General features: G+C 45.1%; 3 protein-coding genes across 5 annotated transcripts; 2 read left to right on the top strand and 1 right to left on the bottom strand.

Moving 5' to 3' along the window:
* Positions 1-6,831: 6,831 nt before the first annotated feature.
* CRYGN (crystallin gamma N) lies at positions 6,832-14,932 on the top strand. Its single transcript, XM_054274121.1, has 4 exons — positions 6,832-6,855; positions 7,294-7,542; positions 9,884-10,029; positions 14,797-14,932. Exons 1-4 carry the CDS (start codon positions 6,835-6,837, stop codon positions 14,930-14,932), a joined length of 552 nt encoding a protein of 183 aa, XP_054130096.1. The 5' UTR covers positions 6,832-6,834.
* Positions 14,933-31,579: 16,647 nt separating this feature from the next.
* On the top strand, positions 31,580-54,004 carry WDR86 (WD repeat domain 86). 2 transcript variants are annotated; one of them, XM_054273757.1, is made up of 7 exons: positions 31,580-31,801; positions 34,507-34,648; positions 36,117-36,356; positions 36,441-36,549; positions 45,177-45,312; positions 50,250-50,353; positions 52,877-54,004. In XM_054273757.1, exons 1-7 carry the CDS (start codon positions 31,639-31,641, stop codon positions 53,093-53,095), a joined length of 1,113 nt encoding a protein of 370 aa, XP_054129732.1. In that variant the 5' UTR covers positions 31,580-31,638; the 3' UTR covers positions 53,096-54,004. The 2 variants fall into 2 exon arrangements, with proteins under 2 accessions (XP_054129732.1, XP_054129731.1); XM_054273756.1 differs by having other exon boundaries at positions 36,117-36,549.
* Positions 54,005-56,028: 2,024 nt separating this feature from the next.
* NUB1 (negative regulator of ubiquitin like proteins 1) lies at positions 56,029-69,725 on the bottom strand. 2 transcript variants are annotated; one of them, XM_054273618.1, is made up of 15 exons: positions 69,583-69,725; positions 67,328-67,445; positions 67,080-67,241; positions 65,761-65,819; positions 65,157-65,227; positions 64,239-64,421; positions 62,582-62,670; positions 61,498-61,604; positions 60,443-60,629; positions 59,970-60,077; positions 59,652-59,804; positions 58,620-58,766; positions 58,240-58,335; positions 57,303-57,495; positions 56,029-56,697 (listed from the first exon to the last, which is right to left on the bottom strand). In XM_054273618.1, exons 2-15 carry the CDS (start codon positions 67,442-67,444, stop codon positions 56,534-56,536), a joined length of 1,836 nt encoding a protein of 611 aa, XP_054129593.1. In that variant the 5' UTR covers position 67,445; positions 69,583-69,725; the 3' UTR covers positions 56,029-56,533. The 2 variants fall into 2 exon arrangements, with proteins under 2 accessions (XP_054129593.1, XP_054129595.1); XM_054273620.1 differs by lacking the exon at positions 69,583-69,725 and adding an exon at positions 68,287-68,424.
* Between the last annotated feature and the right edge of the window lie 218 nt (positions 69,726-69,943).

The raw sequence follows: 69,943 nt of genomic DNA, 5'->3' as shown, positions 1-69,943 counted from the left end.
GGAGGCTTAGCAAGCTCTAATCTTGGAAATAAACTCCTTACAACTATATATTAAAAAAATTTGAGTTGACCTACTTTGTATTGAAAAGCAGAACAAAACTCAAAACAGTAAAAACAAACAAGGCTGATTCGGGGAAGAGCTAATGAAATGAAATATTTCGCCTGCGCTTTTGTGTTCATTTGAAAACTTAAATTTCTGACAGGAGTAGATAGGAAGGGAAAGTTGGAGTGTGTTTGCAACAGAATTAGCTTTTACCTCCCAATCTGTGCTAAAAGATACAAACGAAGCATTTTGTTCCTTTATTTTCTTTGGGCAGTTGTTCCCTCATGTGATACGAAAAGTGGTCTAAACCTCTCAACAGTGTATGTTGGTAAGCTTGGGGTTTTCTTTGGTCATCATGAGAGCAACTAGTTAAAAAAAAAAAGCCCTTTTTCTCCACTTAGGATATTTCCAGTTTTTCTGAAAGCCCATTTTCCATGAATTCACACACCTTGTGCCAAGCACAGGTTGATGATTGTTCTGCATGATGGATTGCTGGAGTGCAGCAGAGAGCTTGTTCAGGGAAATGAGTCCATGCTTTGATTTTGGACACAGACTGAGCTGGGGCCGTTCCCTGCCCAAGAAACCTGCAGCATTGCAGTGAGGGCTGCTTGGCTGGCAGTGGAATGGCTGAGGATGCAGAGCATGGCCTGAGGAGCTCAGCACAGAGTGTGTCAGTGTGATCTGAGCCTTCAGTGCCCCATCCCCAGGACTGGTGATCTGAGGATGCAGAGCATGGCCTGAGGAGCTCGGCACAGGGTCTGTCAGTCAGTGTGATCTGATCCTTCAGTGCCCCATCCCCAGGACTGATGAGCTCTTGCATGACCCGAGGCTGTGACATTGCATGACGTGTTCTGCATCACAGGGTGGGAATTCTGGAGTAACGCAAACCTCAGTGACCACATCTGCTCCATTTTTTAGTCAAACGCTGCAGGTGTACTGGTATCAGCCTAACCCCCATAATAGCTGCTGCATTGCCTCTTGAGGTGTGCCAGCTGCTAAGAGTTTTAAAGGAGATGTATGAGGGCATGTGCAATTTAACTGGGAGAACTGAGGTCCTGCCTTCCAGTGATGTGGCTTTCCAGAAGGGCTCAAAGATAAGTGCAGATTCTCTGGATGATTTGTGGTGGGAGTTTCTGAGACTTGAAAGGGACATTTCACAAGGCCATGTATTGATAGGACAAGGGGCAATGGCTTCAAACTGTGAGAGTAGGTTTAGAATAATTAATAGGAAGAAATTCTTCAGGGCAGTGATAGACTGGAACAGGCTGCTCAGAGTTTATGGATGCTCCACAAAGCCAGGTTGGATGGTGAACCTGCAGAAGGTGAGCCTGCCCATGGCAGGGGGGTTGGAACTGAGTGGGCTTTTGGGTCCCTCCCAGCCCAAGCAATTCATGCACTCAATGCTGTGAAATGTGTAGTGCTCTTGCATTTTCCATAATAGCTGAAGAATTGAACTCATCCACATATGTTATTCCCTTCTTCCTCTTTCTGCTTCATCCAGTAAAAAATGGAAATTATTCCACTCGTCCAAGCCTTTCTCTGCTAATAAGATCTAAGGACCAGCCATGTGCAATAGTCTTGCAGTTCTGCTGAAATGTGTAGTCAAGTGTGATCAGTGAATTCCTCCTTGTCCTTGGCTGTACAGATTTCACTTGGTTTCTCAGGGTGGCACCTTCAGCAGCTGGAGTCTAACAGAGGCTGGGGCAGCCTTGTGCTTCCTGAGGTGGCACAGGTTGGGTTCTTCACCCTGAGAGCCCTGAAGGTGGGGATGGGCAATTGGGAAAGTCCTGTTATGTACAGAAACAAAATCCTGCTTTGTAGCAAACTGCTGCTTCCCTGGAGTTGATGAATTTACACAGCCTTGTTAAAGTTCTCTGATCCAGGCTAGGAAAAGCTTATTAATTTTATTAAGGGATGATCATTTGCAAAGGTGAAAGTGCAAAGATCCTTTTCCTGTTGAGGAAATGAGCAAAATTTTTTCATGTGAGGTTGAGCACAGTCCACCAGTTCCCACCTTGGACATACTCAAAAGCCCCTTGGACACGGTCCCAAGCCACCAGCTCTGGGTGACCCTGCTTGAACAGGGCTTGGGCCAGGTGTCCTCAGGGGTCCCTGCTGACCCCAGCCATTCTGTGGTTATGAGAGGATTGGCTACTCTAAGTCGTGTTAAGTTATCACTGACTTGTGTGGATTTATAATGCCCTGGTTTGGAAGTGACTCCTGCCTTGCTTGTGCCCCTGTCCAGCTCCTGGCTTTGCTGTGTGAATAATCCTGAGAGCCAGGGCCGTAGCTGCTCATGTCCCAGCCTGGAAATGCTGAGGGTGAGCAGGGCAGTGGGGCAGATGAGCTCAGCAGGGCAGGAGGGACTGCAGGTGCTAAATGGAGCTTTCTTTTTCCTGTTGTTTCCATGCCTAATGAAGTTTGTCCCTGTCTGCTTAACTCCATGACAGGGAAGTTATCTATGGATCTGTAGTGCTTCTTCCCAGCTTCTGTAGAGGGTTGGTGGGTCCATGCTGGAGAAGAAAAAAGCTGGAAAAATGTTTCCATTGTTCCTGTTCAATAGCAGAAGCTCTGCTGTTGAATCTGGATGCGTTGCAGATGTCCCAGGTGCTGTGTGAGTGATGATGTGATGTGCCCAGGCTTGCTGGGCTTACCCTGCTAATTAACACTGCTGAGCCTCTCCAGAAGGAGAAATCAACAGCTTCTAATTAGCCCTTATGTAATCAGGAGTGCTCATCTTCAGAGCATTTTGCTAATACTGGGTAATCTTCACAACTTCATCTAAAAAGTCAGCATTGCTCCCCTTCAAAAAGTGGGGAGGGGGAGTAAAAACCTTTGCACAGATGCCTTCAGCTATTGGGAGTGTGCAGAAATGTGGCTAAACTGGTGTGGGTGATGGGTGTGCTTAGCATCCAACTTTTCCTTGGATATCCTGTTTCCTTACTGGAACTTTTCCCTTTTTTGAAATACAGTGAAAACTGAAAGGATTTCACCCCCCAGGCTTTCTGATGCTTTCCAAAGTGAAGTCCAGGTCCCATCTCAGTCAGATGCTGAGGTGTGTGATGATCCCTGGACAGAATATTACTGAAAACAAGGCTGTAATTGGCTAAACCTGACCAGCAGGTCTTCTCTCCAATGTGAGGAGCTGTTTTTCCTAGTAGGAATCTGGCCAGATCCATCATTTTGTGGCAGGATTTGCTGAGTGTGAGGAGGTTTTTTGGAGTCCTTACCCCACATGGGTGACACGAGGTGTTGCTGACATGGGATGGGTCAGGGTGTGAGATGGCCACCCTTGGTAGATTGAGATATTCCAGAGATTTTAATGTAGTGCATCCATGCTGAGGGCAACACATTGAACCCCAAACCATTGCCTGGCAGCTGATTCCCATTTCCAGCAGCAGTGATGTGTTCTGCCAGGGCGGGTGTGGGTTGGATGTTTTGCAGAGATGCTCTGCAGTCAGTGTGCCCAGGCCCCTGGCAGCTCTGGGGGGCAGCACGTGCTGCCCTCAGGTACAGGGCTGGGTTCATCCCAGCAGAAATTGGGACTTTGGGCTGAGGAGGGCCAGGTCTTTGACAGGCAGTGTGTATTTCACACAGAAACTCCACTTTGAGTCAAGAGATGGTTTCTCATTCAGGTCTGTTGCTGCTCTGAGGAGTACCACAGGATGTGCTCATCATTCCCAGCAGCAAAGCAAAAATTTTTCAGTGAGAAGGAGCAAGACTCATGGTTGTTTCACATTTAATGAGCTCAAAGTATCTCATACTGAGGTATGTGAAAAATCTATGAGCTTTTCAAAGCAAGATGGTGTTTTGAAAGCCCTGAGCTAGGGATTTTCCGTGCCAGGTCTTAACACTGTTTTGCAAATATTCCAGGCTCCTCCAGAAGCTGAAGTGTGGCCCTTTCAGAGGATGTGGAGCAACTCCTTGGCTGCTGCTCCATTGCTGGTGATTTGTGTGGGGCTGTGCCAGCTGTAGGAAGAACCTGTGAGCAGAATGCTCATCCTCTGACAGGGAATGTTCCATTCACGTAAGTGAGGTCACTCCCAAAGATTCACCTCCAGGAGTCACACCCTGCTCAGCTCCCCTGGCTCTGGCCTGGGCAATTTGGAGAGCAAATTGTCTCTCACCACTTCACTCCTCAGCCTTGTGGCAGCAAAGGCCAGCAGAGATAGCACAGCCTGGAGCTGCTCTGGTGGACATCAAACCCAATTCCTTCCTCTAAACCAAACCCACAGAAGAATCTCAGATTTTTAGGTTCTGGCTGTTGAAGCCGAATACTCAAACTTACAAGTTCATTTCCAATGCTTCATCCTTTAAGCAGCCACAGTGGAGGAAATCTGTCCACAACACTTTTGCTGTGGGGCTCATGTTCAGATAGACCTGGGCACGAGCAGGAGGTGAGGCAGCCCCAGCATCCCTTGCCTGAAATGCTGTTATGGCCACAGGCTTCTCAGGCTGCTCTTTTCTCTCTTCCATTGGCAGCCTTTCCATCTTTGGCAAGGAGTTAAGGGGCTTTGTCCAGGAATTATCATTTGCCATTCTTCCATATTCTTTTTTCCCCATCATTTTGCTTTTTTCTAGAGATGGGTCCTTTCTTATTTCATATCTTTAGCATGGTTTGTCAAAGAAATGAGGCTAAAATTGCCACAACCTCTTTCCATCTCTTCTGAAGTAGCTTTTGAACCTGTTGGACAATTTCTAAAAATCTGACAGCTGGGCACAAGTCTCAGATTCATCAAGCTGTTGCACATTGAATTAAATGTCACACGTTGAGAGAAACAGGAAAATTCCCTCATGAGACGGAGCCAGAGGAAACCAGGCTTTTGTGGTTCCACAAAAGTCTCCTGAAGCAGAGTTTGCTTTCCTGGGTGCTTTGGGGGCAGTTTGCCATGGGTTTTCCCCTCCAGGCACCCACAGCTCGTGGCCAATGCAGAGAGCCTGAGCTGTGACCCCAATGGGTGCAGAGTTGGGTCCCAGAGCCAGCAATGGTGCCACCCCATTGTCCTCGTGCTCCCAGCCATGGCTCAGAAGAGGAACAATTCTCCTTCCCTCCCAGGGCACTGACTGCCACAGGGAGTGGCTGGGTTTGGGTATTTGGGAACACCACTGATGCCCCCTGTCTTGGCTGCAGCTCTTCCAAGTGGGACTTTTCTGCTGTTACTTTTTCTAGTGATTAATCTAACACCTTAAAATTAGCACTGGTGTTTCAAAGAGGTTTTGGGCAGGTTTGGGTTTTTTTTTTATTTTTCTTTTTTTAATATTTTTATTTCTTCCTCTTTTATTTTTTCATTGTTTCCTGCCTCACAGCACAACACACACGTGTGAGCCGTGTTCCTGTGATGCCAGAGCAGATTTGCCCGCATCAGCTGGAGGATGTGTTTGCTCTCCCAGCACAAAGTGCCGCCTCTCTCCTTCATCCCAGTCAGTGACATCCTCCAGCTCAGCCTACGTGTGTCTGCACACGTGCTCATTAACTTTTACATCTTCATTGAGAGGGTGGCACACGTTTGAGCCCTAATAATGACACACCCCTTCTGCTGAAGCACTTTAATCTCGAGATGAAGCAGTGAGCCAAGGCAGCAGAGTGGGGCTGCTGGCACACCTGAGGATGGGAGCAGCCTGCCAAGAAAGGAGGTTTCAGGGTTTGGATTTGAAACATGTGTCTGATGGCCCAGGGAGGGAGGCAGCAGCAAGGGGAGGTGATGGAGGGCCAGTGAGTGAGGAGGAGGATTCAATGAGCAGGAGCTGTGTGTGAAGTCTCTTCCAGAGCTATTAAAAAGCATAAAAGCACAAATCTCCTTTTAATGTGGCCCCTTGGTACATCTCTGCGTGCTGCTCCATGGGCCACCCCCACACATCTGCCTTTACCTCTTCCTAGCCTGGCTCATTAGTATGAACTGATGGGATTTATGGGCTGGGAGCTTCCTTTGCTGTTTGTCCTGGGAATATCACAGTTAAAATCTCTGGATATCCTTATAACACAGACGAGGACTTTATGGTTCCATATAGCTGCAATTTAAGTTACTTTAATAGGGTAAATTTATGGTCCAAAAGTTCCTCTAACCCTGACTTACAGCTGTGAGTCAGGGCTTCAGTGCTGGAGGATCAAAACATTCCTGAGAATGATGCTCGTGAGTAACACAGTGGGTTTGGAAGCCCAACCTCTGTGCTTTGGAGGGGATCAGATCCTTGGATTTTGGAGGTGCCATTTAGATGGGTTCAAAGGTTGAATGAGAAACCATTGGTTTGACAGATGGAGTGCAATGTTTGTTGGTGGGGAGTCTTCAAGGGCACCCTCTCTTGGCTGCCACACTGCAGGAGGTGGGAAGAAGCTGGGAAAAAGCAAACCATTTCTCTGACATAGAGAAATTATGTGCCATGCTTAGAGATGCTGCTGAGGAAAAAGGACGGGAAAAAAATGAAAAAATGGGGGAAAACAGAGGGGGGAAGTAAACAAGAAATAGAAATAAAGATGAAAAAAATGTTGAAAAAAAAAAGAAGTCCTCCAAAAAGGAGCAGTAAATGTGCACTGCTAATCGACCAAAGCCCTGCCAAGCAAATCTTTTGTCAGATCATCTGCCCAAAATCAAAAGCCCGGACTCAGCAGCCCCGTTACCGGCGGTTCTGCCTACGAAGCAGGACGGGCAAAGCCCCGGTTCCCGCGGCTTTGTTACAGAGCCCCGGCCGGGCCGGCCCCCCCCCGGCCGCCCCTATATAGCGCCCTGTGCGATGGTCTGTCCATCGCAGCTCTGCTGGCTCCCGCTCTTGCTCTGGGATAGCAGCCAGCAGAAAATGTCCCAATACTCAGGAAAAGTAAGTAACGACCCGACCCTTCCCCTTCTGCCTGGGGCTGGAGCATCCTCCGGGTGGAGGATGAGGATGAGGATAACAGAGCCAGCAGTGGTGTGAGTGGTGATCCCGGGAGCAAATCTGGTAGCAGGGATGGGGAGGGTGTGGCAGAAGGAGCTGCGTTTCGGGAGCTGAATTTCCTGTTTAAACATTCCTGCTGGAAATATGTGTGAGTGAGCACGAGGCGGCGAGAAGTGTCATAAATGCGGGACGCGCTGCCTTCCCAGAAAAACAAATACGCTGCTTAGGAAAAAATGCCAGTGATGCTTTTGCTGGAAAGCAGCTAAAATAACCCAAACCACCCTGAAATGATGCCTCTGCAAGAGATTCCCATCTGCTTGGAATGGGAATCCGGCCGTGTCCCTGCTCCTCAATGCAGGCCCTTTCTCCTCCTCCCCTCAGATCACTTTCTACGAAGGCAGATGCTTCACAGGCAGGAAGCTGGACGTCTGTGGCAGCTGCAACAGCTTCCAGGACCAAGGTTTCCTCAACAGGGTCAACTCCATCTGTGTCCAGAGCGGGGCTTGGGTCTGCTTTGACCACCCCGACTTCCGAGGGCAGCAGTACATCCTGGAGCACGGAGAATATCCCGACTTCTACCGCTGGAACGGGCGCAGCGACCACCTGGGCTCCTGCCGCCCCATCGGCATGGTGAGTGGGATCTGCTGCTGCTGCTGGCTCTCCCAGCTGGAGCACCTCTGGGTTTAGTTTATCCTGGTCACTGGAGCCACGTGAATAAGTGCCATAGAAATGTGTGTTCTTTAGGAATAGGGTGTCCCATTGAGTTTCCTGAGTGGGTTTGTCCCTGTTCAGAGCCGTCTGTGCAATGAGGCAAAGTAGAAATTTTCCAAAGTAGAAATTTTCCAAAGTATAAATCCATTTTGATTTAAATAGAATGTACATCTTTAAGTGTGTAGCTTGCTGTGCAGTCTGGCTAGCCTAGGCTCAGAGAAATGTGGCACTTGCTGCCATGATCTAGTTGAATAGTTAGAACACGGGTTGGACTTGATGATCTTATAGGTCTCTTCCAGCCTTGAATTTCTGTGATTCTGTGATTCTGTGAAACTGCTTCAGAGAAAGACAGAGATAAGGGGAGGGGAGACAGAGCGTGACAGAGAGACAGAGACTGCTGTGAGAGCAGGTCAACCTGACCTGAGAATTCTTTCTGATAAAGAACAAATAGCAGCAGATGTCACGTGTAATTCATAAAAATGAATATGTATGAACCTATCGTGAAATTGTATGTATATGTATTTGAGAGGGGGATAAAAAGAGACCTGAAATTCCCAGAAGTACACCTGTCATTTTAGGAGAATGATTCCCACATGCATCCAGTGCTGTAATAAACATACCGGCTTTACAACTTTCACAAAAGTTGTAGAGTTTTGTTTATCTCCCCAAAACAGCAGGCCACAAAGCTGAGACAGTTTCCTGTGTCCTCAGGCAGGAGGAAGATGCATCTTCTTCCTCTCACAGTGAAACACAGTGCCTTTAAGAGGATGAGATATTCCTGTGGTTTTCCAGATGAGATGGCAAGGTCCTGCTGGTACCATGTGCTTTTCCTTTTAATGTAAGCTGCTGTAAGATATTCATGGGGGAATTCAGAAGGAGATTCATTGCCCAAGGCAAGTTTGAGCTGCAGCTGCTCCATCTCCCCACGCACCCAAAGGGGGAGAGGGCAGCCCAAGGGCTTCCTAACCAGGCCACAGGGCTGCTCCTAGCAAATTTTAGTTGAATTTGCTGTTGCAAACCACCCTCCAACCCTGGTAATCCTGCATTAAACCCATTATTTTCCCTTCCCCTTATCAAGCTTTTAAAAGCACTGTCCAGAGGAAGGTTTTAAATGGGAAGATTAAAAGGTAGCAAAGAGAAATGAGTATGGGTTAGGTCTTTCCATTTATTTTCATATCACTGAGGGCCTCTGGGGCAATGATGAGCCCAGCTGGAGCTGGTGGGATTTCTCACTGGCCCTGAAACTGCTTTTGGCACAGCAGCAGGTCTGTTTCAGGCCTGTAACATCATTCCCAAAGCACCTCCATGATCCATTTGTGGAGGATGCTCTGGCCCAGGCCCTGGACCCTGGCCAGCACAAGGATGTGCTCCTCTTTCCTGGCCCAAGATGTTCCTGTGAGGTGCCAGTGAGGGCCTGGAGGGGTTTGTGCAGTGCAGATTCCCTGAGGAATGTTTGCTCAGGCCCAGGGTCCGCCTGGTTGCTGCCTGCTGAGGGTTTGGCATGGCAGCCCAGCTTCTTGTGTGCTCACGCTGTTTATTTGAAAAATGCCTTTAGGTATTCTTTGAATTTGGCTTAAAAATATCCTTTGAGTTGCTCTGTCCCACATAGCTCTGCCACAGGCTGCAGAGATGTCCCCAGAGTCATTTGTGACACATGACCATTGAGGGCTCACACAGCAATGATGATGCTGGGAAAGTTTCCTTTTCTCTCCCCTGTTTTAATTTTCCTAAAAGAAAGGCACAGCTTCTCTCACAAGGAACAGCAGCTATACATGAAACTGGAGGCAATGCAAATTAGTTTAGGGAAATAATCCAACATATTTGTACACTCAGGATATGTTTCTTTTTTCCTGTTTGGGTGTGCAGAGCGTTGGGGCTGCAGCTGATGCTGCATTTGGGATGGAGGGGTTGTGGGTTTGTTGGGGGGATCTGCAGATGGATGAGGGGCTGTGTGTCCCTGAGCGCTGGCACCCCAGGATGTGTTAGCATGGGCACAGCAGCACAGGAAGGCACAGCAGCACAGGAAGGTGCAGCTGGGCTCAGGTTTGAGGGATTTTTGGCTGCTTTCATGGTTGATGTGCTGGGAGGCAGCACGAGTTTGTGCGAGCTCTGTTCATGCTTGCACCAGTGGTCTTGCATTGCTTTTCCCATTTCCTTTCCAAAGCACCCTTCTGTCTCCCTCTCTGTCTGATACAAGCCAGAGGAATGATTTGTTGTGCTGTTTTGGTGTTGCTGTTGACTCCAATCCCTTTGTCCCCAGCATGGTGAGCACTACAGGATCGAAATATTCGAGGGGAGCCATTTTAGGGGTCCCAGCCTGGAGCTGACAGAGGATTGCTCCTTCCTGCAGGGACAGGGCTGGGACAAGACCTGCATCAATGCCCTCAAAGTGTACGGCGACGGCGCGTAAGTAACTGCACACCAGGCACTGGCACTCCTGCCCTGGGCACTGCAGGGGCTGCAGACACCCCTCCCTCATGGAAAACCCTCCCAGTGCTGGGGACACTTGGAGAAAGCCTAAAAATGTTTGTTAAGCCTTTGGTTAAAGGTGAATGTTGGTGCCTGCCCTCTGCTTCAAAGCGGTGTGACTTCTGCAGGGTGGCAGCTAAGCGCGAGTTACAGGAACTCTGAGACACCTTTTTAAGGTGTATGAAACAAGCCTAAAACCATCTCACTTCCTTCCCTTCCCTTCCCTTCCCTTCCCTTCCCTTCCCTTCCCTTCCCTTCCCTTCCCTTCCCTTCCCTTCCCTTCCCTTCCCTTCCCTTCCCTTCCCTTCCCTTCCCTTCCCTTCCCTTCCCTTCCCTTCCCTTCCCTTCCTCCCTTTCTCTTTCAATCCATGCTGAAGCTCTCAGGGAGCCTGGGCAGGATGTCAGTTTTGCCTTTTCTGTGACATTTGGTGGCAGTTTGTATTTTCTCAATGGTGTTGGTCCTTTTTGTGGTTTTTTTTTTTCTCTTCTTGTCAGACCGGCTGTTCTCTGTCTGTCTCCCCTTTCCTCTGTCTGACAATTGTGTTTTCACTGCAAGCCTGCTGAGGGCTGGGGAATGCCACAACACCTTCCCAGAGCCAGGCAGAGGGAGGCTGGAGGGAGGCCCTGGGGCAGAGGAGGGAGCACAGATTCCTTGTTCTTCACCTGTCCTGGATGTTGTGCAGCTCACAGACACCTGGTGTGAGATGCTGGACCCTTTGTGTCCATTTTTTCCCCTAAGAATAGGGAAAGGTGGTTGCCATCAAGATATCCTGACAGCAGCAAGTGTCCTGCAGGAGCCTTTCTGATCCAGCCAAGGCCTCTCCTCTTCCAAAAATCCAATTAGGCAATGGCAGCTCATTAAGGAGCAGAGCTACCCACTCCTGGTGGGAAGAAATGGCTGGAGCCCACCAGGGACCCTGTTAGTGCTGAGCGTTTGAGTACCAACACCACAAAGCCACGAGGGAGCCTCTGAGTACTCTGGCAAGAGCTTTAGGGCCAATTTACTGCTTGGGTCCTGCAGCAGAGCCTGGAGCTTGGGAAATTGGGAAGCTGCCCAGAAACTTTCAAGCACTTGAGTTTTTCAGATTGATTTTCCCCCTCAAAATACAGAAAAGGCACAAGGCTTGCTCGCCCTCACATGAGAGTCTGGATTGTCTGTGTTAACATTGCAGGACTTCTCAAGGTCTATGAATAGTGAGAAAAATAGAAAAAAATAAAGCATGGAGAGGAGCATGGTGAGGAAACTTGCTGAGGTTTGTAGCATTCCATTCAGATCCTGGGAAGAGCAGTGTTGGACATGCTTGGAAAGGTCTGTAAAGGCAATTAAAGGCAGGACAATGCAAAGGGACCTGATGTCCTGGGCTGCAGGAGGATGGAGGGAAAGATGAGACACCACTGCAGAGAGGTGAGAGCAGGGAGAGAAAGGGACCCTATAGCACCACTTTTCTCCTTTGGATGGATCTTCTGAACCCAGGTGCCTCCAGAGGTGCTGCAGGTGCAGATGGTGCTGGGCATAACCTGGCAAAGCTGTCCCAGGACTCATCCTTGGATGTCTGGGGAGCAGAGGAGATGGGGTCAGTGGAGACAAAGGCAGTTTGAGCCACAGCATCCCTCTGTGATTTTCACCCTCAATTCCCACAACACGACATCTGTTGGATACAGAAATATTTGTTTCCATTTCAAAACCCATGGATGGTGTCATGTGCTGATAAAAAGTTGCTGCCTGCGCTTTGTGGAGGTGGCTGTGCCCGCGGGAAGCGATGACGGATCATCTGGAAACGTGGCAATGGAGACAAACATCAGCCTTTGGCACGGTGCATGGTGAGCCTGAGGGGGCCAGCACCTTCCCTGCTGCCTTTCTGGGGCAGGCAATTGCTGTCCTCACAGCCAGAAGGGTGATGGCAAAGCTGTTTAAGGCACACTGGCAATGAATTGCTATTTTGGAGCAGTTTTGAGGTGTCACCGCCTCCTCGGGAACTGCTGCAGGTTTGTGGTGAGCTCCAGTATCACATATAGGATCATCTGATTTTAGATGAAGATGTGGGGTTCTTGTCCTCCTTTGTGCTCAGCCACTCCACTGAGGACAGCCTGGAAACTGCAATTTTAAAAAACTGAATTTGGTTTGCAGCCCAGGAGAGAATACCCCAAAAAGAGCTTTTCACACTACAGTGGAATAACTTGAAGGAATCAGACCAACCATTTATTCTGCTGAACCATTCACGAGTGTTCTGCAGTCAGGTTATGAAATACAAAGCAGAACACATACCCAAATGCTGCTGCCCAATGAACATCACATATTTCTCAGCAAAGGTGATACCTGCCCATGACACTGCTCAAGTTCTGCATGGAGAATAAGTGACTTAGAGCTCCTCTGAAAGCCTCCTGCTTGGTTCAGGCTGATGCTACAGCATTCCCCTCCTCATTTTTCAGTTTGAGCAGCCAGTGTTGGCTTACAGAGTTTGAGTTGGTTCCATGAGCATTTTATTCCCGTGTCCGCTGGGATGATGTGCTAATGAAACACAGCACTGAGCTGTTTGAGGGCTGTGTGCTATGTGCCTGGATCAGCTCTCCCATGCTGGGCTTGAGGACAAGATCATCTCTTTCTTTTTTCTTTTTCTGGGCTCCTGACTGACTTGATTTCCCCTCTCACTGATGGTCCCAGAGAATGTAAATTTCAGGCAATAAAGGAGCAGCTAAGTGAGCCATACAGTCCTTCACTCATCACCTTGCACTGCCAGCACACTTCACTCCCATCTTTCTGCTATTCCTTTTATTCCTTTGCTTTTTGGGGTTTTTTCAGCCTTCCCCTAAGCAGAGGGACAAGTCAGTGGGGGTTCTTATCACCACACCAGGTCACTCACTGCTTCTATCTGCACCAAAGCCTGCCCCATTCCCTCCATGGAAGGGCGCAGACACATCAACCATGTGTTTGGACAGAAATCTTGGGAAAGACAAGACTGTGAGGGGCTGCTCTTCCCCCTGCTCTATTCCCCAGGGTCCACCTGTTGTTGAAAGATGTCCTAGAGCAGAAGAGCTGAAAAGAAAAAGGAGGAAAATTTTATAAATTGTCATTAACTAAGCTGAGAACACTTTCTGTCACTGCACACTGGGATATGTGGTGGGGGTACACTACACTCACAGGTGAGCAGTGGGCAGCCTTCCCCACGTGCTGCAAAGGGAGCACCAAAGGAAAAGGCTGAGGATGGTTCTGTAATTCCAGTTTGGATATAAACTGGCTGCAACAAGTGCCAGAGAAGGAGGTTTGTTTGCAGGAACCACGTGTCAGCACAGGGCTCTGATACTGCAGGATGTCTTTCACAAAACCAAGGCACAATATTCCATGCTGGTGTCCACAGTCCCACCCCATATCCTCTCAGAAACACAAAACAAATATGTCAAAGAACCTGTAAGGTGCCTTGGATAAATACCCCAAACTTTTCTTGTTTTGTTTTTTAAATAGTGCCCGTGGGTGGCTGCTTTTATAAACAATTTTTCCAAAGCCTCCAGCTTTTTTGCTTTGGGTTAGACAGATCCGAGTTCACCAGCTGTTGTCTGACCCTTAAGGCCCAGCAGTCTTTGACCTCTCCAGTTCTTGAAGAAGTTTCTCCCTGGAAATCCCACACTCAGCAGGTCCCAACCCCAATGTCCCAGCTGAATTCCTGCAAAGACAGACCACAGAAACCAAATTACTTGGAGGATTGCATTTCTGCCTTGCTGTCATTGTTGAGCACATAAACAGGAAAAGCAGCTGAGATACTCATAAAATCTTTAAAAATATGGGGAAAAGAGGAAAGAGGCAGAGATGAACAGCTCAGTAATGTCAGGGTGGTAACCTGACCATAAAACTGTCAGAACAATGGCAAAATTTGGTTAAAAAGCATGACAGACTCACATAGAGGACAGGGGTAACACTTGTGGCCACAGTAAGATCATGTGAAGTGAAGGGAGAGAAAAGCAGCAAAATTGTCCCTCTTGACCATCAGAATTGCTTCTGACTTGACCTTCAAATGGAGAAAGACATGACACAAGCAGGGTGATGGAGAATGATGTAGCCAAGCCAGGTGAAGAAGTCAGGTGTGCCAAAGTCACCAAGGTTATTGAATGTTGTATCCATTTGACTGCATTCCAAGGGAGAATTGTCATTAACTCTGGATGTAGAGATAAAGATAACCAAGCCAAGCCCTGCTCTCTGTTGGAAGCATCAAAGACGCCATTAGGAATTATTAACAAAGAGAGAAATTACTAAATATGGTTCCCATTATAGTTAATGAATGAGTTCAAAGAGGCAAAATATCCATCAAGCATTTCATGTTTCTCCTTACATTCCATAAAAAAGGGGTTTATGCAGGGGCTGAGGGGACTCATGTCCTTCTTTAGCTCTATAAATGCTATTAAATTGTTGCTGTTGCACATGGTGACGCTCATGTGAATGTGAAGCAGGGAGTCCTTGGGCCCAGGCTTTATTGCTGGTGTAACCCAAAACATCTTCCAAAGGCAAGGTCCAGTTTGGCTTTGTGTGCTTGGCAGGCCACGCTGGGGGAGGCGCCCACAGTGAATTCCACCAGGAGCATTTCCATGTGCGGGATGGGGCTGGGAATCCGGCCCCGTGGTTTGCAGTGCAACAGTGCCTAAATGCGGCCCCCTGGAGCGGCCCCTGTGCAGGAGCAGGGTGCTGGGCCCAGGTGACCCCCCCTTTGTGCCCAGGTGGGTGCTGTACGAGGAGCCCAACTACCGGGGCCGCATGTACGTGGTGGAGCGCGGCGAGTTCGGCAGCTTCAGCGAGTGGCAGGCGCGCAGCGCCAGCGTCCAGTCCATCCGCAGAGTCGTCAACTACTTCTAGCTGGGCTTCCCCCCTGCCAGCCATGGCCTGCTGAGACTGAGCATCGCCCTCCTCCCCACCCACTGACCCCCGGAATAAATTGTTAAACAACAGCTGTTGGCTCCAAGCAGGTTTTTTTAATATATAACTAACATAAGGTCGTGAAAGAAGAGGCTTGTAATCTTTCTAAGCTTGATTTACATCAAGCTGTGAGTTTGCTTTCTTATTCTGCAGTGGTTTATGAGGAGGGGCCAGAACTGGTGGTGACACACAGATCTAGGAACTTGCCCACCATTGTGGTTGTGGTTTGGCACATGTTCCCTCTGCCCCGACCAGGGCCACCATGTGATGGCCCCAGCTGAGCCCTGGTGCCTGGAGGGGGCCACGTGGATGCACACATGGGTGGGGAGCACGGACTCTGAGCCACTGGGAGCCATGTGAGGACACATGTGAGGATCATAGCAGGAGCTGGGTGACTTGTGAGGTCTGTCTGAGCATGACATGCTGGTCTTGGTAAAAAGGTGAAAGCCACCATTCATCCTGAGTTACTTTAACTTTAGATCAGCACGCATTAAAAATATATATTAAAAAACCCCCAAGCCTGAAGACACAAAACCTGAGCAACCTTCTTTTTGTTCCCAACCCTTCATGACAACAACATTTTGAGGGATCAACAGCAGGGGATAACACTGCACTGTCATTTATTTTACAACCCTCTTCCCATCTTTCTGCCCCTTCAGTGCTCCTGGTCCATTGTTTCAGTGCCCCCAAATCCCATTCCATGGTTAGCAGCTGGGATGGGAACCACTCTGCCCCTTCACATATGGACTGTCCATGGCTAAAGGGCAGCCTGGTCTTCTCCTGGCGTGCAGCCCCAATAGTGCGGGAGCCTCCCTTCTGTAAAATCATAATCTGTGTTCAGCATGTTTCTGGCTATTTCAGAAAGGGGTAATTTCATTCTCTTCACTCTGTTACTCTATTAGCTGTTAAGCCTTGGCTGTCTGATAGATCCTGACAGGCATGGTGCCGGCAGAGCTGCAAAGCTCTGTGCTAATCCAGCGGGAAGGCTGCTGATCTAACCCCAGCCCCAGCCCTCTGAAGGGACATGAGTGAGGCTGACAGGCCCCCAGCACACTGGAGCGTGAGGTGTGTGTGCCCTCAGGGCTGCTCTGCTTTGCAGGTCTGCCCTGGGAATCTGCCCTTCCCTGAGCAATGGGGAGGAGCAGGGCTGTGCTCTGTGCCGGGGGCTGCTGGGTCCCAGCCTGGCACTGGACCTGCCTGCCATTCCACCAACTCACACTCAGCCACCTGGATCCTGGCTCCCTGTGGCTCTCCACCAGTACCAGGACTGGGGTGATTGGTAACAACTGGGCCTGACTGAGGACATGTGCTGGTCCCGTGATGAAGTGACACTGTTGGTAGAGTTGCATCGATTGAGATTTGCCCCAGCTGCACACATGCTGGATATGTGTTATGAGGGGGTATGGAAATGCAAAAAAAATTCCACCTTGTGAATTTAACAGCAGTTTGGGTTAAGGCAGTTTGGTCTGCCTTAGCAGTGATACAGACAATCGTGTCCTCTTGTAGACAGCCTGTTGTCAGGATGTATCCTCCATGCAAATCATCACAGCAGCACTTACAGTTACACCAGCTCAGCTCTGGACTTCAGTGGCCATGTCCTGGGTGGCTTTGTGGTGACATGGTCCATTAGAGCTGTAAAAATATTTAAGATCTTTAAAGGGTTGCAAGGTATTTCTGTGTCAGAGAAGGCAGGGAAATGATTCATTCATTGAGTGGGATGCACAAATGTACAACTCGTGCATCAACTCTTGCGTATTTCATTTTCTTTTAATTAGATGCAGCTTATGAAAGATTTTAGGAGTCCTTCCAGGATTAGCATTCCTCCTGCCTCATGAAGGCTGTAATCGGCTCCTGAGCAAAATGCACTCTATTAAAAGTTAATATTCAGTCATATGCAGCGCTCTCTGTTGTGACCTCCTGGACATTAATCTGTTAAAAAAAAAACCCAAAATGGTCCCAGAGAAAGACAAGCAGCGAATTGTGATGAGCTTTAAAGGAGGCTTTTCATTCATCTGAAACACATTCAATGTCACAGTGCAGCACGAAGGATAAAGAAACAAAGGCTTTAAAATATACAATAACTGGAGTCCCAGATGCTCCAAGTATTTGGGGGACAAAAGAAAAGAAAACAGAGAACAACCATCCACCCACATTCCCCTGGGAAGAAGAGCATAAGCCCAGACACCCCCACATCTGGATTTGTCAACACTCAGTGCACACAGCCAGGGGAGGTGACTGTCCCACTGGTGTTGGGGTCAGAGCTGTGACATCTCAGACACTCTGCTCTGTGGCTCCCAGTGGTCAGTGGTTGAAGTCCCCTGCGTGCAGAGCAGCTTTAGAGGGACCCATCCTGACATCCCTGCCCGTCCCCAGTGGGAGCGTGGGACTGTGCACGTACACACAGCTGTACAGGCTGACTCCAGCATCCAGCCACTCTGTGCAAGCCTACTTCATCTATACACTTCAAACTAATTATTTGTTTATATGCTCTAGTAGATTAATATTTGCTGCTTAAATTGTGGGAGTATACTTAGGATCCCAGTCCTGGGCTGAGCCATGCCTTGTGCTAGGAGTTAAAAGCACAAAAAACACAGTCTGTTAATCTGTGCTGTTGTGTGGAACCCTGTTTGTAACCAGCAAGTGTTTAGCTACCTATAGCACATTTTACACAAGTCTGTAATATGCCTACAGAGTAAACACTCATCATTTATTGACATCTGATATCCCATTTATGAGCACACTCTCAATGCAAAAAGCTGATCCATGTGAAGGCTATTTAAAAAAATTCCTCTGTGTGCACAAGCCTAATCTCACTAAAAACTGGCAGCAGGGAGTTGAATTCCATCTATTTTTTGCTTATTTGAAACATAAGTAGGGTGGCCATGGGCCCAATCCAAACAGTGATGCTGCAGGAACATGCATTGCGTTGGCAGTGGGGGGACGTGGCTCTCGTTCTCTTCCTTTTCCCTCCCCCTCCTTGCTAAATCTGCACTTGTTCAAAGGACAGAACGTACAGATCCCATATGCTCGCTGGTGGCTTGTTGGTGCTTTTTTCCCCTAAAAAAAAAAAGTGGTTATTGACATTGCTCTAGTATGAAATGATTTGTGAGTTTATAGAGTATAAAATATAAATGACAGGAATGCCAGCTCAATGTGAAGTGGATGTGAGATTGTGCAGCAGAGGTTTGAGCTGCACGTCGTTAAACTGTATGGCTGAATGAGCTCTGCTGGTGAACAGAGCAGGCAAGCAAAGGATTAAGGAAATTGGAAACTGTTCCACAAAATGCTGAAGATGAAACAAAGATTCAAAGTGAACAAAAGGGACAAGTTATTAATTACAAGAGAGAGAACCAAATGAAATCAGCTCCATCTGGAAAACCAGGAAAACCCTAATAATAATCAGCATTACTGTCCTTGGCTAAGCTGCTGCAGTGCAATATTCAGAATAACTTTGAATTACATCTGGCCCCAAAGCAAATAGCTCCTGCCAGAATGCCTGCACACACGAACGTCCTTTCTCTGTAGCTGGATAATGTGCAAATGTGATGGAATATCTTTTTCAAATGAATCCTTGGAAGATATCTGAGGAGCTGCAGTGCTTTTGCCTTGCTATACTACTTGGAACACGCATATATAGTGAAGGTAAGGAGGAAACTGCCTACTGATGCACTGTTGGCATGTGTGATGTTGTCATGTTCAAATGAATCTCTCCTCACTGCTTGCAGAGGCAAAAGGGCTGCACAGCCACCACCTCCCCTGTGGAATCAAAGAGGTGTTATCCTGCTATTGAGGCTGCCCCACACTCACACCTTCCTGGGCTTTTTTCTCTCCTCCTCCAGAGACACCTCTCTGGACCTGGTAGAAATGAATCCACTCCTTGGTGTCTGCTAGAGCTGTTTTATTACTTCTTTAAGTAGGAAGTCTGGCTCAACAGTGACCTCCTTGACTGAGTGCAGAAAGGAAATGAAGAACTTCAAAAGGTCTCTCTGAAGTCTGGCACCAGGAGGAGAGCCCTGGTCATTGTTAAAGCCTAAGCAATGGCAGGGTAAAAATGTAGAGAGAACAGAGTAACTGGGCTCTGGAAGAGGTTGGCATGAGAGGTTGGGGAGCCTCCTTCCCTGGAGATATTTAAATTTCTTTGGACACAGTCCTGAATAATGTGCACCAGGAGACCCTGCTTGAGCAGGAAGGTTGGAGCAGATGAGCTCCTGTGATTCCTTCCAGCCTCACCCATTCTGTGATTCTATAATACTTGGGACCATTGACAGATATTCTGGCTCCCGTGCTTCATCTAGTTTGGTTTTCACTTTCTTTTCTTTACACATTTTCTTCAATGTTGTATTGAAGTCAAGGGAAAATTAACTTGAGTGAAAACACATTTGGCCTTGAAATTTTTACTATCCATGGGCTCAAACCCTTGTCCAGGAGGAAATCTGATAAACTTAACACGACCTAAACCAGATAATATCTGTGTGATCTGGTCAGCATCATCAACATTGCAAATGACGATTTGTTTGGGGTTTTAATTTTAAATAATCTGGTTTATTAGAGAGGTTAAGCACAGTTAAATCAACCTTCAGTGGTTGAGGCTCATGTAGCCTTTTTTCTTCCAAGAGTCACCCTTCAGTCAGCAGAGGAGGTGCAATAACATCCCACACAATTTGAGCTATTCCCACATTTACTGGTGGCTGTGGCAGAAACCAAACACACATGGAAAAGAGTGGAAAAGGACAGAAATAAAACAAATATTAATTTTCCATGGAGCACTGAAGAAAGAGCAAGTGGTGTACCAGGTTTTCCATGGGCAGCTGACCATCTTTACATGATTCAGAATGAGACAGTTTGTAATCAAGTCAAGCTGTCCTGGTTAAAACATGTGAACATATGGAGGAATGTACCAGTGTGTTCAGTCAAATTGTCCGTGAAGTAAACATGAAATCGTACAGAAACTGCTAATGTAAATTCCTGCTTTGGATATGATGATCTCTAGTGGATTGCAGTAAATCCACATGTCCTGTAGGCATTTGCACCTGCACTCACACAGTCCAAAAAGCACTGAATGCTGCCTCTCAGTCAGAATGGTTTCATGTGCTCCTGCTAGGGAGTTTGGGATGGTAAAGAATCAGTCCCTGCTATTCCATGGAAAAAAATGCAATTTAAAAAATATTTGGTTAACTCGTTGCAGCAGTTCTGGTATGCTGCCACTCAGTTTGTTTAGCCTGATGTAAACTAAGCTCTTTTCTCATGTAAGTATTTATTGGTGGCCACCAGTGCTGCTCACCATCTGTGATGGGGTAAGTGAGCAGTGCAACTCCTTCTCTGCAAGACACCACAGCAGGCAAGGCTCATGGTCAGCACAGGTTTGTTCATGTTTTGGGAGAGGTGCTTTTCAGCTTTGACGTGTCTGCCCTGTGATTGTGGTGGTGAGGAGGTGGGTGAATGATCCTGACTCATAGATGGGCAAAACTGTGGTTTCAGCTGACCTTACCCTTGCTTTTTTTTGGTTTTTTTTGGTTTTTTTTGGTTTTTTTTTTGTGCTGCTGGAAACCAAGAGCTTGGAGAGAAATAGCAAAAGACTGTTCATGGGACAGACCTCTTCCTTGCATGCTTTGCTGAAGGTGGCCATTACTAAAACCAGTCCCTTACCCAGTGCTACAGAATCCATAAGACACCTGCACACAACTGAGCCCTGTCTGACACAGAAACACACCCAACATTTGAGCCTCCTATAGTTCTGCAGGGCAGGCTGCACAGAAATCCTGCTCCTGAATCAAGTTTTCAGGAAGACAAAGCACAGTGTGGGCCACTCCACACACAGAGCTGACCTGCTAAACTCTGTGAGGGCAACAGCTGCTCCAGCAATGTCAGTGGGAATCAAAACTGCTGAGATTTGCAAAACTTTGTGTGGTTGTCTTTGGTTTTCTTGGCTGGTAATGCAAGAAGAAAACAATAACATTTGAGTCATATGAACCAATAATAATAGTAGTAATAATACTAATAATAATAATAGGATTTCAAAGGTTTTATTTAGTGTGAATCTTGCTGTTATTGACTTGCCCTTCGAAATGATTCTTCTGAAAATAATAGAGCCTCTTTTTTTATCACTGAGAGTTGGGGCCAGATTAATTTGTCCTCTCCCTTCTAAAAAGAGAGGAAAAAACCCAGGCAAACACCATTTTGACTTCTGGAATTTATCATTTGTGTTCAGGTCTCTCTATAGAGTTGACAATCAGCCTTTCAAAGGTTTCAGACTTCTCTTCTTAGAACTTGTTAATAAATTATATTTAATAGTCATCTTCTTTGACAATTAAACATTACACACCCCATCAGAACCAAGGGCTTTCACAACACTGGAAATTCTTCTGCTCATACTGAATTATTCTTCTTTTCAGCTGCATTAGACAATACAGGTTTGGAAACACACACAAAAAACTCTGGTAGGAATCCAAAATTTCTGTAACAACCCCCCAGGCCTGGGATTTGTCTAATAGTTTGCTATTAAAGGGTTCTTTGCCTGGAAAGAAGTACCAGACAGAGTTTCCCTTGTTCTAGTTCTTTGTTTATTTTTTTTCCTTTTTCTTTTTCTTTTAATTTGGTATTTGACTGCTCAGCACAAACTTGCCGTCAAGATGATGGAAGCTCCAGGGGAGGACAGAGGTTACCAGCTTCTCAAAGCTTGCACTGATTTATTTCAGGAGTTTTTCCTTCCCCAACCTCCCAAGTAAGACAGAATAACAATAGCATGAATAACAGCAACAACAACAATAACAAAAACATTCTAATCAGTGATTTTTCCATTAAGGTTCAAACCTCCCCTTGAAAGACACAGCAGAGCATTTTAGCTCGTATGGGAAAGACCCAAAAGTGTGTCAGGAGTTGTCACTGGCAGCCCTTTGCTGTTCTTGCCTTCTGCTGGGCGCAGCAGTGCCGGGGACGCTCTGATTTCCCGGCAGCACTGGGTGATTACCCAGCACTGAAGGCACTCAGTGCAATTAGTGGGAATTAGGGCAGGCCCAGAGCTGTGCCTTGGCTCCTGCAGCCTGTCCCAGAGGGACACCGGCTGCTTTAGGAGCCTGGTGCAGAACTGGCTCATCAAGCAAGCCAGAGAGTTCAATCACATTTATTTAGCATGACTGCACCAATTTAGTGCAGCTGAATGGCTGGCCCACAGCGTGCACATGTTCCTAGATGGTTAAAAGTCACTCTTCACATTTCCCTTCCTGTTCATGTGCTCCAAGGCTGCATATTTCAGTAGTGCCTCTGGAAAGTAGCTATTGTTTTTATCTTTTCAGTGGTTTAGTTGTGAAATTCATGCTTGGAGAAGGGGTGGAGGAAACTCCCAGAGCAGCCGACCGAGGTAAATAGCATTTCCTCTGTCCTAATTCTTTTCTTCTGTCACTTCTGTGCCTTTGCAACTCCCTGAGAATCCATCTCCATGCCTTAAACATCAGATATTTGCTGACACCCTTGTAGAGTGCTGATCAGATGAAAACAGTGTCAGATTTAAGGCTGGAAGTGAGTCAAGGCCATTTGTATAATCAGCTTCTCTTTTTCTTCACCAACACAAAAATCAGAGTAGAAAACACCTTCCTCATTAAAAAAGAGTAATGGACACCAAAGCAAATTTAGAGTGGAGAGAGGAAAAGTATATTCCCTAAGTCAATAACCTTAGCTAATGCAACTGATTTAACTTAATTGAAGTCTGTTGTAGAACTGGGCTCTGAATCTTTCCCTCACTGCATGGCTCAGCCTAGCAGGGAACCCAAGGGTTAACAGCACAACTGCTGGTCCCTTTAGAATATATCTCTATCACCATAAGTAATGCATATTTTGAGCAATTGCATCCAAAATGAACAGATCTGTGAGAGGAGATGGATCACTCACAGAGCAGAACAGGAAGAGCCCTCAGCTGCCTTCCAAAAGCAGGGGATGGTTATTTCCCAGGTCCTAGTGCCTTTCCCAGTGCATCCCAGGCTCAAACACTTAATCAGCATGATTATCATCACACAAATGCTGCCAGAGAGTCTGATTTGTACAGTCATTTCTTTGCTAAATGAATAACCTTTCCAAAACCCCGTGATGCTGGAGCCTCTGCCATAATTCTTCTGCATTTTGGATGTGTTTTTCTGCCTGCTTGGGGTTTGGTGCTTGTGTAAAGAGGTGTAATAAGAAAAGTTACTCACAGGAGAGTGTAAGATAAAGCAGGCAGCTCAGCCTGATTGAACCAAGGCCTCATCCTCCTGGGGCTGAAGCCTGGCCATGGCGTGAGTAGATGCAGCAGCTCCTATGGCTATTTCAGGGGGAACTGATCTGCTTAGAACAGGGGAGGGATTTTATTCTGGGTGAGCAGATGTTTTGCTGAAGTGGTGTGAGCAGCAGGGAGCTGTGCTGGGTCTGTGTATTTCCTTTGTCCTTGGATCTCAGTGGGTGCATTGCTGCTGCCTTGAGGCAGCTTCCTTTGTTGGCATGATCAAGGGTAAATTCTGTGTGAGCCCACCCTGCCTCAGACCCCCAGAAGGTCCCTACTGGTGTGACAACAGCCCAGGCTGAGATTTATGGGGGTATCTCAGACACAGCTTCCCAAAGCACCCCTTTGGGGGCAGTGGACAATTAACAACCCATGGGTGACTTGGCTGAGCCTCCTGGCCTTGGTTTCCTAGCACAGGCTCTCCTTGTCCCTCTTTGGAGGTGGAATGGGGGATCCCAGCTGCCCCACAGCTCCAGAACCAGGGCTAAGCCCCAGGGAACTCTGGTGCTTTTTGTTCAACCTTTCCCAGAGCTCCACCTCTGCTGCTGGGGCTTCACAAGCCATGTGTAAGTGCCTGTGACTTTTCTCCGTGCCAATTTATTCTTGAATGCCACCAGAATGTAGCACCAAGCCCTCTAAAGAGCCCAGGGCCCTCTCTCTCTCCCTTTACGGCCTTAATTCTTGGCTTCTTCTCTGAGTCACAAAATGTCCCTTTCCCTGCAGCCAACTCACTGCTCTTTCTCCTGTTTCTTCTCCATCTCTCTCTCTTTCTCTTAAATAGTTGGCAGGAGGCCCTTTCTTTCCTAACTTCCAGTCATTTTTGCCAGGTGACCCTGTGAGTAATCTCCCCCAACAAATAAGGGAAGGCCCAGTTAAACGACCACTTCTGGCAGGAAGAATATTCCTCTTTTGAACCCCCTCATTATTCTCTCCAGTTGGTCTCTCAGGCAAACAACACAAAATCCGGATCACCCGCATCCCCAGACCAGACACAGCTCTGTGGCACATGCACGTGGTTCTTATTTCCCCCCCCAGAGAATGGCTCTGGGAAGCAGTTAACCTCTTGAGGCCAGGAAAAAGGCAGCAGAAGATGTAACAGCTCCAGTGATTCACACACAATATTCCATAAAGTGGCACGGCAATTGCCTTTATTTTCCAGAGTCACGCACAACCATTATTTTTTTTTTTTTTGGTCAAGTTTAACCCAACAGACATTTTAAATGTCACGGTTTATACCCTCGATGAATTTCACTTGTGAGTGCTGTTGCTAAGACAGACCATATTGTGGCATCAATGTTTAATCAGGCCATTCCCTCAAACTCAACAGGGAGTTCTGCCTGAGATCTGGTGGTATAAATCATGAAGTTCTGCTGTTAGCAATTTTTATTACTCACTTTATGCCTCTTTGTGAAAATGAAGGGAAGATCAAAGGAGAGGGAGAGAGTTTAACTGAAAAATGAAATATTACAACCTTTCTGATGAAATCTGTCTACTCTACATCCGTGAAAGTGCAGCATCAGCCCCCCTTGGAATTCAGTTTGTTTTTCCTCCCAGTGCTTAGATGCCTGAGTTTGGTACTCCTGACACTTGCTCAGCGAGGAGCTGGATGCTTGAGCCCAAAGTCTGGTGCTGGGCCACATGTGAGTTGAGGTATCAGCAGATTTCTCCTTAACCATCACCTTTCTGACCATGTCATGCCCGTATCTGCTCCATTTTCCAGGACAAAGAACACTCCCAGAATCTCCCAGCCCCACCTAACCCTTTGTTCTGGACGTGGTTCAAGTCTGCACAGACTGTATCAGTGCATTGTTTTCGTGGGCAGCTGGAAAACCTCAGGAATGAATGGAAACAGACGGCTACAGACCAGCTAAATTGCAATCTCTCCTCTCAGCAAGAGAGGACTCCAGTTAGGGTGCCTTTCCAAAGAGTGAACACTACTGAGAACTCAGGGGGGACATAAAAAGGAGAGCAAACACAAAGAAAGATTTATTCACCAGGAGATGTGTGGGTTATTATTGAGGAGTGAGGTGACATCCTGACACCTGATTTGTAATGCTGGCATCAGTGTGTGCCATCAGGCTTCCTTTATGTCCCCCCTCAATACAACATCAGCCACTCTCTGTGTTTTGCACTTGGATTGTGCCATTGATTTCCATGGGATTTTGCCTGGCACTGTGGGCCCAGTGATGCTGCTGCTGTCCCAGTTCTATTCAGTCCAAGAGGAACATGAGAGAGAGACTGCACCCACTGGTGAGCCCAAACTCACACAAACAGAGGTGGAGGTTGTAACAGCACAGCTTCCCTGAGCAAACCTGTGTTAGATCAGGCAGGAGTAAAATCCAGTCCTAAGGGCGAGAGTATGTGAGAAGGAAAAGCCACCTATCTTGTGAGATGAGAAATGCACAAAAGAAAAAGAAGTGCCAAAAAAGAATAGGTGCATCATGAGAATATTTTCTCTGCAAATCCAACTTGAGATATTCCAGCTGAGCAGTTCAAGCTTTGGAGGTACTGGTAAGCCTCATGGTGGGCTGAATGTTCACCCTGGCGTCCTTCTCTTTACCAAGGACCACTTTCATATTTTGTGGAGAAAATAAAGAACAGCATTGGCTCTCACCATGCTATGGCAGGGCCACAGAGTGGGGCATAAGCTTTGACATCCCTTGGAATGGTTTGATTTACTCCCACCACCAACTACACCCATCTAAGACCTTCCATGCCTTTCTCTGACTCCTGGAAGAGCTGTGCACTTCTCGTGGCAGCTGTGTCAGAAGCAGGGGCAGTCTGGCCCTGAAAGCCTCGTGCAAAGCTCAGTCAAGGCTGCAGAAGATTATTCTGTGGTTTGGTATCAGCTGTTCCTATAACTTTCTCAGCAATAATGAGGTGCAAGAGATCGTGACTGCTCCCCCCTTACCCAAGGTTTGGCTCTGCTAATAATGAGGCAGACAAACAACTGAGAAATCTTCCAGAGGCCAGATGTGAATGCAATTGTTAAAATACTGCCTGGGTCACTGGCTGCAGCTTCAGCATTTTTGGAAATTTGTTTTTGTACCAGTGTCAAAGGCACTGGGGCTCTCTGCTTGCATCAGTACAAATCTGGATTAATGCAGTTAAAACCAGCAGAGTTGTATTCGTGCAAAAGCAGTTGAAATGGGCTCAGAATCAGACTCAGAAAGTTACCCTCGTGTCACTTAGTAAGATATATTTCTTTTGGCTTCCACTTAGATTTGGTCCTTAAGGAGCCTGTCATAAGAGATATATGGGCTGGGCAAGAGGCCAACTTACCGTCTGGAAGGAACAGCAGGGCTCCCATCGAAGGAGGGAGCAGGATAAAATGAGCTTTTGACTATTATTTTGTAATTTTGTAAATATTTGTGATTTTGAATTATTCAGTAAAGTTCCCACTACGCTGTGAATTGATGGAAGGGCCTTGTCATCTATAGACTGTGTGGGGAGAAACCCATTTACAGTGATCTTTGAAACAGCTGCCGTGAGATCTTACACTTCCTGGCAAGTCACAGCTCAAAAATTTCTAGGAAATTGCAGCTGCTTTCTTAGCCAGGGAGATAAGATGCCTTTGCAGCAGTGCTTTTAAGCCATTGCTTCATCACAGCAGAAAGTTAATGCAATCCTCTCTCTGCCTACTCCAAGTTCACAGCTAAATTCCCATTGCTACCAGGGCCTGACATTGGAGTCAGCTACTAAGAGCCCATTTGTGCAACATTACCATTCATTAGGTCATTGGATAGCAGCTGATTCTCCAGATCCCAGGCTTTCAGGCTCCTGGCATTGATTAGGGGCACCCAGGTGAAGCAGTAGTGGGGAGCAGGGATGTACATGCGTTTTGCAGATGGGTGTTCTTGTTAGGAAACTCATAAAAATCAAGTATTTTCTGAAATAAATGTTTTGGAAATACAGTTTCAGATCTGGTTAAAAACCAAAAGAATGTTACATATAATTACAGGAAAATCTAGTGTAAGTGACAGTTTCCAAGTATCTTTTGTCCTGTGGGGGAATTTGCTAAATGCTTATACCCAAACTAAATTTCTGAGCACTCTGGGGCATTTTAAAGCCGCATTTTAAGAGGAAAGGAAGAACTGTATTGCCTGTAAAAGGGGCCAGTGGCAGAGGGGTCAGAAGGAGCTGCAATGCTGAGTTCAGCTGTGCATCTTGGGTCTGCAGTCTCAAAGTCTGCAGTCTGCCCTTCCATCCCCACTTCAGAGTAAGGCAACATCTGCTCCATAGTGATAATTGAACCCATGTAAACTTAATTTGCCTTCACCAATGTCGATTTTTACTGCAAAGTGAAGCCATTTAGATGTTGATAATATTTTGGATTAAATCAAACCAGTAGAAGCTACATTTAAATCTATTTAAGGTTAAATTTTATTTACATTGTACCAGTGTAGCTGGATTGATTTTTAAATCAAATTTAACTTTAGCAGGGAAATTTTCTTAGAGTAGTTTGCTGAGTGAAGGAGCTTGCCTCTGGAGACACCATGTAACATGCTTTTGTTTGTAGTTCTCATTGACTATAATGATGTGGCTGAATCAAAATCCAAGGCTGGATGTCCATGTAGGATGTGCCACTATAAATCTCTCAGGCCCCTGACAGTAGTTCTAAGAGAGTTAGTTGGCTTTTGCAGTTTTCCAAACTGAAGGACAAGGTAATGCTTCATTATCAGCAATTTTGAAAGTGATTGGGGTTGACAGCCTGAAGCAGAGCAATAGATGAAAGAGAAAAAACCCTGGCAGCTGGAAAGGCCCTTCTTTAGAGAAGGAGGAGGGGCTGGGATGATGGAAGGGGTTAATTCTCTAAGAAAGATAATTTGCATTGCTGCACACTTTATTCATTTGTTTTTGGTCGAGCTCTCTGTGCTGACTTCTTTGGGGTGTTATTGGCTCTGCTGCTTTGACAGAACAAAGAACCTTTGTTGTCCATCAAAGACCATCCAGATACCCAAGGCCCCAGGAGTGGGAGGTGGACATGGAGGAGCTGCCCGTGTTCCTTCCTCCACAAACAACAGCAATAACATTATTGGAAGCATTCGCAGCATTGCTGAAATATTTTCAAGGGAAATGTTCTTCAGCATTTGTATCAGTGCGGATAGTGATATAAATACTGACTTAGTAATTTCTGGGAGCCTGTGCTGTGTTTCTGAAGGTCTGGCAAGTGAGTCTAAGCACAGATAATTTGGGATGAAGAGGATTCACAGAGGATTTTGCACCTGATCATTACTGTCTTGTGTGTGTGGAAAATAAAGCGTCTTCCCATTCTGTGCTGTTGCTGGGTCAGAGATGTGAGAACAGGTTGAACCTTTGGTGGAATGAAGGTATGATTTGAAGATAAAAGTCTCAATTTGTTCTACTTAATTACAGAGAATTTGGAACTTTCTGATGCTGGACCCCTGTCATAATCCATGGTGAAGGGCAGCGGCATCCCTCTCCCCTTCCAAAACACAGTGTAGCTGATCTAAACTCTGCATCCTTCCTTTGCTTCTGATAATGGCCTAAAGACTCTAAACTTGGCTCCAAACTTAGCAACAGCCACTGGATCCTGCCAATCGTGTATTATGAATCCAGCCATAAACATCTAGAAGCTCTCTTAAGGTTTTTTCACTGCCTGGATGTTCTAGGAGCAGCTCATGCATCTGTGTATGTACCCAGAAGGAGGATTAACTGCAGAATTTTGGCCCTGAGGAGCAAAATCAAGCAGCAGATAACTTTCTTTTACTTTCTTCATTGTCCTACAATTAAAAACCCACCACAAGAACACAAATACAATAAAGAAAACATACCTAAAATTCAGGCAGATAAAAACAATTGAAAAAGATTTTAAGAACCCTCAAGAAAATGAATAAATATTCATGAAAATATTCAAAAGCTCAGATGTTTTCATTAGTCACCACAGGAGGGAAATATTAATTTGAAATAATAATATAAAACCTTGAAAAGAGTTTAAAAAGAGCAAGGGGAGGAACAGCACACCCTCTGCTCCCACAGCTGATACAAGGCTGAGTTGTGGCCAAGGGGTTCCCCTCTAGTTCAGCCTCCCCTTGAGATTTAAACTGTGCTGGTTTAAAATGTGCAGACCTGCTTGAAACCTAACAAAATATCCCTTCCCTCTGAGTTTTTCCTTTTATTCACACCATAGGAACACAGGAAAATAAAAAGGAGTGCTAATCTATCCTACAGTTTCCCAAGCAAGGACTCTGGGCAGGGGTTTGTGAGTGGATTTGACAGATGTACGAGCAGATGGTGAGGGACACTCCCTGAGAGCACCCGATTCCCAGGCCTGTATGGCCAAAAAAATATCTTTTCATGGATAATGGGATTTTCAGAGGGAAGAAATACAAAATTCACGTCTCACACCAGAACTTCTCGGTCATTTTTTGAATGCACAAGGGTTGTGTGGAAACGTTTGTCTTCAGAAAAGAGTTGGCTTGGGCCCATAAACCACAGGGCTCGACCTGACCCTCACAAAACCCAAATCTCCAGCCTGGCAGCTCCGTCTGGCAAGTTCCTCCATGGCTGCATGGCTGTAACTGGCAGCTGAATCGGGATCACCTCCTTGTTTACATTGGGTGTGACATATTAGTCCCGTTTGGCCTCTGCCAGAACGTGCTGTGCAAAATAACACATCCCAGGAATTATCCATTGAACGCACACATTTCTGTCCTGCCCACACGCTGGGGCACCTCGTGCCAGAGCAGGGCTGGAGCCCCATTAATGTCGGCGAGCATCTGCTGAACCCCAATACTGCACCAAAAGTGTAAAATGGAGCCCGGGGGATGGGGATTTGACACAAAAAGGTGTTATTCTGATAAGTTTTGCGATTTATCTCTCCTAGTCCTGCCAGCATTTTTTAGCTACAATTTAGCAGCAGCTCCCTTTTGTTGTGGGGGGAATCCACCCGAGACCCTGCTGCTGCCTTGCTGGGAGCTCTCAGCCTCTCCACATTACTTTACCCAGGAGATTCAGCCTTCCTACTTTTAATTACAGCATGGTGGGACAGAGTCCTTCAGCCCATGCTGTCAGAGCCCTCGGCCAGGTGGGTCTGCAGCAGCACAAAGCTGGGGCCCAGCGCCAAAGCCGTGCCCACGGGGTGGATGGGCAAGGGGCTGCGCTAATTACAAGAGCCCGAAAAGCTTCGGGTCGGGGCAAAGCGAGACAGCGGGTTTGGGGCTCCTGAGGGGAAACGTGGCAGGAGCGCGCCCAGGGAAAGGGGACAGAAGAACAAAAGGCGGTGGCTTCCCTCAGCCCGGCTCCCAGCACAAGCCTCTACGTCCCCCGGAATGCACTGGAGAAGCCGGGAGGAAACGCCGGTGCCCTCGGGCGTCCTGAGGGGCGAAGGTGCCGCAGGAAGCGCTGCCTCCCCCGGGACGAGCCCGGGGCCAATGCGGGGGTGCCGTCAGGCTGCTTCGGCTGCGGTGCGGTTCTTAACGAGACCCCAGCCCGGAGAGACCCTCCCGCCCCGCCGGGACACTGAACTGCGGTACGGGCTGCTCAGCCCCGGGGAGGCCGCTGCCCCGGCGAGGGGGTCGCTGCGGGCAGAGGCCGTCCCGGCGGGGCAGCGCTGCCGGGCACTTCAGGAGAGGAGGACGAGGCGGCAACACCGGGGGAGCTGCGCGGGCGGGGCGAAGCGGCCGCTGCGGGGGGAAGCAGCTCGAATGTGGAGCGGGAGGTAATGGAGGCAGGGCCGGGGCGGGGGGTGAGGGCCCGCCCCGGAGTGGGCTGAGGGGGCACGGCGGGAGCCCTTCCCGCCTCCCCGCAGGGCGGAGGCGGCCGGGGGGACCCTGCGCTCGGCCCGGCGGTGGCTCCGGTGCCCCGGCGGGAGGAGGTTCCCCCTGCCCGGAGCAGGAGTGCGGGATCGCTCCGGCGGAGCCGTGTCCGGGGCGGTGAGTGCCGAGATGCCGCGGGACTGTGCGGAAGGGATGGCGGCAGCCCGGGGCTTTGGGGGCCGCCTGAGCCCGGGCTCCCCTCTCGGAGGCGTCGCCTCCTCGGCGTGCCCGAAGTCAGCGCTAAGACTGCTTAAAAAGCAGCAGCCTCGGCGAGAGCACCAGATAGGGGTACCGCCGGCCAGGCTCAGTCCCCCAAGGGGCTGGAAGTGCCCCGATGCCCATGGAGAGGGCACAGCGTGTGCGCCCATCCACCGCCGTGGGGCTTGGGATCCTGCGGGGAACCGGGCGCTCAGTGGCTTTGGCTCACCCTGCCTGGGGCAGCGATGCAGCCACGGGGGGATGAAATGATTTAACGCGCTCTCCCCCGTTCCCCCTTTGTGTCTCTGTGCAGAGCCCGGACCGCCGTGCTGATGTTTCGCACTTGAGGTAATGGCAGAAGCCGGTCTGTGGGGCACGGCCGGAGCTCCGGAGCACTACGGTGTGCCGTGATCTGCGGCGCGATGGGGAACAGCGGCTCGGCCGTGAAGGTCTGCACGGATCACCAAGGCGGCATCAACTGGCTGAGCCTGAGCCCCGACGGGCAGCGGCTGCTCACGGGCAGCGAGGACGGCACGGCGCGGCTCTGGAGCACGGCCGACAGCCAGTGCCACGGCCACTTCCAAGGTACGGCAGCGGCTTTCGCCTGGGCTCTGGGTCCGAGCATGGCACAGGCCACGCAGCGTGTTCTGCTCTCGTTCAGTCCCTGCGGGCAGCCAAAATCATGCTGGTTTTGTTTTGGTGTTTGTTACAGCAGCGTTTAGCAGGAGCTGTTTCAACCCAAAACAGGTTATCAGCGCTACTGAATGCACGGATCCTTTTATCTCAGGGTGTGCGAAGTTTAACTTATGTCAATTTCTAAAAGCCCTGTTTCACCCTGTGAAAAATACTGACTTTCTGTTATTCTCTCTTTTTTTTTTTTTTTTTTTTTTTTTTGGGCCTTTTAATCATCTCGTTTCCAGGTGGTCCTTATTTAGAACCTCTTGACCCAGAAGCCTGGCAAGGAACCTTGCTAAATAGGTTACTTCTGTTTTCCCTCCTCATCTGACACACAGAAATGTTAATTTCTGGGCTGTTTCAATTTAAATTCATTTTGCATTTAAAAAAATTAATTATTATCCTTAGACTGGCATGTCAGTAATTGAAAAGAAAAAGAAACTGGCCACAGTGGATATGCAAGAGTCTAGATGTGGGCTAAAGATGTTTGTATTCCCACTGATGTTCTTTTCATACAGAAAAAAAAGAGAAGCTGTTAAATTTGGAATTTCTAATGTTTTTTTCTTCCAAAGAAGAAATCACATTGCTGTGATTTCCTTGTTGTTTGTTTTCTTGCTTGCTTGTTTTTCACTATGGAGTATTGTCTTTCTTCACCACATCCTGCCATGGTTCTAGCTTCTGGAAAACTCACTGCATTTGCTTTAGCCTTAGAAATCCCTTTAAACTAGAAAGAAAAATGTATTGGATAGCATCCATTATTATGGAATCTGCCAGTGTTTGGGGTAAACTCTGAAGAAGGTTGGGCTGGGTGGTTTGTGAACTGCCAGTCAAATCAGATAATTGTATGTATTTTATAATTATGCATGCACACAGTTGTCATGTCAATTTTAATTTTACAAGCTATAATTACTGATAAACCTGTATCTCTAATGCAGTTTCAAGCTCCACCACAGCACAACCAGCAGCCTTGTGTGGTGGCTGCTTTTGGCCAGACCAGCACCAGACCTTGTCTGCCACATGGGGTTTTGGCACCCTGTGTGTGGGTCAAGTATTCCTGATGGTTCAAATCTGCCTGGCAGACTTTGGTGCAGTAACCAAGATGCTGTTTTGATCTCAGAGCTGGATTGCATGATGCTGTGAGAAAAATCCCACTGATTGAAACCTGATCCATTCAGGCTGCTTTGCAAAAAGTTTCACAAATATGGGAGAACGAGTGTAGTTTTGCTTATAGCCCTGGTGATCTGTTTAATTTTTGGCATCTGATGAAGTTGTTTTAGAGGAAACAAGCCATATGTTTGTAACATGGATTCTGGTTTGCTTTTGAACTACAACAAGGCTTTTAAACTTCAGGAATTGTACTGAAATCTGGTTTTTGCAGTCAGTGGAACAGTGTTTTACTGGGCAGTCTGCTTTCCCTCAGTTTTTTTACCATCTCTTTATTTTACAACATTCTGTTTTACTATTACCTTTGTCCATCTGTCTCTCTTTAATCACAACTGTTCTTCTTTCATTTATTTGTTTTTCTTTTTTTCCTCAAAGAATAGTATTGAAGTCACAGTAGGGCCCACCAACTTCAGCCATGACTGTCACTCTTGTAATAGTGACATAAGAGGAAACAGTTCTGCTCCTAAAAACTTTCAGTGTAAATGTTAAAGCAGAAGAGTGCAAGGTAATGGCAGTCCAATGGTTAGATAGGTGACAGCAACTTCACACAAGAGGCTGGGACTTGAATCCTAAGGTGATTTTTACATGTGGTGCCTTTAATATTACAATAGAAAAATTTAATATTACAATAGAAAAATGACACATCTTGCTAAGCACTAGCAAAAGCTTGAGGTGGCAATATTGATTCCTCTTTTTTGGTGTTGCCTTGTTTGTCAGTGTGACATTTTTAAAGCAGTGGTTGTGTCTGTTTTTATTGTAACTGTAGAATCCCTGTGTACTCTACATATTTTGTAAACAATTGTGCTCTAATCCTCCCTCCCTTTCTCCTTCCCTCCCTTTCTTTTCCTTAAAGGAATACTTATACTTAGAAAATTGTGGGGTTTAGTCATGTGGGGGGAAGTATTGGCTGGCTATTTACTTGGTATGTCTTTTTGTTTGCTTTTCATTCTGCCTGGACAATGAAACCAAACTTGCTGGTAAGTCTCAGGTCATTTTCTCAGAGTTTCATGCTTTGATTTATGACTGTGTCCTGACAATCAGCGGGCTGGGTTGAAATGCTGCCTTTTTCTCCCTGCTTTCAGAAGAAGGAAGCAAAAACATTTTTTAATTAAAAAATAAGCTGGTTTTTTAACTGGTTTCAAACTTTATTAGTCTGAGTTTTATTATATTAATATTAGTGTATCTCATTACATTTTTGTAACTCTGTTTGATTTACCTGCTTGGTGGAACTGTTCTGCTTTACTCTTTCACTTAATCCTGATATCAGTGAAGTTTCCTGCTGTGACTTGAAATGTGTTTTACACAAATCCTTAAACGTGAAAAGCACAGCGGTGCATTTAAAACTGGAGTTCTGCTACATTTGTTTGCATTTTTCTTTTGGCTAAGGAGAAGACCTGAACTGATCTGTCCTTTCTGCACTCACAGTGACTGATTCCCTTTGTTTTTCCCAGGGCATGAAAGCTACATCACCTTCTGCCACCTGGAGAACGAGGCTGCCTTCACGTGCAGCGCTGACCACACCATCCGCAAGTGGGACGTGGTGACCGGGCAGTGCTTGGCCATTTACCGAGGCCACACTTCCATTGTCAACAGGTGGGCTGTCCCCTCGTGCTCCTGTCATCTGCCATCACACACTCCATCATTTCCCTGCATTTCCCCACTGCTGCACTCATCAAAGGGGCTGTGGAAACCTCTGAGTTCGTGTTCTGTGCTGCAGTGATTGGTTTTTGTAGCAACGCTGCTGACAGAGATAGGAGAGAAATGAAAGGCACACAGCAGGGGAATGGAATCCAGGGCTAGGAATGGAATTCCAGAAGAAATGATCCAATTGATAACAGATGCTGCTGATAAATAGGTTTAAAAACATCCTGTCGAGCTTTTGTGTCAGCAAGAGGGATAAAGTCAGGGATTTTTCTGCAATTATCATTCCTCTTTGGTCAAATGAAGTTTAATAATAAACTTACTGTGTGTGGCTGATTGGCCTTTCCATTTAAAGTGCTTATTAATAGTTGGACTGGATTTAATTAATGGCAAATAGAACAGTCAAAGATTGGTATTTTTTTAACATTTCTTTTCTGGTGGGCGTGTGGGCTTTTTAGTTCCTTTCTAAACTCAAAACACATATGATGTGTAATGGGATTCTGTAAATAGTTAGGAAGGCTGGTTCTGTGTTTTGGCACAGGCCTGATTTTTGCTTGAATCAGCAAATGGGAAATGTGTTCCCCATTCATATGACTTTGTTGCCTGTTTGAAAGGTTCCAGAGGACCAAGCTCAGCTGACAAAGAAGGCAGGTTATGGATGTTTCCTATCTCTGGTTTGGAAATATGAGCTGCAGATTTTTTTCTGGTTTTGTATGTTTGTGCAGCTACAACTCATTATTTTGAAGGCCCAGGAAGTTGAATTCCTGAGGTGCAATCTTTGGTGTGCTCTTCAGTTATGTAATAAGATGGGTGCTCATGCTTTACCTTTTTTGAGATCCTGAGCTAAGTGAAATTAAGGGTATTTTTTTTCTCACACTCTCCTCATTTGATGATGGAAAGATGGTTATTTTGGACACTGTACGTTACAGTTCAGATTCCTGGAATGTTGTTTTGTTGCTTTGTTGTTGTTTTGTCTGTTTAAAAATAATTTTTTATAAAGAAATATTAATGAATAATTAACAAGAGTAATTAAAAAAACACCCAACAAACACAAACCAAACAACAAAACAAACTTCTCGGTATTATATATAACTTCTGAAAGTTCATATACCTTGCTGGAAGGAATTTTAGCAAAACAAAATGCACAAAGTTACAATGCCATATTGTAAAAATATCTGCATCAATGTACTTGAGTGAGGGATCTCAATTTTAAAGTAGAAACAGGTAAGTGTTTGATTTTTAGAAATGCCAAAGATGTTATGTCCATGCTGCTGTGGGAATTGTGTTGGGTGCTTTGGCAGCATTGATTTCTCGACTTTCCCAGTCAGGCAAGGCAACTCAGGAGTACTGAAATTGTGACAAAAGATGGTTATGAAAGAAGAACAACACTGTTCACATGCACAACCTTTATTTTTTGCAGAATCCTGGTTGCTAAGGACTATCTCTTCAGTGGCTCCTATGACAGGACAGCCCGCTGCTGGAGCGTGGACAAGGAGAAACAAATCCAGGAATTCCGGGGCCACCGGAACTGTGTGCTGACCCTAGCTCACTATTCCTCCAGGGATGTGCTGGAAGAGGAGGAGGAGGAAGAGGAGGAGGAGGAGAAAGTGAGCAGGGACCTGCTGGTGACAGGGAGCACGGACTGCACTGTGAAGGTCTGGTGGGTGTCCAGCGGGCGCTGCTACCAGACCCTGCTGGGACACACTGGGGCCGTCTTATGCCTTATACTTGATGCACCAAACAGGGAGCTGTTCTCTGGCAGCACGGACTACACCATCAGGACCTGGAACATTGTCACTGGAGAGCAGCTGAAAGTCTTCAAAGAGCACCAAGGATCAGTCATTTGCCTAGAGGTAAGGGCAGAGGCTTCCTCAATGGCCTTTGGGTGTCTGTGTCTTAACTCATGTGGGTCTCAGTTTTTTTTCATTCATAAAGAAGCTCTTCTGAGACAGATTATAAATGATGAGCTTAAATATTTATGTAATAACAAAATTATAGTGCTCTCTGGTCTTGAGACAAACCCTCTAAAACACTTAGTGATCTCCTCTTATCTTCTGGTGGCTGCCCTGGTCTAACTTCTAGCTAAATATCTATTTAAATTCCACTAGCACATAGAACTCATGGGTAGGTGTGCTGAGAACACTGTTCATCTGAGTGGGATTGTGTAGTCAGGCTCACCAGACTTTGAAGAAAATAACCTGAGCAAGCAACACAGGGTCAGGTAATTTAAAAAGGGGAGGGGAAAAACAGTCAGTAAACCAGATAACTTCAAAAAACCCAACCCAAAACTGTGGGCAAAAGGTAATAGGAAAACATAAAGCTGAAACAAATCCTGCATTAAAGACCACACAGACAAGATGTGAGAAAAAATAAAGAAGAAACAGATGGCCAAGACAAGAAAATGGGCAAGAAAAATGGAAAAGAGAAGCAGAGCATGGGGGAGAGAAATCAGGAAATGATCGAGGAGAGAGAGAGAAAATTTAATGAGATCTGAAAAACTATACTCTGTTTTTCTATTTGCAGTATTTTTCTATTGAATGCTGCCAACTTTGTTAACATTGCAGGGGAGAGGAGGAGGTCAGGCAGATGAAGCAAGAGGGGAATGATAGTTATCCACAAGCTCATTATCCACCAGAAAATGCTAATAGTGCATTTAAAGGGAGTACATGCTGGTCTGTCACTCAGTTTCAGGTCAGCATAAATGTTTATACATGGATGTGTCAGGCTGAAGTTAATGACAGTAGCTTTTCTCCCTGCTCTCTCTGTTTGTGTTTGTTGTCCATAAGTTTTTTTTTCCCTTACAGAGGCCACAGAATGTATCTTTAATAGCTGTTTAATAAAAGTTGCCTTTGTTTCTAAATAAGGTAGTCACAGCTGACACTAGAAGACTAAAAATCTGGGAATACTGAAGGAAGTCTGATTTCCTTCACTTTTAGAAAAGAATAGAAAAAAACCCCACACAATATCATATTGCCCTGGAGTAATGTTTGTCTTGCTTGGGTAAACTCTCAGTATTAAATCTTGTTTTTATGATATTGTGGTAATGTACTCTGAGGATGCTGAAGTAAATCTGCTGCTGTCCTTAGTGTCACGCTAAGTTTTGTTGTTTAATTGTAACCCTTCTCCAAGGCACAGATTGGCAACAACAGACCTTGCCTTAATTTAATTGGGTTCTTGCTAAAATTGTTACACAAAGCTGGCTAGCCCTCTCCCAGAAGCCTGGGAAATTCAATTATGCCCTTTGAATGCTCAGGAATGAGCAATGCCTGTGAGCACGGAGTTAAGCAATGGCTTTAAACAAACAGAACTTCTTGTAGGGGAGAAGAAAAGCAAAACCAGTACATCTATTTGGAAAACCTGAACAATTCAGAGTACACAAGGCTGCTCCTGCCGCCAAGACTGTGTTGGCAGCAGTCCTGGCCAAATCTTCTGGAGTGACTGGTAGCCCCTCTCTTCTCTCATCACCAGTTAATGTTGGGGCTGGGAGGGTCCAGCTGAGGTACAAACAGCCCCTACAGAGAGCATTTAGTGTCCAGGCCTCTCCAACTTAGCCCAGCTTAAGCAGTCCCTGCTGGTGAATGGCTTTAGGCTGTCCATCTTTCCTAATTCCTCCCTCTGCCTTTCTGGGTTCAACACTCTCCCTTCTGTTCCACTTGGCTGCCACTCAGCACAGCCCACATGGTATTTTCATTCTTTTAGAAAGGGGTCAATCACCAGAATCTGTACAAAGATATTTCAACAGAAAGGAAACTTCCTGAATAGAGGTGTGTTTTTTATTATTAATTTTTGTTTTGTTCTCAGAAAGCTTTTGGGGCCTTTTTTGCCTCAGGCTTCCTAGTGACAGTGTTGGAATCTGTGGCAGTGAGCTGGGATGGTATTTTTCAAACCCTGGGTCAGGAAGCTCTGGGAGGTAGTTGTGAGTTGCCCACAGTAGCCAGAAGTTTTAATTGTTGACAGTAATTCATTTTCTTCAGTGCAGCAGTGAGCTGCTAATTACATCAGATTTTCACTCTGCTGTCCTGGAGGAGCTGAGTTGGTGCCAGCAGTTGAAGGCAGTTACCTGTTCTCTGGGTGGTACAATGCTTGTGTGGGGAGAAAAAAAAGGGAAGGAAAAATAAAGACTTCTTTTCATTTTATTTATTAAAATAAAGATCCCTACGGGAGGATGACCTTTCAAAAAGTTTGAGAAATGCTCAGTGTGATTTCTCATCCTGGACACAGATCAGGAAAAATTTGGATATTGAGACCATATTTTCCCCAACTTTAAAAAGCTGTTATTGATGGGAATGCCCCAGGATGTTCTGAACTGCTGCAAATGAGGTCTGGCCTGTTCCAGTCATCTCCCATTGCTTTACAGTAAACACCAATAGTGTTACTGGAGCAGTGAATGGAAATTCCTGGAGCTTCTTGAGGGAGTTGTCTGGGTAGACAGCCATAAAGCACAGCCATGTTTTCCACCCTGCTTCCTGCACTGGTGGTGTGTGGAAAGCAGAGAGGGGTGATGCCCCAGACAGATTCAGATTTTGAACATTCCCATGTTGCTCTAAGATCCTTTAAAGTGTAGTTGCCAGGTAGTGTAATTGGAGGAACCTGGAAACAACTCTCATCTAGCATGGCAGAACAGAAAGTGTTGGTGGATTTGGGGCTCTCCCTTGTGCCCTGTCCTTGGTGGCTCTGGGCAGGGCAGTGATGAGCTTGAGCTGCCCTGTTCCCCAGGCTTGTGCTGCTGTCTGGGGGTCAGGCTGGTGAAGGTGACCAGCTGAACCCCCCTCATGTGCTCTGCTGCTACAGGGGTTCTGCAGCTTGGCATAATGCCACTTTTCTCCTCCTTCCACCATTTGAACTGGACTGAGAGAGGTTTTGCTGGGAGAACTTTCTATCTCCTGTGGGAGCTGTGTTAGGTGCTTTGGCAGCATTGATTCCTTGACTTTCCCAGTCAGGCAAGGTAACTCACAGTGGAGCAGCCAGAACTCTTCACTCTCCTCCTCCTGCAGTGTGTTGATGGCTTGGCAGACAAAGTACAGCAGCTGTTTTGGGAGCTCCCTCTTCATATAAGAGCCAATAATGAGATTTTATAGGAACTGATGGGAAAAAGCAAGGGTGGGCTGAGTGTAACCACATAGCTCATGCTCATTCTTCCACTTAGAGTTTCAGGCCTGGCTAGAGACCAGTATTTGCAATTAATAGTCAAATATGCATTTTCATTAATGTCTGCCTGCAATAGGCTGAATAACCCTGATTTAAATATTTACTTGTGTGTGTTTTTCTAAATGTCTCTCCTAAGTAGCTTTGCAAACTGTTCACAAGGATTGCTTTGTCCTTTGCTGATTGTTCTGCCTCTGAGTATTTATCAAAATTGTGCTGCCAAAAGCTGGCAGAGAGAAATGATCCAGCTTGGAATTTAGCTTGGATCCTACTGCAAACATTCTTGCAAGAAAACTCCCTTTTGAAGAACATGAACATGAGTGGGCAAGGACTTGCTTCTGGTTTTCCTGCAAAAGTTCCTTTGTTTGGACCATTCCCTTCAGTTGCCTTTTAAAGCTGACTAGAAGAAAAGAATGCTTTGAACAAAGCCACTGCCTGAACTCTGTTTATGTGCTCAACTGTTGTGATCACGGGGACAGAAATGTTTTCTTGCCACACCAGTTAAATTCACATATTTTTTGCAGTTTGTGTTTGTATTTGTTGCATCAGAGGATGAAGATGTGAATGAGCAGAATGTGAAAGTGTACAACACCTGTAAGAACAAAACATGGAGCCATCACTTTGTACTGCAGTAAAAAAATCGAAAAACATTCCCTTAACAGCCAGCCCAGAGAGCTCATTGTAGATGGATTCTCAGGAAAAGAAAAACCCAACAATTTCTTGCCCACAGGGAGTTTGTTAGCTTGTTAAAATGGATATGGTTTGAATGGGATCCTGAAACTCTGAACTCAGCCCAAGGCTTACATAGTTGTATCTTGACATTGGTCCAGCTTGGTGATTCTTGACTTAGAAGTGGCTGTGAACAGAAGACCCAAATTCCAGATTGTAGGAACACTGACCCCCATGAGAAGAATAAGCTGGTGATGGGGTTTGTGGCTGCTCATGTGAGCTCATCCTGAAGTTCACAAAGGCCAGTCTGAGTGCACTGACCCTCACCAAAAGGATGTGTCCAAATCTCTTTGGAGAATCAATTGCCTCTCCTTGGCTCCCCAAAACTTGTTTCTCATAGCAAAGGTTAATCAGGAGGGCAAAGTCCATTCCTATAAGGTTGAAATATCTGCTAAACAGCTCTTTTGCAGATATTTTTTGGCATTTTTACAGGTAGAAGTTGGCTTAAGCTGCTGCATTTATGCAGTTCAGCCAAGCTTGTGAAGCAATAGGGTTGTGATTGTCTTGAAAACCAACCCTGGACGTGATAATTTGTTCTTTATTAAAATTCTGGTGTGTTTGTGGGCTACAACCAAGGTTTTTCCTTATTAATGAGACCTGTAACTACTAAAGTGTTTACAATTAGTCTTCTGCTACTGCTGTTACTCTGCAACTCACAAGCAGTTTGACTGAACTTTTTCAAGGAATAGTTACATGTCCAGTACTTTGGGTCGAGGATTAAGACAAATTTTCTCCATTCACATGTCAGTGTTCCATCTGGTTCAAAGCAAAATTTCTCATGAGAAAAATTAACAATCCAGAATTGCAAATATCAATGCAGTGTTTTTTTTTTCTGCTGTCTGACTGAGGCTTTAGAACTGGGCATCAAACTTTTATCAGGTTTTTAATGTTTTTGAAGCTACATGGGTTTGAAATGTCCACTCAGCCCATTGGTATCTGAGCTGCAAATCTGTTCTGTGTTGTCCACACTGCTGCAGGTGTCCTTGCCTGGCCATGATTTTCTGTGGTCAGGAGCTTTGTTGGGCAGTTGGCCAAAGTGAACCAAGTGCTCAAAAGCCAGCCAAGGAAAATACAGCTTTAGACATGTCACCTCTTCTCTGGGCAGACACAGACTGGAATGTGTAACTTTGTCTGCTAAACATTCTGAAACCACAGAGTGTGGGGCCAGCTTGTAAGGTGCTTTTGTTGGGGGAACAGTAAGTGATGATAATTATAATTTTAAATATAGAATAAATGCACATATTTGAAGTGTTGCAGCTTGGGCTGGAGTTGTAAGCTAGACCTATCTTTAGTCAAGTAAGGAGTGACCTCACCTGAATTATTCTGGCCACAGCTGAGAGGGTTGCCCTTGTTGGGGATGGGAAATAATGAGTTTTAAGGCAGCTTCTGTTTCAGATGTGCCTCAGGATGAGAAGAATTGTGCCCTAGACCACAGTGACTGTAAGGGGGGTGTCCTTAGCTGTGGAGCTGTGAACCAATTTAGATGAGATTATGCCTATCATATCACTAAAGACAGATCTGATTTGCAATTTCAGCCTGAGCTGAGAGCTCTTGAAGGCTTTCTTCACTAGCAGCCATTTCATGCTGTTTTATAAAAATACCATGGTAGTGGGGGGGTGTGTGTGACAGTCAGAGCCTGCCCTGGCTTTTGCTCTTGGCTCTGCTGCAGGCTCAGTCTGTGGCATCTGGTGGATTGTTTAACCTGTTAATACTTCCTTTCCCATGCCAGACTGCACTACCTGCTTAAATTGAGGAAGGAAGGAAGGAAGGAAGGAAGGAAGGACGGTGGGTGCATGGAAGTATTTCATGGGGCAGCACAGAGACTTTGAATTTAATTGAGATGATTCATGTGCTGACCACCTCACCAGATCTCAGACATTGGAAAGGCAACCCTATCCAGGGGTGCACCAAAACCAGTGCGGGCAGCAGGTCAAGGGAGGTGATTCTTCTTTGTTCTTTTCTTGTGAGACCCCACCTGCAGTGCTGCATCCAGCTCTAGAATCTTCAGTACAGGAAGGACATGGATTTGTTGGAGCATGTCCAGAGGGGGCTGTGAAGATGATGAAGAAGGATGGAGCGCCTCTGCTGTGGAGACAAGCACAGAGAGCTGAGTTCTGCCTGGAAAAGAGAAGGCTCCAGGGAGACCTTAGAACCCCTTCCAGTGCCTAAAGGGGCTCCAAGAGAGCTGGGGAGGGACTTTGGACAAGGCTGTGGAGTGATGGGACAAGGGGAAATGGCTTTAAATTAAAGAGTGTAGATTTAGATAAGGAAGAAATTCTTTCCTGTGGGGGTGGTGAGGCCCTGGCATAGATTCCCTGGAGAAGCTTTGACTGTCCCATCCCTGGAAGTGTTCAAGGCCAGGTTGGAAGGGGCTTGGAGCAACCTGGGATAGTGGAAGGTGTCCCTGCCCATGGCAGGGGTTTTGAACAAGATGATCTTTAAGGTCCCTTCCAACCTAAACCATTCTATGATTCTAAGGCTCTTAAAATCCTCATGCTATAGATTACCTGAGTAAACCTACATAACTTCAAACATTTTTGTATCTAACAAATTTGCAAATCTAGGCAAGCTGCAGCTCTCCTGTTCATTGATACACACACTTAAATGTAGAAATGAACTGGTATAACCTAATGTACCATTAATGCAGAATGGCATTTACCTGTGGGAGGTTATAATTTAGTGTTTTTCCTTGCTCAGTGGGTGGGTTGATGCTGCTAGCAAGATGTCTAAAAAAGAAATGCAACAACTTGGCCACAAACCACGCAGCAGGATCCCAACTCAAAGCATCCTCTTCCATTTAGCAGGTGCACATGACAATTCTCTTCTTGCCTGTTCAGGGAGAGACTGAAATTTAAAAGTCCTTCCTCACGCTAACTTGTGGTTCTTGGTTTTGTTAGTGCTGCTGGCCATTCGTTCTCTCTCCTCATGGAGATGTAGATTAATGCTGTTTCTAAAACAGCTTAAAAGTAATAGGAAGTGACATTTCAAAGTACTGCTGGCTTTTTACAGTGGTTTGTGCTTTACAAGCTCCTGGCATTCAGCTGTGAAATCTCTCCCATGGGCCAGGTTCTGCTGGGAGGAAGTGTGGCATGTCCTGCTCCAGCTGAGCTGGTGGCAGCTGTGGCAAGGGAGCCTCTTGGCCTGCCTGCTCACATTTCTTGTGTGGGTAATCACAGTGCCATCACTGTAGTGCTTCAGATCTTTAAATACCTTTAGCTTCACGTTGTAACACAGCACACACAATGCTGTTTGGTACAAAGCTCCCTTCTGATGCCTTTTGGGAATGGGGTCATTCCTTTTTGGATTGGGAGTGGAGGTGGAAGAGCATGAACATTCCAACCTTACAGATACAGAGTGGGGACCAAATCTAAGGTGGCAGGAAAACCAACCCTTAAAAGTGCTCTAGAAGCAAGACCACAAGTTGATTTGTCATTTGCTGGTTTCCTGGAGATACTGGAGAAGCATCAGGGGTTTGTGCACTGCTGGTCATTCAAACCTTCTGATATGTGTGTCTGGTGGACAAATACATTCCACTTCTTGGTGGGAGCTCGGGGTCCTCCCTCCTGTCTCTCCATCCCTCTGATACAGAGGTTGCTGCAAGTCCATGAAACTTCCCTTGAGCCACAGCTGGGTGTTGGAGTGACTGGCTGCTTTCAGCAGGAGTTGGGCTCCACATAGCAATGGCTGTGAAAACCTTCAGCTTGATGTCTTTATACAGAGAATGCCAGATTTTTCTATGCACTATGGAATTTTTTTCTTGCTGAGCTTCCAAGCTTTGTGTAGCTTGTTTACTGTGAACTAGTTGGTTTTTAGTCTTGCACAGGTCAGTTATTTTCTCTCTGTCTCTGTTCCCCAGCTGCAATCCTTCCTTTCATTATTTTCTGTCCTATGTGGAACAAACCCCATCCTCCCTACCAGTGAGTTCCCACAACGTGCAGGATGACTGGTGCAATGAGGGGTAGCACACAGCAGAAGATGATCTGCTTGAAGACGTTTAAAAACCTGTGTCAGGATAGTTACTTATTTAATCATTCAATAACAGTCTAAAAAGACTTGTAGAAATGCAGATACAGAACAGTTTCAAGGAAGTGTTAGTGTTTCTGAATACTGATTTTGTGCAGAGTGATCATACTAAACATAAACCCTGGTTTATGGTCTGTAGGATTTTAATATAATTTACCTTTTAAAAAAGTTTTTGTTACTCAGAATTGTTCTGAAATTTTTTGTAATTAAAAAGTAACAATTGGGTGAGAGTTCTTGTCAAATATACTTTGCAGAAACAACACTGCTGGGGGTTTTTTGAGGCTTTAGTAATATAACTGATTATGGATGTAGGGTTAGCATTGTTAAGCTCCCTGGAATCCTGCCTGCTGGCACAAGCAGATGGGCTAAGCTTTTGTCTTCTGAAAGCTGGGGGCTGTTTTTAAGACCCAGAAATCAATGGGAGATGCGACTGTGAAGAACTCAAGGTTGGTTTGCTCACCACTCCTCCGTTTCAAGGTGCAGCTTGTGCTGGAAAATGTGACTTGGGATGGGTCCCTTCAGTGCAGCTCTCTCACAAAGGTGCCTGAGAGGCCTTTGCTGATGTGTTTTTCTCTTCCCTCAGCTGGTGAACCGTCACCTGTACTCGGGGAGCGCGGACAGGACGGTGAAGTGCTGGTTTGTGGACACTGGGGAGCGGATCCAGACCTACAAGGCTCACAAGCACAGCGTTAGCACTTTGAAATACCACGCTGGCATCTGTAAGTTGCCTTTTCCTGTGTTCTCCAGCCCTCTCCAGTCTCCTTTGCCATTTCTGTGTTTGATTGAAGGTTGTTAATGGAGAATAACTTGAACGCTTGTAAAGTTTTCAGATTTTTTCAACTCTGGCACGTTTATGTTCAGTACCAAACTGCTGCAGCACTCCATGTGGGAAGCTTAGGTCTTCCCTCCATTTTTCACCTCCCTCTTCTCACAAATGAAGAGGCAGTTGTTTTGTTTCTGTCACCAAGGGATGTGGCTTAAATCCTGAGCTGTCTGGTTGTTTGTGTCTCTGTGGTTTAACCTTACCTAGTCCCGTGTCTGTCACCTGCTTCTGCTGTGTTCTGGGGACAGCTAGTCCAGTGCTGCTGGACACACAGCCCTGTGCCTCTCTCTGCTGCCTTGTAGACTCTGTGTAACACCCTGTCCTGAGCCAGAATCACACCTCAGATGCTCACTGCTCCTTTCTAACTGTTAGGCTTCATGTTGAGGCTCTGACCATCTCCTAGACTCATTTTCCACAAGTTCTTTACCTGTTATCTGTTATAATTTGTGGATTTGTTCCCCATATCACTTTCCTCCAGTAGCCAGGCCTTACTAATGCTCAGGACTCAGCTCTCCTACCTTCAGCCCTCCTGTTTACAGTGGTTTCTGTCCATCAGTGTCTATTGCTGACATAACAGTCAGTATATGCTGACCATCAAACCTCCCTCTTTAAATCCCTCTGTGCTGGCTTTCCTTCTGCATGTCTGGGCTTGGGTTGCCAGACATTGGGTTGCCAGCACCTCTGTTTTGATCAGTGAACCTCTCTGTGTCATCCTGATCTTATCCTGCTTCTGGTATTTGACTTGATGTATCTTCACTTGCTGCCCAAAAAAGAACTTCTCTCATCTCCCACCCTGAAGGAGATGGCCATGGCTGTCTTAAACTAACCTAGACATTCACAGCTCTTCCCTGATTTTGATTTCTTCCCTTCAGCTTTGAAGTGAACACATCACACTGAATGAGTGGTTGTTATCTGGGCCTTGATCTCTCTTTTGGCAGCTCCTCAGTGTGATGGTGATAAATAGCTGACAGGTGCAAGATGGTGCACGTTAGCAGAGTTGTACCTGCACAGTTTAGTAGCAGTTGTCTGGCACCATGCTTTCCTGACTGTATTTATAACCCAGGAACTGATTTCTTATTTATGTTTGGAAACATAGCATGTAACCAGGCCCAGGGGTAGAATTTTAGCCAGGAAACCTTGTTTTGGTCTTCCTTTCAGCATGAGTCCCACATCACTGATTTTCTCCAGTAAAATATTTATTTATAATTTATGGTTATTTCAGCTCTCCTCACCTCCCTGGCAGAATTACCCCATTCTCCCCTACCTGCAGGTTGTAATTTCTGCTGGTTTCAGCTTCCACAGTTGGCTAGAAGGCTGAAATGGAAGGGGAGAGGGTCTGAACCTACACTGCACCTTCAAGTTATTGCTGCTCCAATATGCAGGCAGGTAGAGCAAGGGAAATGAACCAGAAATTGTAATCTGGGATAATCACTTGTAGACAAAGTACTGATGATTTTCTGTGTGTGTTTTCCCCCTTTAATTATAAAGACACAAACCAAAGCATTGATTTTGGCCAAAGGCCAGTGATCTGTGCTAAGCTGGTGTTTGCCTGATCCTGTGCTGAACAGGAATGTCTGGGTGGGAGACAGGGATTGTCTCCTTCATTAATGACCTCCAGAGCTGCAGTTGTTCAGTGTTGGGCTCCTGTTGCTCATTCCCTGACTTCTGGGACTCTGGCTGGGCCCTCCCAGGGGGGAGGGAAAGACCCTCCTGGAGTGGTCTTGCGTCAGGAAAGAGACACACTGGATCTTTTTGGTCTCCACGTTCTTGTTTATTGTTATCTTATCTGGAGTTTTGCACACTGTCCACACCAGGCTCAGGGCACTGGAAAAGCACCACAAAATGGCAACAATCTCTGGTTCCGAGGTATTTTAAAGCTAAACTATCCAATTAAGAACTGACACCTGGATTATTTCCCTTTTAACCCAATAACTGATCCCAAAGAGCTGCAATGGGGACTTTTCTACCCAATTACCAAATGCCACCCAAACCCATGGAGAAGGAGGAAGGAGCATGAGGAGGAAACCCAGGATGACACCCTGTGCCTTCCACCTTGCTTCCATCCACAACATACTAAAAATCCCAAAACCTAAATTTCCCACCTAAGTGATACACCTACACTGCTCTCTACAATCTGTTTCACACTTGTGTGGATTCTGGTCTATTCTGGAGTTTAGGAAACTTTCTCCATGAATGAGGGTCAAAGTCAGTGCTGCCCTGGGGGTCAGGGCACCCCAGAGCAGACACAGAAATATTCCTGGTGCCCTGGGTTTCCACATTTCAGTGTTGATCCTGCTCTTCATGCCACCTGTAGAGACTTGACCAAACTGTAAAGAAAAGGAAGTTTTAGCTCAAACAAAAGTTTTATTATGTGATGCCACCTCCATCAGCTCTGCAGCTTTCTCTCTCTTCCCCCTCATTCTACCACCTTGTCCCTGCCATACACATACATTATTTTTCCACAACACTCTTTTTTTGAATTAAAATTCAGACAATATTGCTGCATTTAGTCAGACCTGCAAAGAACATCCTGCTACTGTGATAGAGAGTTTACAGAGTTATTTAAGATCTTGTTTTAAATCAAATGCAAAAATACTAAAAGTGTCAAACAGGGAATATGAAATTGTTCCACTTCAAGGGTAGAAAAAAAAGCTCTGGGAAAATATTAGGAACTTGTTTGAATGCATTATATGCACTTTAATTAGTGAAAGAGGAAATTTCCCCCTAAGGATTAATTTATAAACCATGATTGCTTGCATTATTGTTGTGCATTCATCATTGATTTCCACAGTATCTAATAATTTTGTTAGAATTAGAATTATAAAGACATGTTAACTGGATACCAGTGTTGGAACTAGTGCAGTTTAAAATACAATCTGTTCACCTGGGACAGATCAGAACTGCCTCTCAAAAATGTGGAAAAAATTATTTAAATTGTGTTTGTTATGGTTTATGTCACATTTGCACCAGTGGAAGAACATGAAAGAACATCTCAGCCATGAAGTGGTAATTTTCTGTTAGAAGATCTTAATTCTGCTGCTTTCTCTCTGATCAGAGCCCAAAGGCTCATTGCCCCAAAGGGTTTGTGGGCTAAATAAGAAAACAGAGTAGAAGAAAGAGAGGAAAAATACATGTCTGTTTCCAAAGTCACTTTATAGTATACAGGGAGTCCAAAAAGATGTGAAAACTAAGCATTAGATCATCAGAATGTGTTTCCAGTGGCTTTCCTCAGTCTGCTTGTGTAATTAATAGCATAGGGAATATTACAGCTGGTTCTCAATCTAATTTATTTAATGATATGTTGATTATTTTTCTCTTAAAGTATGTGCACAGCCATTTAAAATTTAACGTGGTTTATATTTTTTTCATGTTACAAAAGCTCCAGGGGAACCTTTCAAAACTGTTCTCCCAAGGGTCTATGAAAATTAATTTTATTTTGTTGTTGTTGTTTATTTCACAGGTGGTATATATAAGTAAGTATTTAAATGCTAAATCTGGGTTAGATCAACAGCTCTTCTTTGAAATTCAGAGGTGGAGAGAGACTTCCTAAATCCAGAGTGACAGTTCAAAGGACATAAAGGATGTCTGTCAAAAGGGAAATTCTGATGGCAACAGCTGAAGTAAACTGGCAGCTGCATCTTGAAAACAGCTCTTAATTGGTTCCTACCCTCTGCATGTCTGTAACAGAATTAAATTATTTCCATTCACTGGTTAAAGATCAGTACCTGTTCCCTGCTTTACTTTGTTGCTGCTCATTTGCAGAGTGGGACATGATGATTTTTCAGGACTCTGCTGGAAATTGAATTATGGTGGCCCATATAAAGTGACATTGATTTTCCACATCCAGATGTTCCTTGGAGGTGCACCCAGGAGGTGCCCAGCTCCCTGCTGTTTCATTTGAATTTAAAAAGCTCATGGCAGTGCATAGTCAGTTCTCTGATTTGTTATTATAGTCCTGAATTTACAACTATGATAATTTTTTCACCCCTTTTTAGAGATTCAGTTCCTCACTTCTCCTAAAAGAATCTGTTGGCTCCAGGCACACCAATTTTGTAAAAATCTTCCCATGCTAGTGGCTTTTACAAAGACATGAAATGCAGGGAGCAGGGAATATATTGCTTTTTGCAGCTGTGAAATATTTATGTCTAGAAAAACTTGAGGAGTTTGGGTTAACTGAAGGAAAGTGTTTATCAAGAGAGTTTGTAGCCTTTAAAGCATATGAATGGGCTCATTTTTGGGCATATTGCTAAGTACAAAATCTAAATATTAACACTGCCTTACAGTTCCTGGATGCAGCAGTCTGGGGATCTGATGTGAAGAACCTGAAGTGTTGAGAAATGGTTCTTTGAACATGTAAGGTGCTCTAAGGAAACCTGATGAATAGCCAAAATTCCTGGTCATGCTCAATTTAGTTACCCCAGCCCTGCCCCTCTCACAGCAGCAGAAGTAATGGAAACAGTGGAGTACTGAATGGAAAGCTGTAAATAACTCTGGTAAAACAAACGAAAGGTTGAGTGGAAATCCTTAAAACCAGACTTGAGATAAATTGTCTGCTTAGAATTATTACAGGCAGGGAAATAGCTGTGGAGGAGAAGAGCAGAAATAGATACTTGAAACATGTAGAGTGAAATGCTGGTGTGTGTAGGAACTTCAGGTTTAAATCAGTGTTTCAAAAAACACAACTCAAGCATGCTGGGGTCAGCAAAATGATCTGGTTTGTCTGAGGAGAGAATCCAAATGATATGTCATGCCCCCTGGGAGCTGGTTTTAGGTACATTTTTGAACTGGTATGAACTGTCCTCGTGTGGCTGCTCACATCTGGCTGTGTGTCAGTGTTCACAGGAAGTGGAGATGCCTGTGCAAGAGCTTTCAATTCCAGGAGTGGAGTCCTGCAGAAGATCTTCCGAGGACACAAGTTCATCATCAACTGTATCCAGGTCAGGAAGGCGTTTCTTGCTGGGGTTTCTTCCTTTTGATTGCTCCCTCATTTGTTTTGTGGAGACTGGTGTGGCTGACTGTTCTGTGTGGCTTGGATTGGATGTTGTTCTAGCATAATACTTGAATGTTCTGTATGTAATTTTAGAAAAGCTTGTAAATAATCATAAGGATAAGTGAAACCACGGAACGAGTCCCCAGGAACAGCCCCATGTCTGGGATTGGGGTTTTTTCAGGTCAGGTTGGATAAGCAGCCATGAGAACTGAGGCAGATGAACTGATGCTGTGTGGGGCACAGAATGGACCCCAGCCTCATGAGACCCTTGCCATTACAAGACACTAATGATAAGTGCTTGCAGTGCTCTGAGGGGAAAAGAAGTTCCTGCCTTATGCAGGCAGAATAATTACAGCATTGTCCCCCAAACCACCTGGGGGCATGGCATCCCCAAACAGCTCAGGAGTGATATCTGACCCACATCCTGCCAGGAAAATGGAGGAATTTCTGCCCCACATCCTGCCAGGAAAATGGAGGAGTTTCTGCCCCTGGCTTAAAACTGAAAGTTAATGTTGTTTGCAGAATGTTTGGCTCAAGTGAGGCTGGCATTTAGTAGTTACAACAGAAGGAATTAGTAATCCTTGGTGGCCATGCAAAGACCATGGAATCATAGAGGGGTTTGCATTGGAAGGGACCTCATTCCAACCCTCCCTGCCGTGGGCAGGGACATTTTCCACTAGACCAGGTTGCTCAATGTCCCTTCCAACTTGGCCTTGAACACTTCCATGAATGGGGCAGCCACCCTGAGAATCTGCATCTCCCTGCACTGGGATCTCAGTGTAAGCTGTGTGCAGGATGAAGATTTTCATTAACAATGGGAGACATTGTTGGTAATTCTGGCAGGCTGACAGTCCAAAGAAAAAGAGAGGAGATAAAATTCCTTTTGGAGTTGATCCCAAGCACATGAAGTTGTAAATACAGTTTTCTCTTGTGTATTCTTCTGAATTAACAAGTGGCTGGATGATCTTAAACTGCAAACTCTTCGTGCTGGGCAGTTGTTGTGCAGCAGGTGGCATCTGGATGTGTTTGGGGAGTACCTGACAGAACCACCCTGGGCAGCCGCAGGTATTGATAAGGCCAAAGCTTGACTTTGTCTTGTTCTTCTTTGTAATTGAAATTTCAAAAAAACTTGGAAAGAGAGAGGACTGAGAAGTGGCAACCTTAAGATGATCTTAGGTATAATCATGAGGGCTGGATGAGAGGTGTGGTGCTCGTGTGGTGCTTCATATAAGCCAGGGAGATGTTCACTGTTACAGGCAGCCACAGGGCACCCATGGGGTGGACAGACTGACACAGAACAGAAAGATCACCAAGACTGATGGCTGGCTTCCAGGGCAGGACAAGGGCAATTGGAAACATTATCAATAGCAGCAAATGGACCATGAAGGAAATGAATCCAGGTTAAATTACTGCAGGTTTTGAAGAACAGTGGAGTTTGAAGGAGGAATTGTACCTATAATTTAATGCAAAGAAAGAAGGGAAGTGAGAAAGGAAGCATTCCTGAACCCCTGCTGCCCACTGCTGTTGATTTTGGTGTCTCCTTAAGTTGCACATCAAAACCAGCAGTCTGAAAACAGTTCCAGCAGAAATTCCCAACCACAGCCTGCTCTGACATTGGGTTTAGTTCTCCATTGCTTTTCTAGAGGATCTGGGTTGTTAATAACTCTTGCTGTTTATGGCTCTGTGAAGTGGCTGAAAAATGAGTCCTGACTTGGTAATGCCTCATCCTGTCCCGTGTCTCGGCTGTTCTAACGGCCTGGAAAGGCTCTGGATGGCCTTGGGGCAGCCCACGCTCCAAAGGACGAAAGGAGTCTTCAGGTTTTTCAGTTCTTCAGTGTTGTTTATTAATTCTTATCTACAATATTTTCTTCCAGCCTGATAGAGGTCCGCACAGCGAGCCAGCCATGAGCACACTGACTGCCCTCGGGGCAGTCACTTATCTTTATACCAAAAACTACGTGTAAGATATTTACCTTTTCTCCCCAATACCTTTCACCCTCATTGACAAGTGCACATTCAGTAAGAACCAATCTCAAAGTGCCACCATCACCATCGAAGATGGATGACAAGAAGAAGAAGAAGGACAGGACACGCCCTAATTCCTCCATTTGTCCCCTAGAACCCCCCTGTACCGAGATTCTAAAACCTGTGTTTTCACTCTATAATTAACCTATCCCTTCACCATTTATCCCCGTGTGATCCTCCCATCCTCATACAGGTGTCATCTCCTGTGCAGGATCAAAGTCCAACCACCAAACACTTCTGGCAACGTTCCAGGACCTCTGAGCCCCCCCAAGGGTTGTCTCGGTGACTCTGCACATCAGGAATGACGTGCTGAGTTCCCACTTCAGCAGCTTTTGTGATAATTTACACTGGCTCTTGCAAGGAGCTCAGGCCTGAAGTGTTGGGATCAAGCTGTGTTTGCTGTGATTGTTGGCAGTTTGATTGTGCTGTGACCCTGTTGTTCCAGATCCACAACGAACTGCTGTACACAGCTTCCCACGACGGCACGCTACGGGTCTGGGACATCCGTGGGATTTGCAAGAGGAACAAGCGGCGCCTGAAGAAGGAGAGGTCTGTGCAGGGCAGGAGCTCCCAGAAGGGGAGTCTGGCTCGTCTCTTCAACAATAAAGTTGGCTGTATGATACAGCAGGAGAATGGGGAACACGAGGCTGTTGAACTGATGTGACTGTCCTGACAGGCTTTATGTCAGTGACCAAAGCTGAACCTTTGATTTTCTGCACCACTGTGTCCATGTAAACCAGAACTTGGAAAGAGATGGGAAGTGGCCATGCCTGAACCTCTGTGTAAGGAGCCAGGATTGTCTGTGGCTGCCAGATGGACTCAGGTCAGATCCTGTGGCTGGGATGGCTCAGCTGAGCAGCTCTGGGGTCAGCAGAGGAGGCAGTGTGGTTCAGGTGAGGTAGCAATGAGTGCAATTAGGAACTTTCCTTACCACTGCTGGCATCAGTTCCCTGGCACAGAGGTGTTTCACCTCTGGCTGCCCAGTGTCTAATGAGATGTTTTCCCATTCCTGTTGCCCCATGACCCCTGTCCAGCCCAGTGTGGCAGTGAAAGGTGGCCTTGAATTCCATCCTCACAGCTGACCTTTGGGTCAGTCCTTGGCTGACAAGGCCAATGCAGGAGGGTTTGGCTCTGCAGCAGGACTTTAAAGCAAATTGGACTTCTCTCTGGGAAGCTGCAAGTAGTAGGACAGAAATTAATTTAATTGGTTTTTTAACAAAACATAAGCCACAGAGCAAGCTAAACCTCAGCCCTTTTGTGCCAAGGTCACCTGTTTGCTGACCTTGTGTTGTCTTTCCTTCTCCCAAAGCTGTGTCTTGCTAGGTTGCCAGTAGCATTGGATAAGCAGTCAAACTCAAGAGTTTTCCCAGTCTTTTTCCAGGTTCATCCTTCTCTGATAACCACTGAGCCATGAATTAACAAGGGTTCTTATATTTTTCTATTTGCAGATATAACTCTTTGTAGAACCAGTACAAAAATATCTAACCACATGTTTTTATTTTTATGGCTTTATTTATTCTGTACTACAGCAAGATAAAAATGCTGTAATCCTTTTTTAGAGTGGATTAATAAACATGTGGCATCTCCAGACAACTGACTGTCTAGTTTTTATTTTTGTCTTATATATGGGGGGGGTGGCCTGGCTGCAGAAGCACAGAAGTTAAGAATGGATGGAACAGGGGGAACACACTTTTGGGAACATTTCTTGTCTTTCCCTCAATGCTGGGGTTGGAGTTGGATGTGTGTTAAGCTGTCCTGCCTCTCAGCAGGCACCAAAGTGCCAAAACTCAGTTCTCCTATCAGGGGAAGGGGGACCAGACACAAAAGCACAGACTGAAGGGACAGCAGGGATGACAAAGAGCTACAAGCCCTGACTCAGCACTGCCCTGGTGCACCAAAGCCTCCTGTTCTGACACCTTAACTCTGTGTCAGTGGGTCAGACCCATCACAGACCCTGCTCTCCTGCTAAGCAGCTTCAGTAGTTCTTACCTGGCAGGTTTCCACATCTAGTAGGAAACAGCATTTCAATTTTGTCAAATACCTACCAAGAGATTAATTTGGGAGGCCATCTGCATCGTGCAGCCTTAATTGCAATGCAAACCTCAGGCTGGTCATTGTGGCTCAGTGGCACATGTCAGTGAGCTGCTGCTGGCTTGCCATGCAGCTGTTTGTATTTTGCTTCTGAGGACAACACTAGGTAGGAGGCCTTTAGGAGCTGGATGGAGTTCCCCAGACCCCCTGGGCTGTATTTTGTGTTTAAAACTTCACACACAGGACGTGAGACACAAGAGCCTATCTGGGCACACAGCAGCTGTACATGCAGTCAGCAGAGAGAGATCTCAAAAAGTGGAATTAATGAGTCATTACCACTTCTGCCTGTTACTAAACATATCACAGTGCCTCCAAATGCACGGTCAAAATTAACTTACAGCTTTCAGCCACTGCCTCCTGCTCTGCTGATCACTTACAACTGCTCTGGCAGAGTTACATCACTGATGAATGGCTGCTCTGACAAGCACTGCATGTTATGATGCTAATTTTAAATTCCCCAAGGACAAACCTTCCCTTATGAAGCTGTCGCTGCCAGTTTGCTGTGCAAGCCACTTCAAAGAGGAGAACTGCTGCATGTGCAGCTCAATGCTGCCTTCAGTGCATGCCCAGGGGCTGGCCAATGCCAGGAGGTTTCAGCAGGGAAGAGCAAATTTGTGTTTCCTCCTCCTTCTTGTTAAAACTACATCCACGACTCGCACGTTTTCAATTCTAAATTCTTTTCTCTATTCTGTTTTTGCTCTGCATTTTGTCCAGGGGTTCCTGTAAAGAAAACAGGATATAATGGGTGCTGAAGCTCATCCTGCTGGTTTTGGAAATCCTTCAGCTTTCAGGGTAGAGACACAAAGCCATTCAATTTTTACCGCGCTTGCCTTGATAGGGAAGAATGAAATGCAAATAATTCCTTAACAATCACTGCCTGGATTTTGCTGTGTTTGGCTGGGGGGATCAGTGTAAAACCCCAGCCTGTGCTGCAGCCCGTTCATTCCCCGCGCTGGAGCTGAGCAGTCACCCCGCAGGCCACGGCCCTGCTCCTGCAGCGCACAGCAGTTCACGCCCTCATTTCCCGGCTGAGCAGACACTGTCACACACGCAGCGCTGATGTTCTGGCTGGAAGTGGAGAGCGCGGCGCTTCCCTGCTCCCACCGCTCCAGACGGGGCCTGGGCTCCCTCTACCGAGAGCGTGGAGCCATGGAAAAGGAATAAACCACGTCCAGGCAGAGGAATGTCTGTTCCCGGCGCAGAGGAGTGCTTACACGGCAGGAAAAACGATGTTATAAAACCACAGAAACCCCCAAGTGCTTCTTCAGAACGCTGGAGCTGGACACAACCACTGAGACAGCACCTGAAGCAAGCTCTGTTCAACAGCTGATTGCAGAATATCCTGTAATCCCCCAGAAATCCATCAACCTTAACAGAGCTGAGGGAAAGTGGCTATTTAGTTATAAAAGGACATTGCAGTAGATCACTCCCCCAGTCCCAGGACAGGCCCTGCCAGGTGGTTCCCACTATTTTAACAAAGCACAGAGGTCTCTCACCGAGGGCAGAAGCAGCACAGAGTTACCTTTATTGCCTGTGTAACACCTGTAGGAAGGGACAAGCAGAACACGGTATAAACCCATGCACAACAGATACATTAATGTCTCTTAGAAATCCTTCAGAAGAAAACTTGGAAAGCTGATACACCTCTACAGCCTCATGAGCTAAGGTTTCTCGTTTATAAACTCATGTTTTTCTTTTAAAGCTGGTATTTTAAAATGGTATAGAAATGCTTCTTTACTAAGTGAGTTAACTTATTTCACAATAAAAATATAGTTTAGTTCTATTAAATTTTCTTCTGAAAATAAATGTTTCTATTTCTCTATGACAATAAATTACAATGTATCACAAATGTAGGCTTTAAGCAGAGTTACAAATAAGCAGGAATTAAGTATTCCAACTATACTCTGATGGAATTCAAGGCCCTTAGTAAGAGATAAGCTGAAGGTGCATTTATAATCCAAACTCCATTTGACAAGGTAAATACATATAACTGAAGTAGATTTAATGGGATTTAGTGCTGCGGTACTTGTATATAGGATAAGTATTCATGAATTATCTGCTCCTCTTCCTCCAGTGTTAAATCCAGATAATCCTCTTCATGTTCAGGAATATCCTCTAGGATTTCATTGACTGCATCAGTCTCCATGTCTTCATCTGTTGGTGAACTAGAGGAACCTTCCAATAAAAAGCAGCAGCAGTGAATTCACAAGGAAAGCAGCCAGTGCTCTCCCTGTTTCACCAGCGTGGCTGTTCTACCAGCCCCTTCCTGCACAACCACCTCTTACAATTACTCTGCAAAGGACAGGGCAGGAAGGCCATTTTTCCTTATTATTTAAATATAATGTAGGAAAGCCTTTAATTATACAGCAGGGATTACTACAGCTCTGACAAATAATGAGAGAAAAAGTATGTGCAAGGTTCTTCTTTATAAGTGGAAAGTTATCAATTCTGGTTCTGTCCTGTAAGGGACATGATGGAGTATGGAGGCAGGCCAGCCACCTGCAGAGCACAGGTCTGGAATAAAATCCTTAGCCCTGCCCAGGACACCCTGAGTGTCACCTCTTCTCCTGGGCTGCACCTGCCCTGTCACCTCTGGTCCCTTTGTGGCTGTCACTGCAGGGAACAACAGCTGCCTTCCTGTAACTGTGCTCCCAATAAAAACAGCCTGAGGCATTACTGCAGCCCTGTGCCACGACTTCAGCAGAAATTGCTGAACTGTTTCCTACAAAAGCCAGAACAGCCCTGCCTTCCCTTCCCACCCTGCTGGATGCAACACTCACCTGCAGACTCTGTGAGCAGGTCCTTGGAAGAAGTGGATTCCTCTGATGGACTGGACCCTTCTGAGGACAGCAGCAGTGAAGGGGGAAGAACTCCCCCATAATGAGCAAGGGTTTGGGAAGCCACGTGGATGTTCCCTTTGAAGACCTTCAAGGCTTGCTCTGCTGACTCACGGCTGAAACCCATGTATGTCAGCTGCAGGGGGGAAAGGAATAATACAGAAAATGTGGGAAATCCAAGCTCATCTGGCACCAGGGTCTGACAGGAATCTGACTCTGCAGCTGTCATCCATCCTCTCACACAGAGAAAAGCACAGCATGCCAGGAATTCCAGGACACTGACTCTGGTTTACTGGAACAGTTAACAACAGGGCAGTGACCTATTAAAGGCATGGGGATGTTGAGCAGGATCAAGAGCCTCTTGTCTAGTATCAGACCAATTCTTTTTCTGTTTTCAAAAGGAAACTTCAAAGCACTCCAGTGTATCAGGGGGGTGCATGTGTTTTTCCTAGGCAATACAGTTTTCTTGCCTGGCATCAATAACACAGCCACTGTAACTACAGACAAGCTTGTCAGACAGCCTGTCATGAGAAATACACATTTCAACTCTTTCCCTTGTGCACTGCAGAGTTTAGAGACTTGAATAAATTTCTCACTTGCTGTCTTTTTTGGGATAGAGCATTACAGTGCACACACCTTCCCTCCACATCCACGCATGGCAGGTTGGTGCAATGGGCAGGAAGTACACACAAATTACATGTTAGCCTGAGTGACTTCACCATGAAGAGTGAGTGGATGCCAGACCCTGGAGCATGACAGCCAGAGTGACATGGGTCCAAGAATACTTGTACAGCTTTACTTCAGGAAAATCTGCAGTCTTTGCAAGCACAACTCAGAAACAAGGCAACCAACTCACAAGAAAGCAAGTGGTCTGGCTTACTTGCTCAATACTTTCTTGGGAAACCTGAAACTGGTCCATGGCCACAGAATCATCATCATCATCTTCCAAGAGTAACTCAGGATTGTCAAGAATAAACTGCAAGAAAACAGAGAGAGATCAGAATACAGTGACAGAGCTACAACAGTCCTCAGCACAGTTGTGTATGCAGCCCAATGGTTGATATAGGCAAATCTCAGCCAATTTAAGTGACATCTGATTTATTGGGCCAGGAAGTGCAAGTTCAACCATTACAGTTCAGAAAAGGGAGCTATGAACTAAAAAATGTAGACTACAGAAAATAGGAATCTGCTAAACAATTAAAAAAAAAACTCAACCAAATTTCTTTTGTACAACACTACTTCTACAGAAAAATCACTTACCTTAAGGGCTTGGTCCAGGTTTCCCCGTGTCTTTCGAAGAGCTATCTGAGCAGCTCTCTCTGGGTAGCCCATACTCTTCAGGGTATTGATGTCCTCCAGTCGCCGCCGCCTTTTAGCTCTCTCCTCCCTCCTGATCTGTGCCTTTTCCTGCAAGAGCACAGGCACTGCAAGCTCACTGTGCATGGGAATGCTTTAAATGCTTTAACATACAGCCTGTGCATGAAGGGCTTCTTGGATGTTTTTGCTTTAAGTTTGAATCTCTTGAGGAAAAGGCATTTTTTTTTTTTTTTGTAAATACAGACTGTGCTGCCAGACACTGGTGCCTAAATAAAGCTGCATTTCCATGAGCCAGCCCTGTCACCACACTTCCGCTCTGCAGATCAGATCTGGTGCCATCACAGCTATTCCAGGCCCTGTGTGGTAAGTGACAAACCCATTTGGCAGATGGGCCCACAGACAAGGCTTGCCAAGGACAGACAGTCAGAACCGGGCAGGGAGCCAGGGAGTTCTGTTCAGTCTTCCCGCAGCCAGTTGGCTTTTCTGTCCACACTTCACTGTCTGAAGTCTAGAAGTGCCTCCTCAGCTTACCAAGCATCACTTCAGATCTGGACAGCACTGTCTTCACTCACTCTAGCACAAAAAAAATCCTTTCCCTCCTGCATCTTCCAAGTACAAACCCACAATAGGGGGCAGCCAAGCCTGGGAGTGTCAGCTTGGTCCTGGTGGTTTATTCCCATATCACTGCTGAGTAGCAAACACTGGTGCAAAGCCTTCCCATGTGCCTCTGTAGCACAACCACAGGTCTTTGGCACTCTTGTCCCATCTGTTTTGAGACAGAGCTTCCCCTGTTAGTGCATTAAGTTTTGGTTTCAAACTTGTGCCAACACGTCCAACTCTCAGCTACACCAACAGTGCCAGAGCGGGATAATCCAAGTCCTTAACTCAGCACCACACTGCCCTGGCCACACAACCCACATCTCATGGACACCCCAACTCAGGTGATCTGTGATTTAATGCTTCCACTGCCCTTACCTCTCTCCTGTTGGTGATCAGATTGGCAGCATGTTCCACATTCCCATGGCATGCACGCAGGGCAAGGCGAGCCTCCTGCTCCGAGAAGCCCAGGAGCGACAGGCGATCCACTTTATCAGGATCTATGGACAGCTCTCCGTACAAAGAGGATGCCTGGACATGGGAAGGACAAAGTGACACCACTCACACTGTTAAAACACAAACAAAAAATGCCTCCCCGTTTCAAGAACAGGTTCCAGATGGAACCCCAACGAAGGGGCTGCAGTGAAAAAACTCACTGCAGGTAAAACTCCAGAGTTTTGCCCAAAGGCATCTTACCTTCTGAATGTACTCCGCAGCCTCCTTTTCTCTGCCACTGTGGTAGTGCCCAATCCCTTGAAGGAGGTAAAGCCGCAGAAATAAAACCTTCTCCCGACCATAGCTTCCCTAAGGAATTGTTTAAAGAAGGAGAGGGGACCATGTAGATAGAAGCATGTGGTAGAACACCAGTTCATTATCAACAGAACACTCTACACATTTAGAGAAGATACAGTCTGGCTTTGTGACACTCAGTGTGGACATAAAGCACCACACCTAAACCCCTGCTGATGTCTGTGCATATAAACACAAGTTTGTCATGACCTTTTTGCCAGGCCCAATGTTTTCCCTGTGCTGACAATTACAGAACCAGGTAAAGGCTGATGATACACAGGAAAATTTTAAGCTTCTAAAAGGCAGTCTTGCAATACTTGAACAGTAACTGAATACATGCAGAAAAAAATCCCACCCTAATTAAGTCAAACCCAGCATACTTTGATGTCAATAAGCCTCTCATGGTTCTCTCCATAGCACCTCTGGAAGCATCTCTGTGCTGTGGACAGCTTTTTCTCTGCATCATCCAGGCAGTCCAGCTGCTCCAGACGGAAGTAGCACCACACTATATCCAGCTGCAGCACTGCATAATTATCAACTGTGTTCAGCAGCTCCGTGCTACACTCACTGGAAAATAAAACAGTTAATTTTTTTTTTCTGGGAGAGGGTTGTTTATTTCCTCTTCCCCCCACCAGTTTTTAACATTTCTAAAACAACACTAGAAGTGTGCACACTCATGTTGGAGAAAGCACACTCTTCATATCTGAGGCAGAAAACTGATGCCAGGGGAACAGGAATCAAACGCTGATCCCCCATTCCATTCACCGACACTCAGGACTGATGCCAAGGCTACATCTCAAAGCATCACAGTAACAAAATGAGCTGTGGCTACTGTTTAATATGGCACCTCTAAAAGCATAATGGAATTAAACCCTGTGTAATCTTTGGGAGGACTGAGAAACTGCCTCAGTGCATGTGAACATGCTGAGAACTGTGCCAGTCTCCTTGCACACCCACACAGATGAGAAACAGACAGGGACAGTATTACTTCTGGGATCTCAAAAGAGCAATTTAGGGCTCTGGCAGCTGATAGGAAATGAATTTACTTGCAGAAGCCCTGGTATGGTTACTGACCTCAGCTATCTGCTCCACCTTTTACAAGAAATTATTACTTCACAGGAGCAACTGCAAATGAATATCCATAACTGTCTCTCAAGCTAATGCAATTTATAACCTGGTACAAGAATATTGACAGTTTCTGTTTATGCTGTTATGAAAGATTAACTTGCCCAGTGGCAGTATCTGTTTCAGCTGTTCTACATGAAGCCACCTGTCACTGCAAGTCAGAGCTTTATCTGCTGCTTCCCATCTGCAAGAGGGGGTGTGGAGCAACCCCAGGCAAAACTGGCCCTGATTTATATGCACAGGTAGAGGCTGTGCTGTTTCTTTATGGGCTGACAGTAAAGACAGACACAAGGACTCAAAATATTCTTACCAGAAGTGTTTATCAGCATCCAACAAATATGGCAGTGCTACTTCATATTCTTTCTTCTTCATTAATGCTCTGCCCTTCTCGTGGTAACCCATAGCCAGCACAAGTGCCTAGAAAAACAGATTGAGACTTTTGACTGCAGCTCCCCAAATCAAAGAGGTCAAAGGAAATATCCAGGAAATATCCATCAGAGTTTTTTTCTTCCTAGAAAAACACCAGTGCTATCTCACACTGCTTCACACTTTTCTCCCATCTGATAATGTCAGATACTGTCTAGTTAAAAGCAACAGATGTTACTGGCACAGGAAATGCTGCACCAAGCTCACTTCAAGTATGCAACCCCAGAGAGATTTTCAATGGTGAGTGATACAAAGCTCAGCATTTTTCTGGGTGCTGCACTTTCTGACAGCACCAAACTTGTTTTGCTTTGCTATCACAATTATCTGGCAAAACCTAAGAACTCACCTCCTGAAAAGCCTCAGAACTGAAAATTAAATTTTGAATGTGTCAGGAAAACACTCCTGCAGTATAACAAATTAAAATGTAATAATAATTCTGGATAGAAAGAACCTGCAATATTTCCTCTGATCCTTGATCAATACTGATGAAATCTTGTTCACTTAAAGCATCACTGGATGCTTTAAGTCTTCTGGTGATTTATTACATTCAGCACTTCATCAGAACTGCCTGCAGACTCATCAAGTTTACAAATGGAAATAAGAAACAAATTACTAAGAAACAAATTACTTTCATGCCTTTCTAGGACACCCAAAATTTATAATAGCACAAAGATCAACAAAATTAAAGCTTGTCTTAAACCCCAAAGTAAGATATTGACCACACAGGAGTGAGTGCCAGATTAGACCTGCAATGAGATCAGGAATCAGAGGTTGTCTCCAGATGGCTGAAATATTCCCCAGCATAGAGTTCTACTTCAATTGTATTTCAAAATTATTTGTATTGAACAAATATTTAGTGGGCCCAGGGTTACATCCCCAGAAAGTCTGGCTGTATTTCCATCCCATATTTTAAACGTTTCACACTTTAAAGAGCCATCTTAGTGGCATTGTAAGATGCCTTCACCTACTTTTTTAGCTTGAGGAGGAATCTGAATTGACCTTCCAGTTTGATTAGCTATATCTAGGTATGGGACAGAGTCTGGATCCAAGTACCCCTCTGAAAGATATAAAAAAGTTTAAAATTTAAACAGCACCTTCAACAGAGCAACTCTACTGCCATTAAGTATATTTTAATAATAATATAATATATTATAATATATTATAATATAATAATATTATATTATTATAATATAATAATATTATATATTATAATATAATAATATTTTAATAATGTTAAACAAAACAGCAAACAACAAAAACCCCCAGAATTACATATAAAAGCTGCATGTCTGTTTTTCTGGACATACCAACTCTGGCCAGGTAAACATGAGGAACTTCTAGAAAGGTCACTGTGGAAAAGGCCTTGTGCATGCAGAAATTTAGACACAATATCAAAAGTTCCATGAATTATAAAGAAGTATTTTTTTGCAGAAGACAAAACATTTTACATAACATAGCATTCAAAATGATTTATCAACTAAAGCTAGAATATTTAAAAAATACAACTGAGCACAGTTGATAAAGCTGGAAAAAAACACAGCTCAGTATTTTCCCTCCCCACATGTTTAATGCTTGTTATCAAACTACCAATTTTGTTTTCACTTCCATTTGATTTACAACGAAAAGATGATTTTCTTGTAGACAAAAGACAGTTAAGGAAGAGTTTGTTGAGATTAAAAGCTTCTGGCCTGTGGTTTCTCTCATGTGAAACAAAAGGATTGTTAAACTCTCAGTGCACTACTCACAGACCCTTCAGCCTGGGAGCCCATTACAGACTCTGCTCTTTACTCTGGCATTGGCAAAAAATATAGAGAGACCCAACTCAGGATTCAAAATTTGGGGTCTATACCATTCCTTATGTCCAAAAAAGGCAAACACTTCTGTCATGTATTCAAAATCTGATTTTGTGGTAAGAAACCAGAAGCCACCAGCTTTGAAGCTTTGTTGGGGTGTTTCTGCATTTGGCAGGAATTCGTGACCTGCTCAGCTTCACAGCTCCTTGCTTGTGGATTTGTGAAACAATGGAACAGAGAAGTGATCTAAACTCACCACCAAGCACTGCAGCTCACAAACACAACCTCATTTTGAAGAATTATTACTGTTAAATTAACTAGATCCCTTTCACTTAATCCACAGTTGCCAGGAATCAACATCCCAAGGGAATGAGAACACCACAGCCGTGTGGCAGATGACAGTGACAAATGAGCTGCTCTGCACAATGAAACCATGGTTACACACAGCCATAGCTAAACTACAAAAAAAAAAGTGTTTAATGACTTAAAACACATTATGCACTGTGCTTTTGTCTACAATAAATCTAAAGCTTCTCACAAGTCATCAATCCCTTAACTGCCAAGTGCTAATTAAACTATTGATTCATATTATATCCTTCTCAAAGTGCCAAAGTTTTTTGTAGCATTCTAGTTGTGTGAAAATGGTGGGAAAAAAAGTTTTAGCCAACTTAAAATCCAGTTTTCAAGTAGGCAGAAACCTAGAAAAGTGTGAACTGAAATTCAGCCATGGTATTGGCACTCTTCTATGTTGAAAGGCCTGTGAGAATGTAATTTTGGATGCACAAAAATTAATGAACACCCACCCCCCTCCCAGTCTAATAAGCCCACTTACCTCTCTCTGCTAGAATTTCCAAGCCCTTCTTAGTTCTCTGCATCTTGTCATTTATTTCTTTTTCTTTCTTACACTGAAGCTCTTCCTCCTGAACTTTCCTTTTGGTTTCCTCATCACTCTGTTCCAGTTGAAGCACCATCACTTTGGCATTGTGAGTGACACCCTGATCTTCAAGGGTTTTACCTGCAAAACAGAGTGTGATTAATAAAATTCAACTACTGGAACTACTGAAATTGCAAGACTTGAGAACTCAGTCAAAGCTCCTAAAAATTACTGACACAGTCAGCAAAATTTAGAATCAGTCTTGCATCTCAAAAGTGCTTCTGAGGTTACTGGCATGTTTCTCTCCTTGTTTTTTTTTTTTTTTAATACTATTATTTCTATTTCAGTTTATTAATCTTCAGGCAAAAACTGCAATAAGAACATGTCCAGGATCACACACCACGAGAGAACAGGACAGAGAAACTGGGAACTGAATCCAAATTACTTCTGCCAGTTCTGTGGTTCTAATTCTGATATATTCCAGGGCCATCAGCAAAGAAAAAGCTCTGTCATCACTTCCCACATGTCTGACAGGTTGAGCATGGGCAAAGCATTACAAAAAGTCTTTGAAAACGCTCTTACACAATAAGGTTTTTGAAGAAATTGAGAGTTTCTCTTAAATGTGCATTTTCAGTGTTTCAACACTAGAAAAGGGGATTTTCTACATTCATTACAGTATTCCATTAATTGATCTAATTCTATTTAAGAATTTGGATTATTATAATTTAATACACTTCCTGTAAAGCAGAAAAGGACAAATATAACAGCTGTTCCTTGGAAACTTCTGAAATTAATGGAGTTGCAAGGCAAATTTTCTTCTGAGAAGCAGAAAATTAGAAAATTATCATAAAAGTATCTTTAACTAGAGATACATACCCAGATCAAGCTGCTTCTTATTTATGATTATTTTGACAGCATTTTCTTGTAATGCATATTCCTGTGCTATCCTGTGAAATGAATAATTTCATAAATTAACATTAATTTTTAAGCTTATACAATATTGTTGTTTCAATAGGAATAAAACCTAAAAATAAGTGCTTAAAATTTTTGCTACAAAAGGCTGCTAGAAGTAAAATAACACCATCAAAGAGGTTTATGTACTGTATAGAGAAAACCTGGGGTACAAAAAGAGAAAAAGCAAAACAGACAGAAAATTATCTGATTTTTTTTTTAGGCTTAAAAACACAAAAGAAAGAGAAAGTAATGTTCAGTGTTCAGAGGATCTGCCTGGTTACAGACTTGGAACACTGGTACTTGCTGGGGATTTACACAGAATTATCTTCTTCCTGTTTTCCATCTGTTAAAGCACAGCTGTTCCCATGAAGAACTGCCCTACAGGGACACTGGACATCCTGTTCAGAGAATACATGCTAAGAAAAAGCTTAAATCAAACAAAAAGTGGGTTTGTTTGCATTTTTTTAAAATGCTCTGTGACAGGGTGGTGTCTCATGAGAGGAGCACAAAGGGGGATTGCACTTACTGGGATCTGAGCTCTTTGCCTGTGATGAACAGACTGGTCTCCAGTGGGATTTTCCTGCTCTGTAGTAATTATGTTGGGTGGGGGAAATAAAGAGGGAAAGAAAAGCATGATACCAATATACTCTGGACATTTTATTAATTAACTGTTCTACAACAACATTTCTTTTCCAAATAACAAATCATATTTAGAAGGTTATGGCTGGACATACATAGTAATAATTTCCAGTTCTGTACTTGCTATAATGCTAAAAATAAGCATTATAACAGCAGGATATTCAGAATTAAATAATTCTAAATTCAGAGCCAAACAATTTAAATTAATTTAATTATGCACCTCCAACCTTAACTGTGCTTTGCAATTATGCCACTCACCTGTGACTGGCTAAGTTATGATTAATTCCTATTAGTGTCTTTGGTGCCAGATTAGATAAACTGAAATTTTAAATTAATTCATTCCCCTATTTGCCCAGCAGCATTATAAAGCAGAATTATGAAACTGTTTGGTTGTTTTAACTGCATGGCAATCACTTAAAACTCTCTACCCTTTAGCCCAGGTAATTATTTTTCACTACAGGAGCATTTTATGCATGAAAATAGGAGTTGAAACCTGACTCTAAAAGGGCAAAAGTTAATTCAGTTCTCTGTTGGAGAAGGTTTTAGGAGCCTGCTCTTCAAGGCTGAGTTTGGAATGGGCTGCCCAGGGAGGTGGTGGAATCTCCATCTCTGGAAGTGTTTAAGAAACTTCTGGAAGAGGCACTGAGTGCCATGGTTCAGCTGACAAGGTGGGGGTTGGCAGGGATTGGACTTGATGATCTTGGAGATCTTTTCCAACCTAATGAATCTGTGACTCTGTGATTCTATGAATCCATGAAGGGAACAGGTGAGTGCCACCACAACAGAAAAAATCCTGCTCCTCATGTCCAAGTTCAAGTGACATCAATATGCTGAATCAACTTTAGGTATTCTACAGCTGAAAAAATACATCTGCTCTTTATTGCTAATACAAGCAGTTACATCAGAAGGAATCAAATTGAAATAGACACTTAAATCTAATTTACTTTTCTTAATTGGAAGATTATTTGCCATTAAACCCTAAAGGGAAAAATTACTCATCTCCTCAATATTATATTCCTTTGCCATGCTATTCCCATATACCTGGGAAACTAAAATATGCAATTTCCCCCTCCCCATTTTTTCTATACCTGACACGGATCACTCATGAAACACCTGAAAAAGCCGTAGTGAAAAAAACCTCAAAATAAACCCACTCAAACCTCAAAATAAAGCTATTTATGCAGACTTTTCTGCAGTGTTACTCACTTTTCTACGAGGCAGATAGATATCAAGCCTTGCAATCCCAGTCACTTTAAAATTCTCATTTCCTGTCCCACGCTCAATTGCTTTACACCGGATTTCTTCCAGCATATTCTCTGTATCATTCCTATTGATATTCAGCTTGGATGAATATTTTTCTACAAGCTCCTGAAAAAATGACAAGAAAAACTGGGAAAATGCACCAGCAGTCAGACATGGAAGATGTATGACATCAACTCAGAGAAAATATTTACCTTCATCTCTTCACCAGCTTCCTTTTTTTCATTTGTGTATGGTGGTTTCCATAGCTGAATTTTGTCCTCTCTTAAGCAGCTTGTCAGTTTTGCTATCAAATACTTCTTTTGTGCCATTCTTTTAAAATAAAAGCACAGTTGGAAGGGAAAAGAGAGAAAAATAAACAATCCTTTAATACAGCTTTCCTGTAGTAAGATATTCTGCTTTTCAAGAAGTCTAAGTGACATTCTGGAATTCTGCAATAAATGAGGAGTATTAAATTAATTCCATGCATTTTAGTGGGGAGGGGAAACTGAGGCCAAACTATAAGAAAAAATAATTGAAAAGAGGGTGAAATTTGGATTGGAGTAAGGATAACTTACAAGGGCCCTGCCATTTCAAGACAAATTAAGCCTTGTCCTATCCCCTCATGTGAACTGGGATTGCATCAAAATACATAAAAATTGACAATTCAGTTGTTCTGCCCTGCTCTGGATCCACCAATTCTGTCTCAGCTCAGACAAAGCAGGAAACTCTGAATTAATCAGCATGACCCTGGGGAAAAAACCAAACATCCCAAAAAGCAGGGAAGGCACACAGAGGGCAAGGAAAGCTGAGTGCAGAGATCTCAACCGAAAAAAAAACCAAAAACAAACTCCAGGTGCATGATAAAGCATGGGAGAGTTGTGGCTCTTGGACACAACTTGGGAAATGTCCTTTAAATTAGACAGAAAAGCATTTAAAATGTTGGCATACATGCACTAAGGTGGCCATGAAATTCAATTAATCAGTTTCACTTCTCTCTCAGAGTGGTTCCCATCTTTCATTCTTGTTTAGTAGCACACATATCTCAGGAGAAAAGGAAAAATTCCCCCAGTTTCAAAAGCTGCTCCTGGCTCAGAAAAACACTCCTTCCCTTCAGGGGGTAAAAAAAGTAGGCAAATATTCAATTTATGGTAAGTTTACCAGTCAGCCTTACCTCAAGCCCAGTTTCTCTGAGCTACAAATAATTCCCTGCAAGCTGCACTGACAACAGTTTCCCCTAAAGAGGAGTCAGAGGGATGAACTGGGCAAGGGGATGGTTTAACAACCCTTCCAGCTGGATTGCTGTCATTTGCACAGTGTCTGTCAAAACCAGAGTCAAACACACATTCTTTTTCCTGCTGGGATGCCTCTGCTATTATTTGAGAGCCAAGGCAAACAATGGCATTTACAAAGCTAAAAGTGACAAAACCACTCAATTTTCAAAACATTGCTATTAATGCAGCTTTCCCCCTTTCCCAAGACACACCAGGGAATTCTCATTAACAGCCTGTAACCATCACTTTCCCCCTTTTAAGTTATGCTGAAGACCCATTTTACAGCCACAATTCTGCTTAAACTTTTGCAAAAAAAGTTACTCATGGTTTTGGGTCACTCAGATAAAATTTAAAATTGCAATCTATGCTTAAGACTAAGAATTGTAAATACAGGTGACATTTATAAACTGGTCATTCACCTGTTTATCAATACTATAGCTTGGTAAGTTTGTGATTTCTAATTAATCTATCAAAACAGAAAACACTATTGCAGTCTTCAATTAAACTTATTCTTACTAACACTCTATTTAAAAAATAAAACTTTTGCTTTCACAAGCATGAAACCTATGATTTTATATGTAACATTTCTAACACTTATAATAAAAAATTCCATCACTAAATTGCATTAGAATCCATAGCAAAAACATTTGTGACTTACTCTTCCATCAACCATGAAACGCACAAGAGCTCCTGAGGCAATTTCACTTTCGCTATGAGTTTAAAGGGACTTTCTCAAAACTCACTGGGGTAAACAACCGGGGAATTTCCCCAGCAACGCTCTTAATGCAAGACTCAGCTGTTGTAAATAAAATGTCACCCTCTTAGGCCAGTTTTACGTGAAATAAAACAAGTGGAGAAGTAAGACGCGCGACCTAAGATGCAACAACCAGGTTCAAAAGGCAAATTGCTCACGGAAGGAACAGGGGGCTGTCAGAATGGGTGGATAATAAAGCAGGACACATCGATTTTCCCTAAAAACCCGGCAAGCACAGCTCTGACACTCTTCCCCGCGGCTGGCGGAGGGGAAGCACTGAAACAGCCTCACGGACAAACCCTCAGGGACGGCAGCTCCATCCCTGCGGGCCCGGGCATCCTCATCCCTCCCCAGGAGCGCTTCCAGCGCCTCCCGTGCCGGGGCAGCGCCAGTGCCCCGCTGGCACTGGGCAGCCAGCACGGCCCCGGCCCCGGGCACCCACCTGCGCCCCACGGGCTCGGCACAGCCGCCGCCGCCGGGGGAAGCTCCGGGGCCGACGCAGCTGCTCCCTGAGCTGCTTCCCGGCAGGAGGAAGGCTCGGGCCGCGGTCCCTGAGGGAGAGGATGGGCAGCGGCTCCTACGGCAGCCCGGAAGGCCCAGGGAGGCGGGCGTGACGTGAGTGAAGCCGCGCCCCGCCCGCCATGGCCGCCCTGCCCTCACTCGGAGGCAGCGGGGCGTGCCCGCTGCTGCCGGGCGCGCAGTGTGGCAGAGTTCCCTTGGGTCGGGGGTGCTGCGGTGGTTGGTCGCTGCCTGCTTCAAGACTAGTGAAAAAGAAAGGAATTACGGAATCACAGTGTCAGTTA

The sequence above is a fragment of the Melozone crissalis genome, unplaced genomic scaffold (genome assembly GCF_028551555.1).
Source record: "Melozone crissalis strain CALT ecotype California unplaced genomic scaffold, PUWL_Pcris_2 ptg000016l_1, whole genome shotgun sequence".
NCBI lineage: Eukaryota > Metazoa > Chordata > Aves > Passeriformes > Passerellidae > Melozone > Melozone crissalis.
This window is presented reverse-complemented; position numbering and strand designations above follow the sequence as displayed.

Bases quoted from the DNA above. Each gene is read 5' to 3' on its own strand.
- CRYGN (XM_054274121.1), top strand. From the start codon at position 6,835: ATGTCCCAATACTCAGGAAAA. The intron at 6,856-7,293 runs GTAAGTAACGAC...TCCTCCCCTCAG, and splicing joins TGTCCCAATACTCAGGAAAA to ATCACTTTCTACGAAGGCAG. The intron at 7,543-9,883 runs GTGAGTGGGATC...CTTTGTCCCCAG, and splicing joins CCTGCCGCCCCATCGGCATG to CATGGTGAGCACTACAGGAT.
- NUB1 (XM_054273618.1), bottom strand. From the start codon at position 67,444: ATGGCACAAAAGAAGTATTTGATAGCAAAACTGACAAGCTGCTTAAGA. The intron at 62,671-64,238 runs GTAAGTGGGCTT...TATATCTTTCAG, and splicing joins GGAAATTCTAGCAGAGAGAG to AGGGGTACTTGGATCCAGAC. The intron at 60,078-60,442 runs GTATGCTGGGTT...ACAATTCCTTAG, and splicing joins AGAGGCTTATTGACATCAAA to GGAAGCTATGGTCGGGAGAA.
- WDR86 (XM_054273756.1), top strand. From the start codon at position 31,639: ATGGGGAACAGCGGCTCGGCCGTGAAGGTCTGCACGGATCACCAAGGC. The intron at 34,649-36,116 runs GTGGGCTGTCCC...TATTTTTTGCAG, and splicing joins CACACTTCCATTGTCAACAG to AATCCTGGTTGCTAAGGACT. The intron at 36,550-45,176 runs GTAAGGGCAGAG...CTCTTCCCTCAG, and splicing joins GATCAGTCATTTGCCTAGAG to CTGGTGAACCGTCACCTGTA.